Source organism: Trichosurus vulpecula, chromosome 8 (assembly GCF_011100635.1).
Source record: "Trichosurus vulpecula isolate mTriVul1 chromosome 8, mTriVul1.pri, whole genome shotgun sequence".
NCBI lineage: Eukaryota > Metazoa > Chordata > Mammalia > Diprotodontia > Phalangeridae > Trichosurus > Trichosurus vulpecula.
This window is the reverse complement of record NC_050580.1, coordinates 123,589,952-123,662,040: the sequence shown is the minus strand read 5'-3', so window position 1 is coordinate 123,662,040 and position 72,089 is coordinate 123,589,952. Positions and strand designations below refer to the sequence as shown.

General features: G+C 38.2%; 1 protein-coding gene and 1 pseudogene across 1 annotated transcript; both read left to right on the top strand.

The window, feature by feature from the left end:
* The first annotated feature begins 25,010 nt into the window (after nucleotides 1–25,010).
* LOC118829617 lies at nucleotides 25,011–26,541 on the top strand (annotated as a pseudogene).
* Nucleotides 26,542–31,478: 4,937 nt separating this feature from the next.
* On the top strand, nucleotides 31,479–71,405 carry TICRR (TOPBP1 interacting checkpoint and replication regulator). The gene is made up of 22 exons (XM_036735884.1): nucleotides 31,479–32,138; nucleotides 34,834–35,125; nucleotides 35,712–35,950; nucleotides 36,527–36,758; nucleotides 38,786–38,918; nucleotides 40,553–40,692; nucleotides 42,803–43,024; nucleotides 46,761–46,912; nucleotides 47,953–48,053; nucleotides 48,393–48,486; nucleotides 48,587–48,666; nucleotides 48,906–49,133; nucleotides 49,617–49,713; nucleotides 51,100–51,157; nucleotides 55,051–55,194; nucleotides 57,568–57,658; nucleotides 58,064–58,125; nucleotides 61,854–61,988; nucleotides 62,599–62,753; nucleotides 66,946–69,160; nucleotides 69,392–69,514; nucleotides 70,953–71,405. Exons 1-22 carry the CDS (start codon nucleotides 31,479–31,481, stop codon nucleotides 71,066–71,068), a joined length of 5,769 nt encoding a protein of 1,922 aa, XP_036591779.1. The 3' UTR covers nucleotides 71,069–71,405.
* The last annotated feature ends 684 nt before the right edge of the window (nucleotides 71,406–72,089 follow it).

Sequence of the window (72,089 nt, the reverse complement as noted above, 5' to 3'; positions counted from 1 at the left end):
CCAGTGCTCTAGCCACCGCACCACCAATCTGCCCAGATTTGCATTACCCATTGCAATGTAGGACTTTTTACCAGGCAACTCCATTTCTATCCCTCCCCATGAACCTAATGACAAATGTTTCTTAGAATTCTCTCTGAGAAACAGAAACCCAGAAAACAGAGAAGTTTAGATCTTACTACACAACCAGATGCCTCAAAGGTAAAATGTACATTTCTTTCTCTAGCTTTTATAGCCCTCCACAATGTGGCTCTCACCTTTCCAACATTATACATCAACCCCCTTCCCATACTCTATGGTCCAGTTAAACTGGTCTTGTCTCCTCACCTATGACACTTGAAGTTTCTTTTCTGCTTCTTTGCACTGATTGCCCAGAATATCTAGAATACATTGACACCTCACCTCTATCTCTTAAAATCCTTGTTTTCTTCAAAACTCTGCTCAGCTAATACCTTCTAGTTGAGGCCCCTTTACTGCCAATGACTTTGCACTTATTTAGCATGTACATTTTTTTCTCCTCACATAAACTGTAAGCTTGAAGAGAAGGACTGTTTCATTTTTGTCTATGTACCTAGCACAGTGCCTAACATGCCACAGGTACATAATAATAAATGTTCATGGATTGAGTGATTAATTGAAATGAGTATAGATGCAAGACTTACCCAAACTAGACCCAAACCCTTCTAGGAGCTGCCAATGTCAAGCTAGAGTTCCTAGACTCCAGGGACTCTGTTTGCTGCCCAGATATTTCTAGGAAAGAAATCTGACCCTGTCAGCATAGATACCACATTCCACCTGCTCCATACTCACCTTGCCTGCCTGATCTCTTCATCCTGTGTGTATGGATCATAGCCAACCCAAACAGAACCTGTATGTGTATTTGGGAAAGGTCTACTCTGATCTGATAGCTCTCTGTTGTAACCCACTATGGAATTTCTTTCATTCTTAAGATCATAACAGAGACTCCAGAAGCCAATATCCTAGGACATTTCAATGGGAACAGAGGTGAGCCAGGTTCAGTCTTGCATTTCTGGCTCTCTCTGTTACTGATAAGGCAGGCTTCTGCCATGCCTCACTGAGTTCAGGAAAAGTGAGGTTTTTTCAGCACAGGAAAGGAAGTAGTAAAGCTCCCTCCTAGGGATTGTACACAGCACCATAGGGCAGCTTTCATCAAATGAGCAGTCTCATCATGGGACAGTAGAAAAAAAGTAGGAATTGGGGGCAGGTAGGTGGTGCAGTGAGTAGAGCACCAGCCCTGAGTCAGGAGGACCTGAGTTCAAATCTGGCCTCAGACACTTGACACACTTACTAGCTGCAAGACTTTAGGCAAGTCACTTAACTCCAATTTTCCTGCCTTCCCCCCTCCGAAAACAAAACAAAATAGTAGGAATTCTTGATCTATTTATGTCATGGACCACTTTGGCAGTCTGGTGAAGCCTATAAGGAAAAATGTTTTTTGTCTATTCTATAATTGAAGGAAATGCTAAATTTCGGTTAGAAGTCAATGAAAATAAGGATGTGATTTTTTTTCCCATCCAAGTTCATAGACCTCCTGTCCATCCACAGGCCTCTTGGAAGTCTAGGGACCCCTAGTTGAGCATTCATGATCTAAAGACAAAGAACCTGAGTTCAATTCCCAGGTCAGTCACAGTTCACTGCTCTGTAAAGTGAAGGGGATAAATGACAAGATCTTTTACCTCTATATGACTTTGAACAGACGCCTCTCAGCACTGACTTATTAGGGAGGGGAAGTACTAATGAAACTTGAAAATAGGTGTGGACTGACTCCACCCTCCTGTCATAGCTATCCTGTCAAGTCAGGAATGAAAACAGTGGAAATAGCCATAGTTTCTGATAAACAGGTAAGATGAAAACTTCCACCCAGCTCTTCTGTTTTCTCTGATGATTTTTACCCAGTTCCACCCTTGCACCCCATTACCTACTCTCTATGCACCCCTTTTCCTAACTGGATCACGGATTTAGTACGAAAAGGGATCTCAGAGGTAATTTAGTTCAGTCCTCTTGGTTACCAAATGAGGAAGCAAAGGTCTAGAGGTTTAAAGTCTAAGATCATGCAGGCAGTAAATGGAGAAGCCAGGATTCAAACCTACATCCCCCAACTCTGAATAAACTGATATTTCAGTGCACCAGACTACCTCCTCTCTATGCCCCTGGTATACTCCTCCATATACTTTTTTTTTAAGGTTTTATTGATGCCTTGTTTTTTACACCAGTCACTTCTTGATACACACTCTTAGATCACTCCCTTGTAAGAAACAGAAGTAAAATCTTGTTTAATAAAAAGGTTATTTTACAATTAAATAAAACTAATTGGCACAGTGACTCTATATGACAGTGTATACAACAAAATTCCCTAGTAGTTCTTCACATGTCCTCTGAGAGGAAGGATGTTTCCTCTCCCTACTGTTGCATTACCATTGTACCAATGCCACAGATAAGTAACTGAGTGATGTTGGACAAGTCACTTTCATCTCTGGGCCTCATTCCTCACCTACAAAATGAGACAGACATATATAGGTATATAGATATAGGTATATAGATATAGATATATAGATATGTATATATGTATATGTATATTACAAGTATGTTTATTACATATATGTATACATTTCATAAAATATCTAGCAAATAGATTCTCTCTCCCCATGTGTGTACATATATATGCAAATAGTAAAGTGTTAAGCACTATACTACAATATCGGGCTTTAACATATTATATGCAAAAGAAAATTTGGGCTTGTGCTGTTTATCTTCATTCTTTGTTGATCTAGTAAAAGGAAAAGGGATTCATCTATGATACATTTGATTTAGTGGCCCTATTTATTTATTTGTTTGTTTGTTGCTCCTTGTAGTCTGTGACTGGGTTTTTTAAAATTTTTTTATTTAATTTTATTTTATTTCCAGTTCCAAATTCTTTTCTTTCCCCCTCCCCCTGCCTCCACACATTGGGAAGGAAAGAAAAACAAAACTATTATAATAGGTATAGTCATACAAAACAAATTCCTGCATTGGCCATATGCAAAAGGAAAGAAAAGAGAAAAAGAAAAGAAAATATGCTTCAATCTGAGTCCATTGTTCTCTCTCTGAAGATGGATAACATGTTTTGTCATGAATCCTTTGGAACTGCAGTTAGTTACTGTGTCGATCAGTATTACTAAGTCTTTCAAAGTTGATTATCTTGACAATATTGTTGTTACTGCCTAGATTGTTCTCATGGTTCTGCTCATTCACTTAGTATCAGTTCATAAAAGTCTTCCCTAGTTTTTCTGAAACCAAGACCTTTTCTTATAGCAAAGTACTATTCCATCACATTAATATACCATAACTTATTCAACCATTCCCCAATTGATGGGCATCCACTCAGTTTTTTAATTCTTTGAATGGTCCGATTTAAAATATGCATAAACGTATTTCACTGGGCTTCACAGCAAGCCTGGGCCATTTTACATGTTGCCATGTTTGCAGAGGGAGATGAGACTTCTGATCAGTAGAGTGACTACTCAAGTGATACTGTATAATAGGTAAACTTAGCATCAGAGCTTCTTGGAATTTAGACATATGGTTCCAGAGAACTTCAGAAGAGAAATTTGTAGAAAGAATATACTCCAGGGAGGGGAGAAAGAGAGAGGAAGAGGGAGAGGGAGAGGGAGAGAGAAAGACACAGAGAGAGAGAGAGAGAGGGAGAGATACACTTTGGAAGCTGCAGACATGCAGGAGAAGCAAGTTTTCTAACATGTCCCTTATTTCCAGCTTGCCTCCCTAGAGAACTCAAATAAGAAATTTCCCTTTGGGTAAGGTCAGGCTTTCCTCTCTCTTAGTTTGAGCCCAGATCTTATTTGACTCTCAACAGAAGAATTTCTTCATTCTTGGTGTATTTTCTGATATTTTCTAATCTATACAACTTTTTCTCATTTCTGTTTGCTATTTTTGCTCAGATAAATGGGTTATACTCACTATTTGCTATTTCTGGTCATCTTTTCTTTTTTAATAATATTTTTTCCCAATTACATTGACAATTTTAACGTTCATTTTTAAAAATTTGCATTCCAAATTCTCTCCCTACCTTTCCTTCCTCCCCACTCCTTGAGACAGCAAGCAGTTTGATATAAGATATACATGGGCAATCATGCAAAACATATTTCCATATTCATCATGTTGTAAAAGAAGACACAGACCAAAAAAAAAAAACCCATGAAAAAATAAAGCAAACAATTCTTCAATCTGCATTCAGACTCTGTCAGCTCTTTCTCTGGAAATGGATATCATTTTTCATCATGAGTCTTTTGGAATTGTCTTGGATCTTTGTATTGCTGGGAATAACTAAGTCATTCATAGTTGATCATTGCACAATGTTGCTATTACTGTGTACAATGTTCTCTTGATTCTGCTCACTTCACCTTGCATCAGTTAGTGTAGATCTTTCCAAGTTTTCCTGAAATCATCCTGCTAGTCATTTCTCATAACACAATGGTATTCCATTATAACCATATACCACAACTTGTTCAGCTATTCCCCAATTGATGGACATCCCCTCAATTTCCAATTCTCTGTGGCAGACTTTTCCGTAACCAGTGTTTGGTGGGAAAGAATTAAGCTAACTAATGTAAACTAAGGGTTACTCTCTGCCTTAAGAGCAACCCGGGAAGCAGCTTTTGTTCAGAACCTATTATACCCATAGACCAACAATAACTGTGGAGGCACATAGATATAATACTAGTCCAATACACCCTTGAAATACATGAGGGAATAAGTAATGCCCAGCCCTGGCTCTTCTCCTACTCCTCTCAAAGTGGAAATGCAGATATACAGAGATATCTATCCATGTAACCCACAAGCCAGATCTATACATTAAGACAACACATTTGAACACAAACATCTTATATGAAGTACACATCCTACACGTATATGACCTTGTGCTAGGGCACCTATGGCACCAAGAAACCTTATTATTGGGAAGGATATTACATTTCATTCAGAAAATTTTCCACTGGACAATACAGAAGATTGGTAACAGTTGCCTATTTGTAAGCACATTTATTCCAAACTGCACCAAAACTGGGAGTGGGGATAGGGATAGTGACCTTGTGGTGTTTGATGCTCACATAGAATAGAGTAAACTCGAAGATGGCGGCTGGAAACCAGGTACTTGCATGAGCTCCCCACCACGTCCCTCCAAAAACCTATAAAAATGGCTCTGAACAAATTCTAGAACTGCAGAACCCACAAAATAGCAGAGGCAAGCAGGGATCCGGCCCAGGACAGCCTGGATGGTCACTGGATGAGGTCTATGGCGCATGGAGTAGAGGGGAGCAGAGCTCAGCGTGGGAGGCAGCAGGACCAACCAGACCAGGAGCCAGGCAGGACAGGCCCTAGCACCCTGAATCAGTGAGCTGTGGCAATTACCAGACTTCTCAACCCACAAACACCAAAGACAACAGAGAAGGTTAGTGGGAAAAGCTGCGGGGGGACAGAGTTCATGGTTTGGCCACTGCCCCAGGGGCAGCGGGGGAGGTACATCTACAGAACTACAGCTGCAGTTACTTCTGGCCCCAGGCCCACCTGGTGGGAGGAATTAAGTGGCGGATCAGAGCAGGAGTGCACAGCCTGCTGAAGATTTGTGCCAGGTCCGGGTTGGTGGTTCTTGAGGAAGGAGGAGTGCTGGGGTGGCAGAGCTGGCTGTATAGAAATACCTCTGAAATCAACGGCGCATCCCCTCAAGCTTGGAACAAAGTACACTTTGCTCTACAAGCAGTCATACCCCGACAAAAAACTCAAGGGTCAAGTAAGTTGGCTGGGAACATGGCCAGGCAGCGAAAACACACCCAGATTCAGTCTCAGACTTTGGAATCTTTCTTTGGTGACAAAGAAGACCAAAACATACGGCCTACAAAGTCCAAGAGCCTACACCAAAAGCCTCCAAGAAAAACATGAACTGGTCTCAGGCCATGGAAGAGTTCAAAAAGGAGTTGGAAAAGCAAGTTAGAGAAATAGAGGAAAAATTGGGAAGAGAAATGAGGAGGATGCAAGAAAACCATGAAAAACAAGTCAATGACTTGCTAAAGGAGACCCGAAAAAATACTGAAAAAAATATTGAAGAAAACAACACTTTAAAAAATAGACTAACTCAAATAGCAAAAGAGCTCCAAAAAGCCAATGAGGAGAAGAATGCCTTGAAAGGCAGAATTACCCAAATGGAAAAGGAGGTCCAAAAGACCACTGAAGAAAATACTACCTTAAAAATGAGACTGGAGCAAGTGGAAGCTAGTGACTTTATGAGAAATCAAGATATTATAAAACAGAACCAAAGGAATGAAAAAATGGAAGACAATGTCAAATATCTCATTGGAAAAACCACTGACCTAGAAAATAGATCCAGGAGAGATAATTTAAAAATTATTGGACTACCTGAAAGCCATGATCAAAAAAAAGGCCTAGATATCATCTTTCAAGAAATTATCAAGGAGAATTGCCCTGATATTCTAGAGCCAGAGGGTAAAATAGAAATTGAAAGAATCCACAGATTGTCTCCTCAAATAGATCCCAAAAAGAAAACTCCTAGGAACACTGTCACCAAATGCCAGAGCTCCCAGGTCAAGGAGAAAATACTGCAAGCAGCCAGAAAGAAACAATTTGAATATTGTGGAAAAACAATCAGGATGATACAGGATCTCTCAGCTTCCACATTAAGGTACTGAAGGGCTTGGAATATAATACTCCAGAGGTCAATGGAGCTAAGATTAAAACCAAGAATCACCTACCCAGCAAAACTGAGTATCATGTTCCAAGGCAAAATATGGATTTTCAATAAAATAGAGGACTTTCAAGCTTTCTCAGTGAAAAGACCAGAGCTGAATAGAAAATTTGACTTTCAAACACAAGAATCAAGAGAAGCATGAAAAGGTAAACAAGAAAGAGAAATCATAAGGGACTTACTAAAGTTGAACTGTTTTGTTTACATTGCTACATAGAAAGATGATATGTATGATTCATGAGACCTCAATATCATAGTAGTTGAAAGGCATATGCATATATATGTGTGTGTCTATGTATGTATATATGTAGGTATATATAAATACATATATATATATTTTATATATATATATATATACACACACACACAAAGGGCACAGGGTGAGCTGAATATGAAGAAATGATATCTAAAAAAAATCAATTTAAGGGATGAGAGAGGAATATATTGAGAGAGGGAGATACGGAGAGATAGAATGGGGTAAATTATCTTGCATAAAAGTGGCAAGAAAAAGTGGTTCTGTAGGAAGGGAAGAGGGGGCAGGTGAGGGGGAATGAGTAAATCTTGCTGTCATCGTATTTGACCTGAGGAGGGAATACCATACATACTCAATTGGGTATCTTACCCCACAGGAAAGGAGGAAGAAGATAAAAAAGGGGGGATGATAGAAGGGAGGGCAGATGGGGGGAGGAGGTAATCAAAAACAAACAACTTTCGAAAAGGGACAGGGTCAAGGGAGAAAATTCAATAAAGGGGGATAGGTTAGGAAGGAGCAAAACATAGTTAATCTTTCACAACATGAGTATTGTGGAAGGGTTTTACATAATGATACGCATGTGGCCTATGTTGAATTGCTTGCCTTCTTAGGGAGGGTGGGTGGGGAGGGAAGAGGGGAGAGTATTTGGAACTCAAAGTTTTAAAAACAGATGTTCAAAAACAACAACAACAAAAAAAAAGTTTTTTCATGCAACTAGGAAATAAGATACACAGGCAATGGGGCATAGAAATTTATCTTGCCCTACAAGAGAAGAAGGGAAAGGGGGATGGGAGGGGAGTGGGGTGACAGATGGGAGGGCTGACTGGGGAATGAGGCAACCAGAATATACACCATCTTGGAGTGGGGGGAGGGCAGAAATGGGGAAAAAATTTGTAATTCAAACTTTTGTGAAAATCAATGCTGAAAACTAAATATAATAAATAAATTAAAAAAAAAAGAAGAGAGTAAACTCATTTGCTGGCTAGCTCAGACTAATTTAAGCTTTCTTTCCTCACCTAGGGTTGGCTCATCTAGACATTACATTTTTCCCCCCCTCAATCTATTTCTTCTGCATGCTTGACCATATATACTTCAAAAGGTACTATCTTTCCTCCATTAATAATCTCTGATTTATCCAGTATATAATGTCTGTATATAGTTGTTTGCATGTTGCCTCCTCCATTAGACTGTGATAGTGCCGGGTACATAGTAGGCATTTAATAAATTCTCGTTGACTTGACATGTAACCTGTAACTGCTATCGCACCTACTTCTTCAGTATCTACAACTACTAAAGACCTGGAAAACAAAGCTTTCATCACCAAAGTCCTTGGCACTGCCAGATAGTTCAACATCAGAAATGAATATAGTTTTAGTAGTGAAAATAACATTAAAGAAGATGCATTACTATCTGCTTTGCCATTGCACCCTAAAGACCATGAAACCTTTCCATATGACTTGTAGTTAAAACCACTCATATAGGTTGGTTGCTCCTCCTAGAATATGAGATTCTTGAGAGGAAAGACCACCTTTCTTCTCCTTTTGTATCCCCTTTGCTTGTACATAGAAAGCACTTATTAAATGCTTTTTCACCCATTTCCTCTTTTCTGAAATACAGACTTTAGCCTATATTCAGACTTCTGATGCCTATTCTGTTTTTCACAGTTCCTCAAAGATTATCAGTGACAATTCCATAATTATATCAGCAAATTCCATCAGTACCCTGGTATATAGCTTTTCTAGGCCTTCAGATTTCAATTTATATAAAGTAGCTTTTACCATCTCTTTACCTCTCTTGGGCTTCAATTCTCTCTTAACCATGCTCACTATGCCCTTTGCAATTTGAAGATCCTCCTCCTTAGTAGTGAAAATGAAACAAAATTGGCTCTGGATAGCTTCTTGCTTCCTTTTTTGTATTTGCGTACTATGTATAACTTTGGGCAAATCATTTAACCTTCCTAGGGTCAAGTTTCCACATTTATAAAGTGAGAATGTTGACTTAGAATGATCTTTAATGATCCCTCCCAGCTATTAGTCCTATGATCTTCTGACTGGATGATCTCTGAGAGTCCTTTGAACTTAAATTTTATGATATTGTGACCCATTAACCCTAAACCATCTGCTCCAGCAGTATTGCTGGCTACATCCATTCTTCTTGTTCCAAATATACATATTTTTTTTTATTCTCCTTACTATTTCTCACAAACCTTACTTCATTCTGGCTTCAACTTTTTTGGTAATATTTTCATAGGTTTGTGCTAGTCCTTTTGTTTAAGCTTGGTTACAAATATGTCCTTTCATATTTAAATAGTTGTCTCTAAGAATTGCAACTAGTCAAAGGGCTTCCCTGTGCTATATAAGGCATCCTCCTTTGCTCCCTCTGCCTTCTCTCTTTATCAGAATAATTTACTTTCCTCTTTTCTTCCTTATCAGAGTTATTTGCCATATTGTGTTAAAATACCTACTTCATCCCTTTTGAGCTATCTAACTTGCTAGAGTCTGTCTATGGGATCCATCTCTCTTGCTCCTTTTTCACTTCCACAACATGCCCCTCCTCATCATCTCACATCCCCTCAGATGCTAGGCTATATTGTGCTAACAAGCATATTCACACAAGCTCACACACACATTCTCTCTAGTTCTCTCTCTCTCTTTCTCTCTCTCTCTCTCTCTCTCTCTCTCTCTCTCTCTCTCTCTCTCTCTCTCTCTCTCTCTCTTTCTCTCAGCAAAGACCCCTCCAATAACTATCTTGGCTTTCAAATAATATTACCATGTGGTACGTACAGATTTTTTGTCTATTTCTGTATATCCCCACTGAAGTGTCATCTGAGCCTGACAACTTATCTCCTCTGTTAATATTCTCGAAGCCCCTGAGTACCAAATACGTCCAACTAGGAGTGGCTTGAGACAAAGAATGACTGACTGGCAATCTTACCAAGTAGTCACTAGTTTCTGTGTGTCTTGAAAAGGGTGATCTTGATACCCTCTAGTGGTAATTGCATATATCTACAATATATCCTCATGAACTATGTTAAAACTATGTACAAACAATATTGTGTACCTACTGGATGCAGTACTAAGCTTTGGAAATATAAAAAGATTTAAGAAAGCCCTCAAGGGGCTTACATTTTAGGTGGAAAAGCATACTTAAGGACTAAGCAACCGTAGCCAAGTCTCTTAGCTACTAAGCCTCAATTTTCTTAACTGTAATATAGTGATAATAATTTTCCTAGTACTGATCCCACAGGTTTTATGAAAATTGAAGGATACAATATATGTAAAGCTTTTTGCAAATCTCAAACTGCTATAAAAATGTCAGTACTAAAATAGTAGTCTTGAAGAAGATAAATTATAGGTAATGGTGACATTGCTTCCTTGGAAATGGTTATAATAATAAATCCTTGATTTTGTATGGTTCATAACCCTCTAAGAGTTAAAAAGCTAAAGGCAAGTTTGAGGAAAATATAAGGTGGGACTATGGTAAAGGGAAATAAGAGATAAAAAAACAGGGATGAAAACAGATTAGTCAGGAAAGGGTAGGGAGGGATTAACAAAGGGAAAGTAGGTGATGAAACTACCAGACCTATATCCCAAAGAGACAAATAAAGAGAAAAAGGACTCATGTGTGGAGGAAAAGTCTCTTTTGTTGTGGCAAAGAACTGGAAACTAAGGTGATTCTTATCAGTTTGGGGAATGGCTAAACAGATTAAGGTATACAAATGCAATAGAATACTTTTGTATCATAAGAAATGATGCAAGAGACAGTTTCAGAGAAACCTGGAAAGATTTATATGAACTGATGCAGAGTGAAGTGATCAGAACCAGAACAATTTATAGAATATCAACAATATTTTAGATCATTGAAATGATTAACAATCATTCTAGAGGCCTGATGATGAAGAATGATGCCCTTTTTTTGACAGTGAAGTGATGGACTAAATATGCAGAATGAGACACAAATTTCATGGTCAATATGGGAATTTGTTCTTCTAACTATATATACACACATACATACATGTGTATGTATGTGTGTATATATGTATATGTGTGTATGTATGTGTGTATATATGTATGTGTATATATATACATGTGTACACACACACACACACACACACACACAGTTGTCTACATGGGAGCAGCTAGGTGGTTCAGTGGCTAGAGTGCCAGGCCTGGAGTCAGGAAGATCTGAGTTCAGATGTAGCCCCAGACACTTACTAACTGTGTGACTCTGGACAAATCACTTCACCCTGTTCACCTCCCATGAGCTGGAGAAGGAACAGCAAACTACTTTGGCATCTTTGCTAAGAAAACCCCAAACGGGGTCATGAAGAATTGGGCACCACTGAAACGACTGAATAACAACAACAAAATATTATATACACTAAATACAGTATTGTACAGTCTACTATACTATACATGTATATATACACATATAGTATTATATACTATATATTGTATAGTATTGACTCTATGTGTGTATGTGGGGGGGGTGTATATTTGCTCCAAGTGTTTTGTTTTCCTCCCCCCTCCTTGCCACCCCAAGGTGGCAGGTGGTAGAGTGTGTTGGAAAAAAGAGAAAATAAATGCTTGGGAAAAATAAATTTGGGGAAAAAATATATAAATGAGAGTAGGATAAGAGATGGAGGGGGAGAGTAGAAAAAAAGGAATTAGAGTCTAGGGACAGGGCAGAGAACAGGGTTTCTTAGCCCCCAGTTAAGCGCTATCCATCTATAGCTGGGTAGAGGGCCCTGTCATAGGACAGCGTAAAGAATATTGATACAATCAGGAGATCTGGCTTACTCCAGCTTAACTCACTCCGTTGGAACATTGAACAAATCACATCTCCAATCTAGGTTTCAGTTTCCTCATTTTTAAAATGACTAGATGACTTTTATGGTCCTTTCCAGATATAAATCTATGATCTAATCTCCTCTCACCTTGAGTCCAAGTCTTTTTACCTGATTCTTTTTCCCAGGACATCATTAACACATTGGATAATTAACACAAGTATCCTTTGGAATCAATGAGGAAACTAAAGCTGAGAGAGATTTAAATGACTTGCCCAAGATCATATAGGTAGTAATCAACAGAACTTGGATTGGAACCCAGACACTCCCAGACTCCAAATCCTGAGTCTTTGTCTTAAGACAAAAGTCTTAAGAATCATATAATTGCTCCTAAGTTACTGACTTATTTTTGAGAAAGGGAGCTATTTTGTAACATATCAGGATTGGACAAAGAAGCTCATACTCACCCCATCTATCAATAGATTAATGGTTTATTTATAGCAGTCCATATATACATCTTGCTTTTCCCAGAAAGAAAAACAAAACAAAACAGAAATTTTGAAAGGATAATAGATTGCTAGTAATTTAATTTTGGTAATTTAGAAATGACCAAAAAGAAGTATTTATGGGTATTTTTTAATGACATAAAAATGATATTTCTAATCATAACAGGAAGGCTCCCAAACCATCATCACTTAGTCCAACCTCCTCATTTTATGGATAAGGGAGCTAAGATCCAGAGAGGGGAAGAGACTTACTCAAGGTTAGACAACCAGTCAGTGTCAGAATATTCATTCAATTTTATATAATTCAAGAAATACTTATTAAATGCCCACTATTTCCAAAGTAACTCTGTAATACTATACATTTCAATCCTTTATATTATAAATTGCACAGCATGTACTGATCTGCATTGATAAAGGGAGTTTCTATATTAATGAAATCAGAGGTCTCACTGAAAAACAAAATAGAAGGGGGCAGCTAGGTGGTTCAGTGGATAGAGCACCAGCTCTGGAGTCAGGAGAACCTGAGTTCAAATCCAGCCTCAGACACTTGACACTTACTAGCTATTCCTTAACACTGATTGCCTCACCAAAAAAAAAAAATACAAGGCAATAAAGATACAAAGATAAAAAATAACAACTAGATACTTACCTCAGGGAGTTTATTATCTTATTGGAATGTATAACACATGTAGACAAATAACTAAGTTACTAGAAAGAATATGTCAAGTGCAAATAAATCCAGACAAAACGCTATAAGAGGTCAGGTGAGGGTCAGTATCAGCTGGGGAAGATCAAGAAAGGAAGGGTTCATTGAGGAGGTGACACCTGAATTAAGTAAAGATTGAAAAGGGATCTCAACAGGAAAAGATGAAGGTTGAAAAGAGGGGTTTATTTTAGTTATAAGATATGGTGAGTAAAAACGTGGAGCTGGTACAGAAGGGAACCAACAGAGGGGGACTATGAATAATCCAGTGTAATTAGGCATTAGCCCAAGCCTGGGGCCTTTTGTGTGTAGCTGCATATGTAGAAAGAGATGTGACTCCCAGTTGGAGGAGAGAATGATGAGGCAACACCTGTGTAAGAGACAGAATTTAAGCCACAGCCTCTTGGGGGAGAGACACATAGTGCTGCAGGGACTCTTCAGGAGAGATACACATGGAGAAAGATTTTGGAAGCTGCAGACATGTAGGAGAAGCCAGCCCTTGCTGTTTGTCTTCCTGGAAACTTCAAAGAGAAATTTTCCTTGGGTGAGATTGGGCCCTCTCACTTGTTTGTAACTGATATCTCATCTCACTTCAGCCCCTGTGGTACAGGCCCTCACCACTACACACCTGGAGTATTTCAACAGCCTTCTGGTTGGTCTTCCTGCCTCAGGAATCTCCCCACTCTAATCCATCCTCCACATAATTATCAAACAGATCTTCCTAAAATACAGATCTGACATCATTACCCTATTCAGTAAACTCCAGCAAAGTTCAGGATTTCCTATTACTTCCAGTGTCAAATATAAAATCCTTTGTTTGGCCTTTTATAACCCAGCTCCTTCCTACCTGTCCTGTCTTCTTACACCTTACTCCCCTCCACTCCCCATTCCAGGGATCCATTGTGATCTAGGGACACCGACCTCCTTATTGTTCCTTGCACTTGACACTCCATCTCCAGACCCTAAACATTTACACTGGCTGGTAGTTCCCCACGCCTGGAATTCTCTCACTCTCCTCATCTCCCCCTCCTAGCTTCCCTGGTTTCCTTCAAGTCTCAGCTAAAGTCCTACCTTCCGCAAGAAGCCTTTCCCAGTCTTCCTTAAACTTGTCTCTTCCCTCTGAGATTACTTCCAATTTATCCTATACATAAATATCCCCTTAATAAAAGGATTTGTTCTGTAAAACTTAGACTCAGCCAAAAGGCTGCACCCAAGCACCTAGAAGGCTACATGTGACCTCAAGACCACAGGTTCCCCACCCCTGTTCTAACATGTATGACTTCTATAATTTCTGTTTGCTTAGATAAATGGGTTTATTAGCTATTCACTATTCATGATGGCCTTTTATACAATCAATGCTTGGTGGGAACAGGACAAGCCAGTGGGTATAACCTTGGGGCTACCCTCTCTTAAGAGCAACCAGGGTTTTGTTCTGAATCAAACGGGCACTCCGAGATGAGGATATGTGGTCAGATATATACAATTCTTATCTGATACCCTTCTCTAAGATAGTTGAAGGAAGGAGCAATCACTCAACCAATGGCCCTTCTCTTATTCCTTTCAGGACAGAAATCTCAGTCCTCTGGAGAGGAGCGAGACACATTCCAAAGATATCTATCCCTGCCATGAAAAAACTGACATGATCAGTACAGGAAATTAAGACTACCTAGGCAGCAATGTGGAAGATGAATTGGAGAAGGGTATCTAGAGGTATCTAGAGGAAGAAAAATGAATTAGGCTATCACAACATTGCAAAGGGGTAATGAGGTCTCAAGAAAGGTGGATGCTATAAAAGGGGAAAGGAAGGAAGAGACTGAAGTAATATTGCTTTGGTGAAGTAGAATGATCAGGATTTTTATGACTTTTGGCTTTTCATACGTACATATATACATATATGTTAATTGTCTCTTATCAGAGAAATTTGATACACAATTTTTAGGGTTTTTTTCCCATTCAACAACTGCCCTTCTTATCCTAGGTGCATTTCATTTTATTTGTGCAGAAAGAAGCTTTTCAGTTTCATGTAATCAAAATCATCTATTTTATCTTCTATAATTGCCTCTATCTCTTCTTTGATTAAGAATACATCTCCTACCCGGAGCTGTGAGAAGTATACATGTGATCTTGTAATTTTTTTATAGTATGATCTTTAATATTAAGGTCATAATATCCATTTAGAATGTATTTTGCAATGTGGTATAAAGTGATGATCTAAATTTAATTTCTGCCAGACTGCTTTTCATTTTTCCTTGCAGGTTTTAATCAAAGAGAAAGTTCTATAAGTAATTTATGTTTTCCAGTTTATCAAACAATGGGCTAGATACTGAATTCCATTGTTTTAGAGTCTCCCTTGTTTAGTCTGTTCCATCGATTTACCTCTCTATTTTTTAACCGATAATATATGATTTTGATGACTGCTGCTCTATCATATAGTTTGAGATCTGGAAGTGCTATTCTGGGAAGTGCTTTTTATTATTTCCTGAATTATTTCCCAAATTATTTTTATTATTTCTCATGATATTCCATATATTTGCTTTTTCCAAATGAATTTTGTTATTATTTTATTGAGTTCTTTAAAGGGATATTCTAATCCTGGATTCGCTCTAATCTGAAATCTTGCTGAAGGCATAGTAGGTTTGTTGTAGTCTGTCCACATGTCTATTCAATTAAGGGTAGTTAGATACCATGGGTAACAAGCTTTATTTCCTTCTGTACTTCTCCCCGCCCCCCCCCCCCCCCCCCCCCGCGCGCGCGCGCGCGCGCGCGCGCACACACACACACACACACACACACACACACACACACACACACACACACACACACACACGAAAATGAAGAAAATACAAAACAGCCATGTTTTTCTCACATCCTCAAAAAGTTCAGAATCCAAGTAACATGTTACCCCTAAATGCACAAAAGACAACACTTTTCTACATAGCAAACAACACAGTAAAAAAAGAGTAATCATGGCTTCATCCTAGGGAACTGAAATTTGTTTTTCTTTACCCCCACCCCACCATCCCAACCCTCTCCCTAGCCAGTGGCCTAATTAACATAGGCATCCCATAGTATCACCACACCTTCCCCCCACCTTCTCCAGGGAAAATTTGGGGGAGCATTGGTTAAGCCATGGGCCTTAGGGCTACTGCAAAAAAAAATCCAGCAATCAGTGTTATTTGTATTTAGCTATTTCCAACAAAATATACGACATGACAGTATACTAAATAATCAAACATGCTATCTATAGACAAATGTCTTGAACATATTTATATGATTATTTATATATATATATATATATATATATATATATCAGTAGAGGCCATTAATAAAAAGGAAATCCATTTAAAAGTGTTACTGAATTCATAGCAGGTTCTGTCATAATGTGTTTTCTCCATCAGTGGATACTAATTTGATTCAATAAATATTTATTAAGGGCTATTTACTGTGTGTAAGTGTTTTACCTGGTGGAGACCCAGAGACAAAACAGAATAGGCCCTGCCTTCAATGGTCTCATATTGCACAACTAATGATACAACTACTATCGTGGGGGGGGGGGAGGGGAGCATGGGGAGAAGGGTCATTGAAATATTTTGTTAAAAAAGATGAAAAAAAAGATTGCTGTAATACTGTGTACCTAAGTAAAGTATAGTTACTATCAGAACCCAAAACTGTAATTACACCTGCCAAAGCAAGTACCACAAAATAGGGACACCATACTATGAGGTGGCTACTAAGGAGGCCATCGAGATGGTATAGAGGAGAGACTAAGATGGTATAGGCAGGGAGGGAGTTCACCTGGGACGTGGAAAATACCACATTTCACCTTCATTGTGTTCATAGGTGGTTTTCTTGCCCCGAGGACAGCAATCTGCCCTGTTGGGAATTAATCTGGGTGGAGGAGAGATGGGGGAGGAAGGAAAGGTAGTAGAACTGCCTGCCTAAACTCTTGAGAGTAACTGAGGATTGCATCAGTTTTATATGTGGACGCTACACCTCATACAGGGGTGGCCAGCCCAAGACCCCAGAATCACAAACTGGATTTCAAGGACTCATGTTGTGACTTACAGAGCCACATCAAATCTGATACATACTGACTATGTGACCCTGGGCAATTCACTTAACCTCTAAGTGCCCCAGGTGAAACACTGATAATAATTTTTATGAATTATAAAGTAAAAATATACCCAAGTAAATACCTAAATGCTTGATAGCTGGCAAAGATGTGACCTTGTATTATGCCAACTTGGGTAAATAAAATCAGTAGTTTTATATTCTTGTTCCCGGGGAAATACAAATTCTTACTTCCCATTACCTTCTAATTAAGTTTTATGTCTCAGCGGTCTCCAATACTCCTTTAAAAATTTCCTTTCTCTTTCTTCCCACAAACTTTTATTAAAGCACTTCAAAACTGTACCTCTTTCTGATTCAACCTTCTACTCCCTTTTACTACTTTCTCAATCCCTCATGTCTTTATTATACAATGATATCTCAATCCATCTACAAAACTAGCTTTCTTTACTCCACGGAAATCTCCCCTTTCCAAATTAGCACCAGTTTAATTATACAATACCAATTAACTGCAAAACATTACTTTTCCCTGATCAAAACTGAAACTTCAAATAAAACTTTTTTTCAATTTAGTTCATTAAGAGCTTGCAAATGGCACAGTCTATTCTAATTCCTTTTATGTGACTTCGCTTCTAATTTTCCTAGGCAATTAGACTCTATTAAATCATTCACAGAAGACAGAGGTAAGAGAAAAAACATTCTTGTAAAATGAAATTTTGTTTTTTGATTTAAGCATGTCTTGATTTAAACATTCTTGAAGAGTCAATGTTTGCAATACATGGCTCATAAACACCAGATAAGTTTGGAAACTGCAAACAGCAAAATCAGTTGTTTCTCCTTTTTTCTGCTTTAAGGCGTTCTTAGCATTCTCTAGTTGGTGAAATCCTCTTCTTTTCCTACTCTAAAATAAAAACCTGTCACTCTCCAGGGAAAGAAGAGAGTAGTTAAAGGGTCCAGGTACTATTTGTATGAAACTTCCACAAAGTTTTAATTATTTTTAAATTCTAGAGAGCAGCACCGCCCCCCAAAACCTCACTAGGATATTTCAGCATTTATAAAAATATTTAAACCATATTTTAGAAATTCATAGAAAAGAAATTACATTTCAGTCACAAATTAATCTCTAATCAGTTTGCAATGCCATAAATTTCTGCAAATGAATAAAGGATTTCTTTCTCTCTTTCTCTCTCTCCCAAAATTAGGAACACAGAGATGAAACTATACCTTTGAAAGCTTTGAAATTTTGCAGTAGAAGAGTTCTCATTCTTGTACTTATTTTCTACTTTATTGGAAATGAGACAGTTTAACATTGGTAGGCTTCATGATCAAAGGTACCAAATAATGGTCTGGGTCATTCAGTTGTAACAGATGTTGTTCAGTAGTTTTCAGTCACATCTGACTCTTTGTGACCCCATTTGGGGTTTTCTTGGCAGTTACTGTTGCCATTCCTTCTCCAGCTCATTTTACAGGTGAGGAAACTGAGGCAAACAGTTAAGTGGCTTGCCCAGGATCATACACCTGGCAGGTATTTGAAGTTGCATTTGAACTCAAGTCTTACTGACTCCAAGCCCAGCACTCTATCCACTTCACCACCTAGCTGCAAGTATAGGATGGCCATCTAGTTTGGCAGAGCTTAACAAGCATAGTTAGACCAGCCCTTCCTGGAATTTTTTCCTAATTTGCCAACAGAAGCCTAAAGTGGGTTTTGTTCTAGAACAGATCCCATACTGACCATTGACCTAAGTCTAAGGATTGCCTTAACCACTGACCACTACAAACAATGACGATTATGTCATCTACTGACCACTGCAACTAAGGATTGTCAGCCACTGTTCACTACAATGTTGTATTACATTATATTATGTTATGTTATATTATATTGTATCATATTGTATCATCTCATATCATATCTATTGTATATGATTATATCTGGATTATGTCATTATTTTGGCAGAGATAAGTAATACTGACTGGAGTCTCATGTCAGAAGGAACAGAATTCAAAAATTTAGATAGAAAGGGTGGCCAAGATGATATGGTGATCACTAAAAAAAAAAACCCAGACAGACAACATAGAACAAAAAATAAATAAAACATTAACCTGTATCTATAGGTCTCTTGATTTGGAACACAAAAGTACAGGACTGCAACTTTATCAGTCCTCTCAATTCCCCTTCTCTAGAAGTTCCCAATTTGATGAACTTACCTAAGAGCAACTGGAAAGTTCCTGAAGATGGAGATATGCCAAGGCTGGGTCAGCCAATCCCAACTAGGTCACCACAATTGTTGCATGAGTTTTTTTACTGGTTCAACTACTTGCTGCCAATAAGACATAACAAATCAGAGAAACAGCTTTTATTATACAATTAGAGTATGACACACCCAGTTGAAGGGAATGTGTGTCATTTACAATTCAACTAGGAGTATTTATATATTACATGAAACAAAGAAAAAAAGCTGTTCATTATAGTGCAACTGATTTCACATAAAAAAAGTGTGCTTGTTAAGGAGAATGTGCATAGTTAGCTACAGGAAATAGATAAGGGATGTGTCTTTGTTAGTGTAGCTAGTTTCACTAAATAAAAGGGAACTACCTGTCAGTCTAGATCAAGCCTTCACAACATACAGCCTGAGGACTGCTTGCTGCCCAGCGAAGGATTTCAGGAGGCCCTTGAAAAATGTAGGGTTTCCACTACACACGCTCTTGTTTGTCACACGATCCGAGGCAACCAACCATTGTCAGTCCGTCTCTAGTCTAACCTATCTGCGGCCAGAAGTTTAGCCTATTTTACTTTTGGTCCCTACCTACTGCCAAGTTGTGCAGGGCTGGTCTAGATAAAGAAGGGAAGCATTCTTGAGACTGCAATCCTTTTTTTTTTTTAAAGCAATTAAGCCATTTTGTACCAATTAGGGGAGCAAAGCAAGTCTCTGACAGGAGACTGTTTGGTTGTTACTGCAGTTCATGCAGGGGTTCTACACTGCAAAATGGTGAATACAGAACAAAATGGAATTCCATTCTCCCAAAAATTCACTTCCAACACCATATAAACAAATCTTGTCATTTCTGCAGTCAAAACCTTTCATATCTATTTAATCTATCTATACACACATATAAGTAAACATATACACACATACACTATGTATGTGTGTATATGTATCCCCTTCTTTCCAGTTGTATATGTATATATGTGTGTGTATAGATAGATTGTATGTATGTATGTATGTGTATACGTATGCATGCATGTATCCCCTTCTTTCTAGTTAAATAGCCACCACCCTGATTCAGGCCCTATCTCGTCTCACCTGAACTATTGCAAGGGCCTCCTAATTGCTTTCCCTCCTTCAAATCTTTCCCCTTTCCAATCTATCCTCCATATACCTGGCAAAGTGGTTTTCTTTCTTAAAGCACAGGTCTGACCATGTTACACCCCTTTACTCTATTAATAAACTCCAGTGGCTTCCTATTGACTATAGGATTAAATATCATGGAGTCAAGAAAATTCCATTTCCTGTCTCAGTCTCTTCAGGTAGCCTCACCTTACTTGCTGAGGTCAGAAAGACAGTCAACCCCCTAGGCAGGCTTCTTCCTGCTTTCAGGAGACCCTGTCTGCCTGCAAGTGATAGAGAGATACCATTCCATCGCCTGGCAGTTTCTTCTCCCAGACTCGTCCTGACTGCAGGGGATGCAGAAAGACCCCATTTATCTCTACCATAGCCTCCTAAATCTCTAACAGGACTTCACCCTGAGGCCAACATCCCAACCTAGGGCTGTTAACAACCTACCTGAACTTATTTTTCAATGATTGATAAACTACCACCCAGGATTATGCTGATAAATGTTTACCAAACAGCCCTCTGGGGGGAAAAATGTACTCACAACACATTTTAAAATTTAATCTACATTATTAGCATTTTCTTCATCATTTTCTTTAGCCTAGACCAGAGGCAGGGAATTGCCACCCCAAGGCCACACGTGGTCCTCTAGGTCCTCAAGTGTGGCCCTCTGACTGAATCTAAACTTCACAGAACAAATTACCTTAATAAAAGTATTTGTTCTGTAAAACTTGGATGCAGTCAAAGGGTTTCACCCAAAGACCTAGAAGCCCACATGTGGCCTTGAGGCCACAGGTTCCCCACCCCTAGACAATTCAACAAAACAATATAAGTCTAGGAATCAACAAAATAATAAATCAAGCCCCGATTTATAGTGACTGCTTGCAGAGTTCTGAGGTGTAAATGCTCAAATTGAAAATCTATCAACACTACTCTCCCAGACAAGCTGTCTCTAGCATACCACTGCTCCCATCTGTCATACCTTTTCCATCTTATGGATCCTAAACCCTCCCCCACCATCATTATTCAAACTTTGTTCTCCATCTTCCACTGACCCCTCCCTTATTCCTATACCCTTCAACCCAGACCCCCAATATCCCACTCTAAGCTACCCATCCCTTCTATTGCACTCTCTTTAATACTAACTTCATGGGTAACAAACTTGCCTTCATCTTAAATCTTTTCCTTTCCAACTCCTTCCATCTTCGGCTTTCACGGAAACCTGGCTCCCTCCTAATGACAGCCTTCCTGGCCACCCTTTTCAGTACTAGTTGCACTCTCACTCCCTAACTTGCTAGTAGAAGTGGGGAAGTTGGAACACTCCTTGTTCTCCATTGCCACTCACAGGCTGAACCCCCACCACCATCACCCAGTAAGCTCTCTTCTTTTGAGGTTCTCTCAATCCATTCTACCACCCAATCAAAATTCTGGGAGTTGCTGTCGTCAGCTGACCTCCAGTGCAGTCCCCTTCTCTCCTCACAGAGTTCAGTACCCGGATTACAGGCTTCCTCTCCTCTCCAACTCCAGCCCTCACACTAAGGGACTTCAATATACATATTAATACTACCTCAACACCCTAACCTCCCAGTTCCTCAATTTCCTCATGTCCCATAACCTCCACCCCACTACGGTTACACACAAAGAAGGTCATACCCTTGTTCTTGCCATCACTCATAAATGAGCCACTTGTATGTTCATGAACTCTGATTACAGAGTTCATCTGATTACAATCTATTGTCATTCCACCTCTCTATCTGCCTTGCAACCCCAAAATGTTGTTCTTTGTCCTCTCTGCGACTTCCTATCCCTCAACTCCTCAATTCTTTCCCAGGCCATCACCTCTGCACTGATTACACTTTCCTTCCTTCCCTACCTTGACCCCTTAATGAAGCCTTCACTTCTCCTGCTTCTCCTCCTGTCTGTTCCTTCCCAGCCTCCTTTGTTAGATCATCATACAAGTCATGTTCTATCTTCTTCAGCAGATTGTTCCATCTATCATCCCCATTTTCTCATTTATCTTGAATCTGTCTACTGATTGCGTTCTTAATGCCTACAAATATGTCCATGTCTACCCCATTCTCAAAAAACCCTCTCTTGAGTCATCCATCCCTGCTATCATTCCATATCTCTCTTCTCTTTTGTGGCTAAAGTTCTTGAGAAGTACATCTACAACTGATGCTTCCACTTCCCTTCCTTTTACCCTCTTCTTGACTTTCTATTTTCTGTGACTGGAATTAGTTACAAAAGTCACAGAAATACTATTGACTTCATTCAATTGAAACTTCTCTCCAAAGTCACCAAGGATCTCTTCATTGCCAAATCTAATGGTCTTTTCTTAATTATACGGAGGCACTGACCTCTGTAGCCTTTGACATTTTTTTTATTACCCTCTCCTCTTTTAAACTCTATTCTCTCTAAGTTTCTATGACGCTAGTCACTCTTGGTTCTCCTTCTACCTATCTGACTGCTCCTTCTCAGTCTCCTTTCCTGGATCATCGTGCAGATCATGCTCATTAACCATGGGTGTCCCCCAAGGCTCTGTCCTGGACCCTCTTTTCTTCTCCCTCTATACTATTTCACTTAGTGATCTCATCAGCTGCCATGTATTCAACTATCAGTTTTATGCAGATAACCCTCAGATTTATTGTCCAGCCATAACCTCTTTCCTGACCTCCAGTCCCACGTCTCCAACTACCTATTGGACATCTCAAACTATATGTCTTATAGACATCTTGAACTTTCAAAACTGAACTAATTATCTTCCCATCCCCCAACCCTCCTCTCATCCTAGATTCCTTCTTACTGTGAAGGGTACCACTGCCTTCCCGGGCATGCATGTTTGCCACCTAGGTGCTATCCTTGACTCTTCATTCTCTCTCACTCCCCCATAGTCAATCATTTTCCAAGTCATTTTGTTTCTAACCTTCTTAACATCTCTCATATATGCCTTCTTCTCTCCTCTAGTACAACAACCACCATGGTGCAGGCCTTACTTACCTCATTCCTGGATTACTTCAATAGCCTGCTGGTTGGTCTCTCTAATTCAAGTCTCTTCCCACTCCAGTCCATTCTCCATTCAGCTGTCAAACTGATGGTACAGGTTTGACCACATCACCATACTGTTCAACAAACTGCAGTAGCTCCCTATCACCTCCAGAATCAAATATAAAATCCTCTGTTTAGCATTCAAAACTCCTACCTTTCCAGTCTTCTTACACCTTACTCCCCTCCATGAACTTTGGAATTCAGTGACACTGCCCTCTTTGCACACAGCACTCCAGCTTTCAACTCCATGAATTTTCATTGGCTGTCCCCCATGCTGGGAATTCTCTTCTTCCTCATTTCTGCCTCCTAGCTTTCCTGACTTCCTTCAGGTCTCAATTAAAATCCCTTCTACAATAAGCCTTTCCTAATCCTCCTTAATCTCAGTTTCTTTTCTTTGTGATTATCTCCAATTTATCTTGTACATAACTTGTTGTACATAATTGTTTGCATGTTGTCTCCCCCATTTGAGTGTGAGGTCCTTGAGAATATGAACTCTCTTTTGCCTTTGTATCCCCAGCAGTTAAAAGAAAGCCTGGCATTTGGTGGGTGTTTAAAAAATGTTTACTGACTGCCTGAAATATAAAAATATCTATTTGGGATTTAAAGCCCTTCACAACCTAGTACCAATCTCCCTTTCCAGCCTTGGAAATTACTCCTGCTCCTTGCCCTCTTTGGTTCAGCGGAACTGACCCTTTTGCTGTTCCTCATAGTTATATAAAAACACAACTAAAATAGACAAACCTAAATAAGAAATTAAGGTATAATATCATCCATTAAGCAGAACCATGTAAAGAAAGATTTATAATGAAAACTTTTTGTTGAATTGAAATCAGAGACAATTCACTTTTGCCTGTTTTTTCATTGCATAATAGAAAATATTACAACATGATTTCTCCTGAAAAGCTGTTCTATTCACTGAATATTATGACATATTTGTTGATTGCATTGTGTATCTTTCAACAAAGAAGTATCTAAAAATAAATTCACCAGCTTGGCTAGTTACATTGCTCAAAGTAACAAACCATTAAAGCACACAAAAAAGCAGGTGATCTCATTCACTGTTTGTAAAAACTGTTTGTTGTCCTTGGATAGGGGACCCCATGTAGCTATGTCTTAATGATTGCCTCAACCTTGCTGTCTTAGAAATAGTTACCAGGAAGGCTGTGAACCCTCTCTAAAGGAAGAAGAATGGATTTATAATGAAAACTGTCTGTGGAGTTGAAGTCAGAGACAGTTCACTTTCGCCTATTTTTTTCATTGTGTAATGGAAAATATTACAACAGGACTCCTGCTGAAAAGCTGTTACATTCACTGAATGTTAGGATTTATTATTTGTTGATAATATCATGTAGCTTTCAGTAAAGAAGTATCTAAAGAGACTCTCCACAAGCAGCAGGTCAGAGAGTGGCAACCCTTCTGCCACTACCACTGAGCCCCTCAATAGGGTAGGAAGCTCCTTTATCCCCACCATTAGGTAGATGGTACTACTATCATTATGCCAACATTCTTAAATGAGGAAGATGAAGTAAATTAAGACTCAGAGATGAAATGAGTTTCCCAAGGTCACGCAGCTATCTTATGCCTGCATCAGAAATCAATGAGAAACACAAGAAGGGCAAATCCATTCACTTTGTTCACAATGATAGCACAATCTCAGAAAGGTTGTCTAAGAAAAGATTTACTAAAGAGATGATAAATCAACCAAAGGAACTGATAAATGATCAAAAAATGACATCTGGATGATGCTAAATATGTTGCCTTGTTTTTATTACAAGATACTGAAATGCAGTGTATCTATTCCTTTACAATATTTATGAGGAATAAGAATCTTGACAAGTTCCCCATGGCATTGTTATACTACTTATCTCATTATCTGGAAAAACTTTGATTGGAAAAGCAGCCCAAAAGCTACATGGCAGGCCATATAGAGAAAAAGGAGATGGGATTAATTACAAAAGTCACAGAAATACCTTGCCCAGAAGTACTGGATCCTTGTTTTAGGTTTGGGAATGCCCAACAAGCATCACATAGTCTGTGGAAAAGAAAATGTTTCAGGTACACAAAAAGAATGGGAATTCTTTGAGGCCTTCTTCACCTTTTGTACATATGCAGCTTGGGTAGTATTCTTGATGAAGTTTGGGGTGATAGGAACCCTGAGAATGTCATGGTACAAGGTGGAGTTGCCTGGAACAAATTCATGCACTAAAGCCGTCTCTGAGCCAAGTGGCAAAGTTTATTGTAACACTTAACAAAGTGAGCAAGGGTTCTTAGGGAACCTGCAAGCTACTGAGGATGGTGCTGGGGCTTATGTGGAAAAGGGACAGGGAAAAGAAATGCCAACAATACTAATTAGGTAATCTAAGGATTTCTAAGGAATATGCCAGGGGTCTCTTTGGGAGTAGGTGCCTATGGTCTATGGATGGGAAAATTCAGGGAGTCTGCAGAGATAACTTTGTTGATACCAGACATTGAGGGAGAAAAGCCAGTTTTTGTTTAGTCACCAGAGGCACGGCCCTTGGGCATCTGGCTCTAAAGAGAGAACTTGGGTCAGTAACCCTGTGTCTGTTCTGATAAAGGAATTACAGAGTCAGGCCTGCAACAAGGGAAAATTTTCTCACAGGGTAGGGGCCTACTGGACGACTTCCAAAGACATGGTCTTAATGCTGGGGTCCAAGCACAAGCACCCCATCATTCTGACACGCGTACCTAACAGAGGTTGATGAAGAAATAGGTAGGCTCTTTTGTACTAAGGTGTTCAACAGTACAAGGAGGCAGGAGGATGAAGAATCCAGCGAGGAAAAGAGAAGAATGACTTTTGTGCAATTCAGGAGAAAGATGGCTAAGCATCCAGCAACAAAACAACTATTCATAAGCACTCTCCAGCCTTATCTACTCTTCTGCCCTCCCCTAAAGAACATGCTCAGCATCTTTTTGAGAAGAGCTGCGGCTGTTTAAGTGTCCCCTTCAATAATCCAACCAAAAACAACTGATCAGCCATAACTCAATCACCATGTCTGTAGTTGGCATCTTGGGGGAATGCTGAGGCCTGTTCAACACCTATACCCTCCTCCACAACTAACAAGAACTTAACCTGATGCCTACAAAGAGAAATGCTTTCCTATTAACTAAAAATAATGCCAAGGTTCAAGAGATATTGGAGTTAGGTATGAAAGTACTAGTTCCTCCAGGAGTAATGATTAAGTAACCTCTGCTGTTCCTTTCTATAATTCATTTCCCATAGAAGTAAACTATTTTTATTTGCTAACCTCAAGCATGTAACTCTGGTGTTGTCTCTTTATTTTTGCGATATTCAGATTTTAAAAAATTTTTTAAACTTTAGTATCTAAGAACTATAATGCATAAGACAGTGCTTTTAAGAATGTGCCAGAAAAAGAAAACAAATTTCTGACTAGAAGAACTAGGAAAAAGTTTGGAGGGCAACTGCGATGGGTTTATATAATGTTTCAAGAACTTTATAAGCTATTTGTTGACTTATAATTATTTTGTGATTGTTTAGAGGAACACATTTAGAAGTTTGATAAATAAATGTAAAGACAAGGGTAGTTTTGTTATGGTTTCACAGTGAGTAATTTCTTTTGAATGATCTGTTTTGTTTCTTTTGAACAAAATAGTTGAATTATTAAGTAAGCTAAAATAGACTAATTTTTAATATTAAAATTACTTCTCTAGGTTATACCTTTGGTTGAAGTAGTTGTTTGGGGGAGGAAATAAATGTTATCTAACTTAAAGCCTTGAAATATATTTCATCCAATCATTAAATATCTATTGTATCAAAACAAACCACCTAAAAATAAATTCACTCTGCTTGGCTTTTTACTCCAGGGAACAACACACTCACTCCATCCCATCCTCTCAACCCCTAGGATAGTTGATCACCTGAAATCTCACGACCACAAAGAATGACTCAAGTTTTGATGGTCTACACTTTTTCAACTCACTATCAGTTACCACCCTTCTCTGATACAAAGGCTGGAGGACATAGCACTAAACTCCCCAAAATTTCCTTTATAGAGGGCTCACAACCTTCCTGACAACTCTATTTTCCATCAGCAGCTCTATTTGACTTCTAGTCCATGGAAAATATGTCCCCATGCTAGACACCCTTGGTGCCTCCCCATATACACTTTTCTTCCAGCTTTAGATTATAAACCCCTTGAAGGCAGGAGCTGTCTCTTTTTCTTATTTGTATCCTCAGTGCTAAGCATAGTACCTGACACATAGTAGGCATTTAATAAATTATTGAATTGAAAAATTAGAACAAGGGTATTTCTTTAACAATTGTAAAAAGTATTTGGTCAACTCCTTTTCTTTCCTGCCCTTGAACAGGGAATGTTTATTCATACCAATAACAAATACTCCCAGTTGCATCCCAAATAGTCCTGAAAAACATTCCCTTTTCTCTCTGCTTGATTCCCTTCCTCTCTCCCTCTTCCTCTCCCTTCTGTGAAATGTGTTACTTAGATATTCTAAACCGCCACAGAAAGCTGGTGATTGGTTGTATACACTAAGTCTGAACATTTACTAAAAAGAAATCTGTACCCTAAGAAGCTGAAAGTGCTACCAGCAAGCAAATTTCCTTTGCATGTGAATAAAGCTTTTTCTTTTCAATTTGGCAACTCAAGTTATTTGATGCCAGTGAATGCAGCTGGTGGGTGAGATTCTCCCTGGTCTCTCCAGAAATCCAGGCTGATAAATTCCTCAACAAAATCAACTGAATATTTTAATTTCTAACAGAGAATTATTATCTTCAAGTACTCCCCATCCCCCAGTACACGCACAGGGATTTTTTAAAAAATGACGTATATTCAACATGTTGTCTCCTGAATTAGAATGTGAGCTCCTTTCTAGAAGGGATTTTTTTCATTCATTCTACTTCTATCCACAGTGCCTAGCTTGTAATAAGTATATAATAGGCTTTTGTCGGTTTATTGCTCTTACTAATTAATGTTATGTGTTTTATAAAATATTAAAATATTAACAACATTTTAGTGAGAGCAAAAAGTTTTTGTCACTAATAAATCTACCTTTCTGGCCTCATACATTTGTTATTTTCTTGAACTCTATGGTCCAACCAAACTGGTTTTTTTTTCCATTAAATATTGTTTAATTCATCTTTATCTCATCCTTTTAAAGTTCCTATTTTGTGTTTTATAATGTCCGTAATATCAGGGCAGTAAGACATTAATAGATTCATCAATAAATATATTTAGACAGATTTAGAATTAAAATGTAATTTTAGAATTCAAGCTCTTTGAAGGCAGGGACTAATTTTGATTTTTTTATATCACCTATGCTTAGCATCACACGTAGTAAATGTTGTTGTTCAATCATTTCAGTTGTATCCAACTTTTCATGACCCCATTTGGGATTTCCTGGCAAAGATACTAGAATGGTTTGCCATTCCTTCTCCAGTTCATTTTACAGATGAGGAAACTAAGGCAAACAGAGTTAAGTGACTTGCCCAGGGTCACAAAGCTACTAAGTGTCTGAAGACAGAATTGAACTCAAGAAGAATCTTCCTGACTTTAGCTCTGGCACTCTATCCAATTCACCACCTAGCTACCTTGAATGTCACTAAGAAAAGCCAAAAGAGTTTTCAAAAATTCAAATCTATACTCTCACTACACTCATTTAAGAGTACACCTGAATCATAGTAAATGCTACTTAATAAATGCTGGTTGATGGATTAAAGGTACATACCCCAAAACTTTGCTGATAGGAGCTCACTTTCAAAAAAAGTTTGGAGACCACTGCCCAGCACCAAAAAAATTTCAGCTCCAGTCCAAAAGAAAATGACCAGCGCAATCAAGGAAGCTTAGGGACAGAAAGCTAGCCTTGAAGTCAGCAAGACACAGATTAAGTCTAGTCTCCATAACCAATTGAGGCAGCTAGGTGGTGCAGTAGATAGAGCACTGGGCTTGGAGTCAAGACTTAGTAGCTGTGTGACTCTGGGCAAGTCATTCAATCCCTGTTTACCAAAATTTCTCATCTGTAAAGTGGGGACATATTGGAGAAGGAAATGGCAAACCATTCTGGTATCTGTGCCAAGGCAACCTCTTGGACAAAAGTCCATGGAGTCACATAGTCAGACACAACTGAACAACAACCATAACCAACAGCTTGGGTGACCAAGTGATTTTCCAAGTCTGACCATGTCCTCTCTTCTCACAACTAGAAACACTCCTATTACCAACTAGGATCAAATATAAAGTTCCTGGCTCTTTAAAACTCTTTAAAACCTGGCCTCCTTCCTACCTTTTCAATTTTTTTTTACAAGATCTAGATGGCCTACTTGCCATTTCTCCCATCTCACGTAGCTTTGCTTTTGGTCAACATGCAGGTTGTCCCCCACGCCCGCAATTCTCTCCCTCTTCCTCTCCATCTCTCAATTTCCTTGGCTTTCTTCAAGATTCAGCTCAAATCCCACCTTTGAACCCTTGCCAAGGTTCCTCAAGCTACGAGGGGCCCTCTTCTCTGAGATTACCTCCCATTTATTATATTCTGTACATAGCCATCTCCAGTCATCCTGGTGAATATCAAACCCAGATGGCCCTGGAGGAGAAAGTGAGGCTGGTGACCTTGCAGAGCCCTCCCTCACTCAAATCAAAGTCAACTGCAAGTCATGTCATCATTTCCGATGTCATAGTCCTCTTCCAGAAGGAAGGACAAACACAGCAATTCTGTATATATTGTCTATTATATACCTAGTTTCATGTGTTGTCCCCCATTAAAATGTAACCTCCTTGTGGGCAGGGGCTGTTCATGCCTTTTTTTTTTAACGCTGGCACTTTGCTGACTGCTATTTCTGATGCCTTGTTTTTGCATTAACAAGCATTTATTAAGCACTTACTATATGCCGGCCACTATGACAGTACTTGTGCCCAAAGAGCTTGGTATGCGATCTAACATGAATTTAAATAGGTTTATCCAGAACGGAAGGTAATGACATCAGTCATTTTCTATACATCCCTCTCTGCAGTCATCCCGCCATAATAACAAAGCTCAGCAAAACCAACCGATCCCACAACCTGTCTTGACATTGTGTGAAATATGCTCTACTCAGTCCCCACCCCTCCGATGGTATGAGGAAATAGTGTTTTCATCTCTTCTCCTGACCAAGACTGTTCACGTTACAGAGTCCTGAACGCTTCATTGTTTTTTCCTTTATATTACACAGTAACATATTTTTGGTTACAGTTTACCCCCAACCCTGTTCTTCCTATTGAAGTAACACCATCACTCCCTCCTCGCCCACAAAAAATACGCACGCGCACACACAACACAACACTCACGCACGTATGCACGCATTCACACGTCCTCATAACTCCCCCCTCTCCCTCCCACAAGTCTTTAAATTTTAAACTCAGAACTCAGGCCAGTGAGCACACAGCTTCTTCCGGAATGACCCCGCCCTATGTAAATGTCACGGTACAGGCCCAATCAGAGCTGAAGTTCTCTTCCAAGATCTTCCGGTTAGCGTCAAGTCGGGGCGTTGCTCATTTGATCTACGTAAGGAAGAAGCCAATAGAAACAGAGTCTAGTTGGGGGCCGAGCGGGAGCTAAGAGCTTCCTCAGCCAATGGGAGCATCTCGTAGGGAGCGCGGGAGGCATTTGACTAAGGGAAGAAGAGAATGGCGGTGGCGGTGTGGTAAGAAAGGCCCGATCCTAGGTTTTAGTCAGAGAAAGGAAAGAGAAAACCCTTGTAGGACAACCAGAGCCACCGAGGAGGCTTAAGAGGAGTGCTGTAGGTGGGGAAAGCGAAGTCCACGGACTTGGGCACTCTGACTGGAGGAGTACAAACTCGACTGTCCCGGAGTTGGAAAACTGGAAAAGGGGCTCGCGGCCCCTGGAGGGGCCTGGAGGAGGCGGAGCGGGCGGCGCTGACCTCGGAGGGGCGGCCCCGAGGTGGGGTTGCGCGGCGCTGACCTCGGAGGGGCAGTCCCGGGGACGCGTGGTACTGACCTCCGAGGGGTGCGCGGACACCTCTCAGGCACCATGACCTGCTGTCACAACGTGCTGCTGCTGCTGGACACCGCCGGTGCCGCCAGGAAGAACCATGTCCAGCTGGTCGCCCTGCGGGTCCTGAACTACCTGAGCTGCCGTTTCGGCCTGAGCAGAGTCCGCTGGGGTTTCCAGTTCTTCGACTCTCAGGGGGCCCGTAGCCGGCCGTCGCGGGTTTCGGATTTCCGTGAGCTGGGGCCCAACAGCTGGGAGGACTTCGAGGAAGAACTGGAGGCCAGGTTCGGGGATCGGGCCCAGCGGCCTCACTTGCCGGGCCCAGCGACTAGGGCCACCCACATCCAGAACGTCCTGACGGAAACCCTGCTGGATTACCAGTGGGACCTGCCCGAAATCTCGTCGCCTACGAAGCCCTTCCTAAGAAGCAGCAAGCGACGATTACTGGGGTCCCCCGATGAGCCTGGAGGGGCTGATGCCGACCTCAGGGGCTTGATGAATGCCGTCTTCCTCTTTTCCCCGTGCCCTCATTCCCAAAGGGAACTTCTGCAGTTTGTGGCCAGGAGCGATGCCCATTCCCAGCACCTGCTGCCCACCACCCAAGTGGTCATGGAAAAGCTATTGCCCAAGAGAGTCCAGGAAATTCTGATGGGCAGAAAGATTTCTCTTTATTGGGTGGACATTACTGAAACGTCTAAGGTGAGATTGTTACACAGAAGGAAATGCTTGTGGGTGCGGACAAAATGGAGCTTTTGTTAAGTGCCTTAAAGTGATGGACCATAAGCTTTAAGAACTGATAATAGCTAGGTCGGCCATTTCATTTTATATATTTAAGCAAATAGACCCAAAGAGGTAAAGTGACTTTGCCAGCATTACAAAGTTAGTGCCACAACCTTTTGGATCCCAAGTCCTCTGATTCCAAATATAATGTTCTTTTTTCTAAGCAAGCTGCCTCTTATTCGTTAAGTAGAAATAAATTATTCATTCGGGTCGTTTATAAAGCAGAAATACTCCTTGTAGTGTTTCACCACAGTATCAGTAGAGGTTCTTTTTTTTCCCCACGTTCACAGTATGTGTAGAGTGTTTGATTTTTCTTCTTTGAACTCTGCTTTACACTAAAGAGTTGTGTGACCTTGGGCAAGTAACTTAACTTTCTTTGGACTCGGTTTCTTCTGTGAAATGACTCTTATTTGATATCTCCTACTTCATATTTCTGGTGGCACTTTGACTTTCCTTTGCCTGTATCACATATCTTCAATCAAGGACAGCTTTCTGTCACAAAACTTTTCTCAAATTTGTTAGCATGGAGGTACTCCTTCCACCAGTACAACTTAATCTATAATTGTCCTAAGTAGATACCTGATGTACTTTACAGGTTAAGTAACTTGCTTGTGGTCACCCAACTAAAACTTAGCAGGATCTAAAGTCAGGTCTTTCTACTTCCTGGTTTCTACCTCTCTACCTACTAAATTATGCTGCCTCTGCCTTATGTATAGTAAGTACTTAATCAAAGTTGAATTGACTTCAGAATTGGTAAGATCACCAATTATATCATTGTTCCCTTCCCATAGATGCCAAAGAAATGTTTGCTGATGAACTCAAATCTTGACATCTGATGAACTCTCTACTCTCTGCCTCTTCCCAATGCACATGCCATCTCTCCTCGAGCCATTCTCCTTAGGACACACTCCACCATCTCAAATTTTCATAGCTCTTTTGTTTAGATCTCTTTGTATTTATTAGATTTTGCTTCTTATAGTTATTGTGTATGCATCATAGATTCCCTTTAATTATTAGGGCAACTAACTTATTGCTCTTGAACTTGTAGAACATTGCATTTGGAGCCAGAGGACCTGACTTTAAATCCTATTTCTGCCACTTACTACCTATGTGATGCCAAACAGATTACTTAACTCTTCGATTTTGTAATCTGTAAAATGAGGTGATTGGAATAAATGTCTTGTAGCTTTCCTTCTGGCTCTAAAGCTTATGATCCTTTCAGATTGAGAATACATGATGTGTAGGAATGCCCTTCACCTAGCAGAAGCTAGTGATAAGTCTTAAGCAACATAGTATGGTGACTCAGGAGCTAGCCTCAGAAACAGGAAGACTTGGGTTCAGATTCAGCCTCTGACTTATTTCTGTCAGAAGGCAAATTATTTGAGAGACCCTGGGCAAATCATTTAACCACTTAGTGCTTTGGCTAACTCTCTAAGATTATAAATTGCAGGGAAGGTCTAACTTACATTGGTAGAGGGAATTTCTTCATCTGTGAGTTCTCCTCTATCACTGAAATCACAGGTCCCTCAGTTCCTATACCTAACTCAGTGAAGGTAAGTGACTTGTACCTTGCACATAATAAGATTTAATAAATGCCCAATGAATTGTTGAACTCTCCCTCAAACAAACTCTAAGGTATGGCCAATATATTGGTTCTGCCTCCCTATGCTTTGTTACAAGGGATCATTCTTATGGACATGGATATTTGGGAAGTGACGATTAAAAAAAAGTAAAGCATCAATAAAATATTTTTAAAAAACTTCCAGGTGTTTCTAAATCCCTTCATTCTAGAATTTTATTGTGTTTCATGCTGCTTGGAAATAGGTGAACCAGATGGGGCCCTTGACCTATTACAAGTCCTAGCCATCACTGAATTTGAGTCAAAAAACAGAACAAATTGGGCATCCTATAAGCCTTGTATCACTTTTATTTTTCTTATTGGGCAAGTATTCTTTATAAGAAATAGGAAAAGACCTTTTATTGGTCTGTGTAAACTTATGTCACTTAAAAAAAAACCACCTAGTTTTCCTTATCTACAGTATTTAAGCAGCTGTTAACAGTATAGATCACGTTATCCCTAACTTGAAGAGCAATAAAAATTTCCTAACCTCCTTATGACCAGAAACGGATTTAAGTTTCAGGCTAAGTCAGTTGACTGCACAGAATTTTCATTGGTGTATGTGGGCTTTGTAGCAACTCTATTCTGTGTCACAAAAGCTGCATAAAATACTTTATTCCCTATATTCAGGCAATAAACAAGCATCTGATGCTGTGTGTGAGGCGCTGCTAAATGAAGAGCTGGGTATATACAAAGGCAAATTTGAAACTACTGCTCTCAAAGAGTTTACAGTCTTAAGTGTATATATACAGCACATATACAAATCAAATGCAAGGTAATCTTCGAGAGGAATTGAAAGGTGGACATTCTCTTAGTGGTATGGATGCTCCATACTACATTCTCAGACTAGACCAAAGTGGGGAAATGTCTAGCTGTAATTGCTGACTAAATATGCTAATTAAATAATTTGATTTTTTTAATGCTGGTATGGATTTGGTTTTTCTGTAGTTTCCTTTAGCATTACTGGTTGATGACCTGAGACTGATTTTATTTCAGCTGCAGGACTCCCCAGACCACCACGGGTACTGGACAATGTTTGAACTGTTTCACCGTGTAGGAGGAACTGTTTTGCCTTCTGAAATTTTAGCCCAGTGCTTTAATCAAGATGGTGAAAAGTTGTCCGACTGTGAAAGGGTGAATGCCGACCAGGGACCTCCTCAACTCCAGTTCTCCCCATGGATTTCAAGCTTGCCATTTGACTCTACTTTAAACTGCTTGCTGTGCCCATCACCCAGATACCAGGCATCATTCCCACAGATAGAAGGCACATTATTCCTGCCTATTGAAGGTAGGAAAATAAGGGAGCTAAGTAAAAAACTAAATGTGAGTACTAGCTTTCTCTGTTCTGTGTGACCGTGAGCAAACCAGTTCAGCTTCTTTATTAGTTAAGTCTTATAAGCTCCTTTAGGTCAGGGGCTGTTTTTTGAAGTACACAGTGAAATATTTTGATGTCATGGCTATTCAAGTATTTATGAAATGAGTCAAGATGTAAACATGCCAAAGAAGCCATAGAATAATGGTGAATTTCAACATAGAAGTTGCTAGCCCTTATGCTTTTTGAGTTTGGGTTTAAAAGTCTCCTTGTCTATGATTAATAAATATGTTTGAATTCTTTTCCCATGAATTTCTAAACCAGCATTTTGAAGACATCATCTAGATACTAATCCATGACTATTGTTTGTAGTTCCCTTAGCTACTTCTTTGCCTTCCTCTGCAGAACCAATGGCATTATTGCTGATGCTCCATAGCTGTAGTATAAATTTAGAATCAAATAATTGCTTTTGAATCACAACTGACAAAGTCATTTATTTTTTCCATTTTTCTTATGAATATGTTTCTTAAATTGAAATTTAATGTTATTCTTTATAAAACAGGTAATGAGCCTCAGCAGACTTGGACAGTCACTCTTGAGCCTTTAGCTATGCCTCAAAGGAACTTTCAGAGACCAGTCAGTATTTTCCTAAATGGCACTGTATCCCGCTGGACTCATCCAATGAGCAGCAGCGTTGGCACAGAAAGTTGGATGCTACAGAGCTTGGAAAATGAGAAATCAGAGCAAGGGAGGTTATTTCAGCAACTTGTTAGAAGGCTGTCAGCTGAAGAATTACATTTGGTAAATATTGTTTATATAAAATTACTTATATAAATATTACATATATAGTTTTGTTTAAGAGAGAAGCTACAACTCTTTCTATGTTGACATAGTGAAGTATATTCCCCAAATTATTGGAAAACATAAGGTATAGCCATGATAATTGTGAATGTTGGTGCGTGCGTGTGCGTGTGTGTGCGTGTGTGTGTTTGTGCACGTTGTGTGGGTGTGGGTGTGTATGGATATATAGATACAGATATGGAAATATGGAACCAGGAAAGAAAACGTGCCCATTTGACACCATTCTAGATTCCAGATGGACTAGTATGAGATAAAGTTCATGGAGGAGTAATACAAAAACCAGAAAATGCACTTGCTGCCTTGGAGTTTTGTAATCCAGGTTTTCAGTTATTTTGTCAGTTACCTGCTTTCTTCTACTGACCCTGTTGTGAAATGATATTTTGCTGTTTGACACCATTCTCTAACCATAAATGTAAAAAGAAACTTTCAACTTCTAATTTGTCACTAACCTACATTCTGGTCTGGACATCACAATGATAGATTTAAGATCTTTTGGATTTCCTTTTCCACGTGTAGGTTGCTGATGTAGTTCCTGGTGAAGGATGGCCACCTTGTACTGGAATTCTATCTCCTTTTTCCATCACTGCTACAATTCTCACTGTTTTTCGAAATGAACACAATGAATTCCAGGAAAATCTCCACAAACATATGACAGAGAATCCTCAGGATACAACCTACCTTCTCCCAGATGTTATAAGTACTGTATTGAACCAAATTCATAATTCACATGAAAATTCTAATACTTCTGGTAAGCACATAATCTAGGGTTAAACTTGAAATCTAGTATCCTTAAGTAAGCTTTTTTTATTTTCTCTGTCCATAAAAACAAAAAATCACAGCAGAACTGAATTGTATCTGCCCATCCTTATGGCAGGTCTTATGGGATCATTGACTTTAGAGCTGGAAAGGACCTTAGTGATAATTTTGGAGATCACCAAACAGATAGAGTTCCAGAACTTTTGTTGTGCCATGGACCCCTTCTCAGAATACTATTTCTCAATGCATTAGAATTATAAAGGAAACCAATTTTCCTGAAATATAAACAAAAGCAAGTTCATGGACCTCAGATTAAAAACCTTAAAAACTTCCAGGATCTCATATTCCTTCATTTTACATTTGAATTAAGTAACATTGCCAAGATGGCATAAGTAATAAGTAGCAGAGCCAGCAATCAAGCAAACATAAATCGCTTGGCTCCAGATCCAAGGGCTTTCTACGCTACTTCATGCTACCTTAGCATTGTTGCCATTAGAGTGAAAACTTTACTGTTTATAGCAGTTGAGTATGTTTGAGCATATTCAGTGGTGATTTAGGAGCAATTTTTTTTTGTTTACTCTAATTTAAACTGACCCCATGAAAAAATGAAGTCAAATTTGTTCACCTAAACCTTGCTGAATTTTCGAGTGTTGTAGATCACAAGTGTAAATACATTTTACATAATTTTTAAATAAGCAAATGAAATCATGTGTTTTACAAATGAATGCAACCATTCAGCTGCTTGTTGGATAAAGGGGAAGCAGAATATTTTATTTGATCTCCATGCTGTACTTTGACTTTGTCTCAGAATATATTTGAAGACACTGACTTTAGTCAGTCTCGCAGATAATCCAAGGTCATTAGCTATGTTATAGAGTGTCAATTTAAATTATTTTTTCTATTTGTGGAAGAACATTTCTGGTTGAAATGTATTGTAACTGGTAAGCTTTTTGTTCTTTATGCAATATAAGATTTCCTCAGCCTATTAAGCTCTATCTCTTCTCAGTTTTTAATATATTTCTCAAAACCAGAAGGTCACGAGAAAGAGATTCTGGCAGTTGTATTTTTGGAGGAGAGAGCCATATTTAAAAAATTTCCCTACCAGATCTGATCTAATAGAATTCCATTTCAGAATACAATTTTAAAAATCTCTAATTTTTAGCAATGAAATAGTAATGAGTTAACAAAAGTTTGATTCTTCTAATTTGCTTTTCATCATGTACTCAATACTATTAGACATTTTATTACGCTTAAACCATTTTCTAGAGAGTAGTTCAGTACCTTGAAATTTCATTTGTGTGAGTACTCCTTCTGTCAATGGAGGTGCTAATTTCCTCTGTGAAGTAGAAGTTTTTAAGAGTTTTAATGAGAAATATTCATCACACTGTGACCAGTCTAGCAGTGAGTGTCCCAAAATGTAGCTAGGCTGGTCCTTGGATAACAGACATGATCTCTCACCAGGCTTTCCAGCTTGATTAAAACCTGTTCAAGCTCACACTATACACATGTAGCTTTCAAGAATTCAGGGTCCTTCTACATCACAAGGCATGAAAGTAGTACTTTAATGGAGGATTCTATGGAATATAATTTAAAAATAAGAAATATAGGCACTTGAATATAACTTTTATTACTATCTATCTAACATCTATCAAAACTTCTTAAACTTTTTTCATGTCATGGACCCCTTTGACGGTCTGATCAAGCTTATGGATCCTTTCTCAGAATAATATTTTTAAATACATAAAATAGGTAACTTTTTTCCCATCTAAGTTCACAGACCTCCTGAAATCTATCCACAGACTTCTTGTGGTTCTTTGGACCCAGATTAAGAACCCCAATCCAGAGATACATTTCATAATTTCTAGGAGTCAAACAACAAAAAAAATTTTTTTAATAATTCTTGACTTGGCTGCTGGGGAGAGAAATTAAAGAGGGGAGGGGAGGTCAGATTTTCTAAATTTTTCAATTTGTTTGTAATGTGTTATTTTCTCCTGTCTATGATGCTTTTTTTGTTCCAAGTAGATATTCCTGTTCCTGAGTGGGCCCAGCAGGAACTTGGCCGGACTCATCCTTGGAGATCTTCAGTTGTTGAAAAGTGGTTTCCTTTCTCTAATCACAGTGGTGCAAGTTCAAATTTAATGGAATCATTTTGGTAAAACATCTTGTTTCTCTGTCTATTGCTTGCTTATTGATGTTAACACTCGATTATCTGCATATGGATTATCTAATTAGCTAATACGATTCTCCAATGTGTAATTTCTAAAGTCCAGCTGACACATGCTAAGGGAATACAAACATATTTTAATATCAACCTGAGCAAAAATAGTTAGGAATTTGCTTCCAAAAATGTTGTAATATAACCTAAAGGCAATTAGGAATTACTTTAAATCTATTCTTTGGATTATCTGAAATAATTGTGTCCACTATAATCAGTTTAATTATATATTCAGTACTCGATATGTATTGGAAATTGTATTCTACAGAGTGTCGGTTTTTCTTTTTGATGTCCTTCATGTTGAGTCATATTGGTGAAGTGAATTACTTAACTTCACCATTGAAGAGAATTTTATCCTCCTACATGGCTTAATTCATTTGTTTATGGTGAAATTTATCCAGTGAAATAAGTATTTGTCAAGATGGCGGGATTCATGTGCTTTGTGGAATTTGGTCTAGCAAAACCTTAATCTATTGGATTTTTCTGGCATGTAATCTGTAGGTAAACTAGAAATATATACCATAAAATGAGTGTTAATTCTACTCACATATTTACCGATCAAAGTTACATGCCTGTAAAGGATAGGGTGTAGGAGGGGTTTAGTCTATGATAGCTACATACATTTATTGTTCTCATAGTCACCCACCCCAGCCTGAAATTACATCAAGTAATGGAAGCTGGTAAAAAGCAACGAGCAAAGGATGGGGCGAATTTTGAAAGTTATGCTATTATCAGAATTCCATAGACACTGAACTTTCACTGATTGGTTATGGTTCTACTTGAGTTTTCTTCCCGGTCTTAAGACAATTGAATGATCAAGAGGCAAAAAATTAGAAGTGAATTAGCCACTCTTTCTGACCCTTTATCAATAATCCAAAACTAACTTTCCATATAATCCAATGGAATTATTTAGAACTAATTTCATTCACGTTAGGTAATGAGACACTCTTAAAATCACTTGCTATATGTGGCCAACTAGTTTAAACATAACAGCATAAAAGCTTCAAAGTAATATACTGTCCTTTCACAATAAGATATTAGCAGTAATATTGGGCTTTGATAGGCTTTTGGAAGAATATTTGCTTCTTTTAAAAACATTAATAGACATCTGGAGTTTTGACCTTTGAAAGGCAGTTTGCACATTGAGCAAACCCAGAAGACTTAGGGATTAGTCTTGGCCAGGAGTGGTGAACCTGCAGGCTCAAGGCCACATATGGCCCTCTAGGTTCTCAAGTGCACCCGTCTGATTGAATCCAAACTTCACAGCACAGATTCCCTTAATAAAATGATTTGTTCTATAGAACTTGGATTCAGTCAAAAGGCCACACCCAAGGACCTAGAAGGCCACATGTGACCTCGAAGCTGCAGGTTCCCCACCCCCTGGTTTTGGCTCTGTCGCTTAGCTAGCTGTATTACTGTGGGCAAATCTTTTTCTTCATTTGTAAAAGGAGACTAATAATATTCATCTCGCAGGATTGTTGTGAATAAAATACTTTGTGAATAATAAAGCTTTACAATAAATGAGTTATTTGACTATGTGTGTGAACCATAGTTTGACTTTTATTTAACAGGTTACTACAGGCTACCTCATCTAATAAAGAAGAATCTTCTAAGACAGAAGGAGAGCTGACACATTTTCTCTCTGAGTTCTACCAGAGAAAATCTTGTGAAGAGTTTACTGCAGTTGGTCAGGAAGATAACAAAAAGAAACGTATGTATAGAACAAAATTACTTTCTCTTCCTTAAAAACTGTTTTTAGTCTGAACTTAACAAATTTTTTAAAATGAGTATTTCCATATGCAAATTAGAACACAAAAAATGAATAATAATATATGAAACTGAATCTATTCCATACTACCTGGTTTTTTTTTAAACGCATATGAATTCAGCCCATTACTTTCAAAATTTTCTTGTTTATCTCTACTTCCTTCTATATTCTTCTCTACATTGTTTAAAATATTTCACTTGCTCTCTTTTTTCTTTTCACCTTTATTTTTAGGCATTATCGTCACAGGGGAAGTTATTCTTGCTTGTAAGCCTTTGGGAATAATTGTATTCAAAAATCTCTGTTTATAGTAGAAGCTACTAGGTCTTGTGTGATCTGGGCTATGGCTTCTTGGTACTTCAACTCTAACTACTTATAAAAAATTTTTTTCTTTGATATGGTAGCTCTGAATTTAGGGTATGATATTCCTGTGACTTTTTTCCTTTTGATATTTTTCTCAAGAAGCGATTGATGGATTCTTTCTAGCTTCACTTTGACCTCTGGTTCTAATGGATAAAAGTAGTTTTGATTTGTGATTTCTTGAAATAGTGTCCAGTCTTTTTTTTTTAATCATGATTTTCAGGTGGTCCTATAATTCTTAAATTCCTTCTTCCTGACCTGTTTTCCAGATCAGCTGTTTTTGACAGCAGTTGCCTCACATTTTCTTCTGTTGTTTCAGTCTTTTGATTTTGTTCTAACATTTTTTGCTGTCTAGTTCAATCATTAATTTTTGGTTGGTCTGTTCTACTTTGGAGGCAGCATGTTACTTTGGTAAGCTAGTTATTTCCTCCAGAGGTTTTATTTACTTTTTTTCTCTTCATTTCTTCTAGGTATTCATATAGTCCAAGTAGAAAAATCGGGTTTTTTTTCTCTTTTAAGTGTCTATTTGACATTGTTATAAAGTTACTTTTTTCTTTCTAGGTTGGATTTTTCAGTATCCCTAAATCTATTGTATTTATTTATAGAGGTATATATTTTGTATTTATTCATCGCTACAGTCTTAGTTCCTAAATTGAAACTTTGTACCAGGATCAGGACCAGGATCTACCACTTAATGCATGTTATATTTGGCTCCTTGCTTGATATCAACCTAGGTTATTTGGGTTCCTGTACCTACCTTCACCTCCTAGGGTTAGGCCCACCCTGGATCTTCGAATTCAGAGTGCCAGGTCTTTAATGCCCTCTAGCATCTCAGTACAATGTACTAGGGATCTTGGAGCCCCTGCATCTGGGGTGTCTTAGTCTGAGTTAGTACTAAGTTAGTACCAAGTTAGCACTTGGACTGGTTGATGCTGCACTTGGGGTGGCTTCCAATGCTGGGGCTGTTTCAAGAGTGTAGGTAGTGGAGGTGGATAGAAAGACTTTCAGGTTACTGATATTTCTGACCATTGTCTGATGACACTGATAACCTTCCATCTAATTTCCTGGCACTGACTTTGCTGGCACTGTTGCCTTTCCTGTTGTCTGTTGGCTTCTACCAATTTTTTATGCCATTTTGGAATTGATGAAGTCATTTAACTGTAGTTGTTCATTAGATTTTGTGAATACTATTGGTCTGGTATGATTTTTAGGTTTTGCTAGAGTAGAGTTATGGAAGCTGGCCTCCTTACATTCAGGCAGCCATCTTGGCCAAAAGTCAGTCTTCCTTGGGGCTACTGCTGTCTCTTTAAGTAGATTTTGAAACAGCAAATTTCTCAGTGATGGGCAGTTTTTAGTTTCTAGAACTGAAATTAACAAATCTTCATTGGGGTTGCCCTAGTGTCCTAATATAAAACTGTTTGCTGTATGGAAAATTAAGATCACTCTTTTTTTCTGAAGATTTAGGAAAATCTATAGAAACATGCTAAGTTGTGCATGGTCATGGTGTGGGTTTTTTTGTTGTTGTTCCTAAGCCTAAATGGAAAGAACTCCATTTTTTTTCTTCTATTATATGTCTCTTGTGTTTTCTTGTAGTACTTGCATTTTATTGCAATACTTCTGTAGAATGGTTTGAATAAGTTCTTAATTGTCCTTCTTAGAAATGAAAATTCCTTTTTCTTCCTTTGATATTTCCCAGGGGGGGTCCCTGGTACTCCAGTCAGACAAAAGATGAAGAGTATGTCACGGTCTCTGAAGATGTTGAATGTTGCAAGGCTAAATGTAAAAGCTCAGAAGCTTCAGCCAGATTGCAGCCCATCTTCTTCAACTGGGGAGAAAATAGTCCAAAAGGCAACCTCTAGAAGAACTGATGAAAAACTGGAAGAAAGAGGAAAAATGTTGAAAAGTTCTAAGCCTAAAGGTACCTGTTACACCCTCTAGTTAGCTGAAGCTGCATGGTTGACCGATAAGAGGCCCATTGCAGTAGATTCCCTGGCATGTATCTGAAGGTGTTTTTAAATGTGTTGTTTCTTTTTTAAAATATAATTTAATGGTACCTTTTGATTTTCACCATAGTCACTTTGCAGTAGTGCTTTTTCCTCCTCTATCTCTGCATTGAAAGGAGGGGAAATTGATTTTCTCAGCTCTTTGCCAAGTCCTGCTTGGTTATTTTAGTCATAAGAGTTCAGTTTTGTTTTATTGTTCTTTCAGTTTACGTTGTTGTAGTCATGTATATTTTCCTAGTTCTGTTGACTTCAAGGTCTTCTCATGTTTTTCTGAATTCTGCCTATTAGTTATTTCTTATGGCGGAATAATATTCCATTTCATTCATATAACATCATTTAGCCATCGCCCAGTCAGTGAGCACTTATTTGTTTCCAGCTCTTTGCTTCTACAAAAAAGCTTGCTATGAATATTTTGGAAAATGTAGGACAGGTGGGGTGACATCCAAACTTTATCCTTAACTGCAGTTTCATGATGTTGAATTTTCTTGAAATCTGTTGGTGTCCAGGCAGTTTCACAAATATATTAGTTCTTACCTAGTTTGACCAGAAGAGTTCTGAGTACAGAATTATCTCACTTGAGAGATAGTATAAATGAAGGGGCAATTTACACATTGAATTTTAATCCCTGTCTGATAGTTAACTGAGTTATCATAAAAAATAATCACATACACATATGGAAAGTATTGTTTTAGCAGTATCGTCAAAGGATGTTTGTGTAGGATTTAGATTCAGCAAATGTTTATTCAGCCTCTGCTGTGCCAAACCCTGAGACACATGCTTCAAGTAAAACATGGTTCTTGCTCTTGTGAAGCTTATAGTTTAGTAAGGGGATAAAGCCTAAACAGATAACTGTAACACAAACAGTATTATATAAGTGCATTAGAGAGTTGAATAGCAGTATTAATTGAGGTTCCCAGGAGATCATCTGAGGTAACCAGGGAAAGTTCATGGACTAATGGCATTTTGAGTTGGTCTTTAAAGAATGAGTTGGAATTTAGTCTGGAGATGGATGATATTCCAAGCAGAAAAAAAATAGTATGAGTGAACAAAAGTAGATTATGGATATATTGCCTTTCTATCCCCTTGTCAATATTTAGTACTGAAATTGGAAGGAATAGCTTTGAGTATAAAAGTAAGAGTAATTTCTGTGTCAGTCTTGAAGAACAGTCTGATGAGACTGGGTACATGAGCTGTTTTCATCTCTGTTCTCCACACCGTGCTTCATTAATTTAGTATGAAGATGAAGATTCCTATAAAGTGTTCTTTGACCCTTGGGCCAGTTTTCCCTACCCTAAAGGTATTTTCCTTATTCTGATTCTTTTTGGTCCCTAAGTAAGTAGCCTATAGGGTTTGATCTCCAGAAATAAAACACCATGGATCCAGATCACAGAGAAGTAACAACAACATTGAGGTTCCATACAACTATCATTTCCATTTTTAGGGTTTAATCTCAAGAAATCAAACCCCATAGACCCAGATTACAGAGAAGTGACAACAAAACTGAGACTTCATTTGACCATCAGCTCATTTTTCATTATTATAGAAGTTGAAGAATAAGTTGATATTTTATCCGATGCATATCCTTCATAATTTTATAATCTTAAATTGTATCTTAGCCTTCATTCCCTTTAATTGACTGAATCCCAAAATTTTGCCCCAGAGAAGAATTGAGCTATATAGGTGGAACATTAATTAAACACATACTGTGTGCCAGGTACTGTGCTAAGAATTGGGGATACAAAATCAAGAAAACTAGATAGTCTCTACCATCAAGGAGCTTGTACTCTAGTAGGGGAATACAAACATAAAAGGAAGCTTGATAGAAAGAAAAGAATGAGGCTACCTGCTCTGGAGCTGGACAGCATTATAGAGGGTAAAGCAGGCTAGAGGGAAGGCCAGAAGGGGAGAGTGGCAGCAGCATGGCTGGACTATCTTGTGGTATAGCATTTCTAGGCAGTGACACCTCACTTACTAAGTCAACTTCAGGGTAGGGTCCTTTTACTTACTGAGGTGAGGAACAGCGGATATGGCATAGTGTATATACTGTTAGGAGCGGTCAATGTGTTTTATCAGTTTTGCTGAACTCCATTTTTTCCTCTTTTCTAATCTTTATGAAAAGGAACTGGTCTCTGAGTAGGGGAAGGAAAGGAAAGGATATATTCAGAAATGGAGATGATGCTAAAAACTACAGTTATCATTAAAAACAAGATACAAGTTTTGAAAATGAAACAAAAGTAATTATTGAGTCCCAGTGATCTGATATTGTATTGTGTGCTCTTAGTGATGGAAAAAATATAAAGTGTTATCAAAGGGCTCATTGTTTAGTTATGGATCTAGACCATCTACACACAAAACAAATTAGCCAACAAGATAAGATAGTAAATGTGTAATAGAGATTAATTTTAAAAGCAGAAGCCAGTAAAGCATATTAAAGACAAAAAAATGTAAAACATAAAAGCAGTTCTGTTTTTGTTGAAAGGAAATGATTGTTTATGCTAGAACCTGAAATTTTACAGAATGAAATTGTTTCTGTCTTCTTGACCCAGATTTCCCAGTATTTGTTTATTCATCTACACGCATACTTATTTCTTAAATGTGTCAGTCTCCTTGGCTTCTGGATACAGAGTCATGTTACATATGGTATCCTCCTAAGCACAAATACGATAGAAAGCCATATTTTAGTCTCTTATTCTCTGTAATAAATCTGACAAAAGGGTTGGACTTTACAACTTTTTTGAAATTAGTCATTTATAGATCTAGAGCTGGAAGAGACCTTAGAGCCATCTTGTCCGCTCCCTTATTTTACAGCTTCATAAACAGGCTCACAGAAATGCAGTGATTTGCCCACTGTCACCCAGGTGGTAAGTAGCAGAGCCAGTATTTGAACTGGGTCCTGTCCTTCCAGGTTCAGTGCTTTTTATTTCAAGCATGTCAGGAATCTCCAAAACAAAGGTCCTTTGTAAGTGATACCCTGCTACTCTTAGACTTGATTTAAACTTGCACCTTTTAAAGTAGTGGCCCAGCATATTTTAATGTCAAGTTGGTTCTTGTTCTCTTTCTGGCAACTTTTTAATCCTCTTATGTGAGATCAAACAATAGGTCACACTCTCCAAGCAGAACTGCACCTGAGACCTGACATTATTTTTTGTTTAGTATTAATCAGTACTTTCACAGATAATTTCTAGGATGCATTGCCAGATGTTTATGCTAAATATGCAAAGCATCAGTCTTAATTAGAGTTTAGATCTCAATGGTTTAGAGCCGAATATAGGGCCAATGCATCTAGTTATTTGGGTCTAATGTCAATTTTTGGTTTTGATTACTGAGAGATGAAAACATTGGATAGATGGAACTGAGAAAAACTATTATGGCATTAGCCCACAGTATGTAAATAAGGATGAAAACTGCCCTCAACTGCTCTTCAATTAGGTATGTTCATGTGGGAAATCATTAAGGTTTCGTGGGTGTGTCATATTGACTTTGGGAAAGACTTCTAAACAATCGTCCCTTCTATGTCTTCTCAGGAGGGTCTTAGCTATTTTTATAATCTGTTTATGATCTGAGTTATTTATTATCTGCACAAAAAATAGTGTTTAAAAAGCATACCAAGTGAATATTAGCTGCATTTAATATAATTTTTTGTTTTTACAGATTTTAAAACTGAGGAGGAGCTACTATCTCACTTAAATGAAAATTACCAAAAAACTGTGGCCATGGGAGAAGTCTTAACACATTCAAGTGCCCAGAATATGATCTTAGCTATTAAAATGTTCCTGAAATCCAGAGGCACCAAAGACTTAGAAGTAAGGAAGATCTCTCATGCTTCTTAAAGGTCCAATAATTTGATAGAAGGATATCTCCCATATTATGATGTATCTGATTAAAATGTCGTAAGATTGGAAAGTGAATTGACAAAAATCAGGACCCATGTGGCTTCATAGAAACATGAGTTAAAGTTGCACTTTTTTCTTCTCTTGAGTCAGTACCACATATTGCTTACTATTCACAAGATTTCTTAGTTGTGTTGTTTCCTTTGAGAGCCAGATTTCCAAAGTCATCCACAACTGAACTAAATCTGTGATTAACCCACATAGCTAGTACTTACTTAGATAAGTTCCTTCCTTAGATGTTTATCTCATTCATCCAAAAAAAAAGTGGAGAGAAAATGGAGAGGAAAGACCTTTATCCAAATTAAATAATGCATCATGATTTTCTTTAGCCAAGAACTGCATTATTTTTTTTTCCTTTGGGCACACTTTCTTTTTTGGTTGTTTATTATTTTTTTGTTATTATTTTGAGTAAAGAATATTTTATTAACCCATCTTTCCCTTTCCTTCCTCTCCCCTCCCTCCATTAATCATGTTTGGAAATGTATCTTTCCACATTTTAAGTCCATCACCCCTCTCTCTGCCAAGAGATGAATGGTATGTTTCATCTTCATTCTTTTGGACTCTTTGGTTTATCATTGCGTTGATCAGAGTTCTAAAATCTTTCGAAATTGCTTTTCTCTGTAATGTTGTTTTCATTATATAAATTGTTCTCGTTCTGCTCATGTTGTTCTTCATAAAAGTTTTCCCAGTTCTGAAATTTTCCATTTCATCATTTTTTATGACACAATAATATTCCATTATATTCACGTTATTTAATCATCCCTCTGTAAGAGGATAACTCCTTGGTTTCCAATTTTTGGCTACCACAAAAAGAGCTATGTTAAAAATTTTTTTTTACATATAGGTCCTTTCCGTCTTTGATTCCTTTGTAATATGGGGACTGAATTGTGAGAAAGATCAGAAATGGGGGTAAATAGCCTGTCTAAAACTATTTAATGATTCTGATTCTACAGATGACCTGTCTAGAGCGAGTAAAAAATTACCTCCTAAAGACCAGTAAAGGTCTTCGACAGCAGTTGAGGAAAAATCTGGACAAGGAAGCCAAAGTCAGAGAGTAATGAAATACTTTATTTACTTTACCTCAAAAAGGGGGCGGGGGGGAAGGGGGAGAGGAGACACCTCTCTAATTTGTTGTATTATTTAAAGCACATTTACTAGCTATTTGGGATATACTTGTACTGGTTAATCTTGCATAGAGTTCTAACATGGAGTCAAAGAATGTCAGTATTACCTAAAAACTATATTCATCAAAAGGGGAAATGGAATAAAAAGTATTTCTCTGAAACTGTTTTTGTTAAGTTTTGTTTTATTTTTTAAAGAGGAGGGCTGTCTATGCTATAGCTATAAGAGTCAAGCAACAGTAGATATGACAGCATTTTCTTTGTCTGCATAGGTACCAGCTTCAGGTGTTTCTTCGTTTGGAGATGTGTTTGCAGTGCCCTTCAATACAGAATAGTTCAGATGACATGGAACACTTAGTAGAGGAGGCAAGTGTATAGCTTAGTTCTATGTCAGTGGAACTGCTGTATTAAATGCCTCACATTTTCTGAGCTAATTCTCTTTCCTTTCCTTTTTTTCTTTCTTCAGGTGACAGACTTGCTTCGAGCAGTTTGTTTAACTGAGGACCCAGCATACTTATCAGGGTTTTTGGAGGAAATTTTGAGATTGTAAGTTTGATGGACAGTGAATCAGTTTTAAAGGTACCTTATCAAGGCTTCTATATGAATTATGCCATAGAAATGGAATTCATGGTAATTCATAGAAACACAGAATTAATAAGGATTGAGAGGGTGTTAAAACTTAATGTAGAATTTGCAGCAAATTGAAGTTAGTGTTGGATAGAAGAGATTTAGAGTAGAGCAGAATGCTTGTTATTTGTTTTACATTTAAACAATTTGTCCTACAGGTATATTGACTCAATTCCAAAGACACTTGGAAATCTTTACTATAGCCTCGGATTTGTGATTCCCCAGAAGCTGGCTGTGATCCTTCCTGCAGATTTCTTCAGTGATGATTCCATGACACAAGAGGGTGGATCACCAACACTATCTGTGCCACATAGCCATAGCACAGTATCAGTCAGCACTGAATCTGACCAGCTGGAGGAACTGCGTAGCCGATCAGCCAAGAAAAGGTAAAAGTCTATCTTCCAGTCTTTTATGAGAACCAATGGACTTATTAAAGCCATAGTTTTTTCTTCATATTCCCTGCTAATGATTGACTAGTACTTAACTAACTTTGTGAATAGCATACACTGAATATCCAAGACTCTTAAGTTGCCTAGAAAATAGTACAATATTCTGTACGCCACAGAGTATTCAAAAATCCTCAGATGAAACCCAAGTCTTACTTTTCTCTGTCATATTTGTCCATACATTTGGCTCTTAGCCCATTTAAGTACAACTTAGCCCATTTAAATACGTCTTCATAATTATTTAAATGTACACCAAACTACTTCTGGAAGTACTTAATTTGTTTGGCTATAAATCGGGTTTTAGGGGAACATGAACTATACTGATTTTTGTAACTTTTTTATACTCTTATTTGGCTACAACTGAACTGTTCTGACATGTATCTAGTTATTTGTCTAACTAGTTCTTACTTTTCTTAAAAATAGGAAACATGCATTAACAAGACATAGGAGTGTGACAGAAGCAGCACAAAATCTCCGGCAAATTGAAATTCCTAAGGTTCCCAGGAAAGCTACCAAAAAAGTAAGGATTTCCCAAGGTAGAAAGAGGATAAACCAGGGAATTACACTTGTAAAATTATTCCAAACTACCTTGAGTTAGAACATTATCTCATGGGTTGAGAAGGAATTAGAAGATAAGTGACAGGCAAGGTCTCCAATAGTAGGGAAGGGTCTGTTGATATTATTTAACCTTCAAAATATATATATAGAAGATAACATAAGGACACTAAATGATGGAAATTTATTTTCTGATTTAAAACTGTGACCAAAAGTACTCAAACCGGGGTTTGACATAGGGAAAATGTAGCAAATAAACTGGGATGGAAAAATTAATTTGAAAGCTCTCCTTTGAATAAGAGAAATTTGTAAAGTAGCAGTAATTAAAATGGTAAAGTCCAGATTAAATTCAAAGATAATATAATAGGGAGGTACAGGGAGCAAGACTGATATATAGAGAAGTATTGTGCCCTGCCTAAGGTTTCAATAGTCTTTCTAAAATACGCAAAATTGTGTGGAAAATTGGATTTTGTTACTACCAAAAAACCCACTTAAAAATATAGGAAGAAAAAAGCCAAAAAAATACTGATTGGAATTCAAGATAGGTTTCCAAGGAAAGAAGAAGAAAAAGAGTCAAATACAGATTTGACAATTTTCAGTCTTAATAAATTAGCTCTTTGGATAGATGTTGAGTGAATACAGTATGGAGCACTGACTCCAGGAAAGTTAGTCTTTAAACTAGTAACCCTTTCTTTGTTTCTAGATACTTATAACTTATATCTTAAATTTAGTATGGAATTTCTTTTAAGTTGGTATTTGGCATTGCTCAGTATAGATTCCTGAAAAAATGAGTGGCATACTTTAAATGTGAATAAGATTAAAATTTTGAATATCCTAGCATCTTGGTATTTATGAAGTTCAGAACTGAGGGACCTCACCTGGCCTCAGTCCTGATTCCTTAGTAGACATGGTCTAAGAATTAATTTCAGCATTACTCATTACCATTTCAATTGCCACTTATACAGACCTGAAGAGGAAGTTGAAAAGAGTCAGGGCATCAAGAATTTTTCTCTCTGAATACAAAGAGGCTTCCCATGTCAATGTTACTGTTGTAGGGAATAAAAAACTGTGATTTTTTAGGAGAGGAGTCATTTTCAGACAGTTGTTCCCTATGAAAGGGTCAGTTACTATGACCATTACCCAGGGTAAAATTGGGGTTTTCAGGTGATCAAGGTAATGAACTCAGGAAATGATGCACTTGAACTATTTTCATAGGACTAATTAATTTGAACAGTGATTTTGATATGGGGAGAAAAGCCCCAACAATAACACCACTCTAGCTAATCCACATAGAACTTTTAATAGAAAGAATTCGCAGAATTACTTATATCAAATTTTCTTGAACTTTCAGGAAAACTTTCATCCTGGTCATCAGCAGCCACCACTCCCAGTAAAAGATTCAGTTCAAGGTATGTTTCTCTGTTTCGTCTGTGGAGCACTAGCAAAGTCATCTTAAGTATATATATTGTAGTCATTGCAGGCAGTTGTTGAACTATGTAGGTTTTTGGTTGATAAAATGTACCCAGTAACATGACCTAGAGGATATGTGCAAAAAGTTTCCAATAATTTAATAAGATTTAACTTTTGCCTCATAGGCAACATAAGTCAGATGTCAGGGGCTATTTTATAATGGAAAAAAACTTAATCATGTACTATTTGAGTCTTCAACACAAATGTTGTATAGCATAACTTTTTTAATGTTAATAAGCGGGAATGTTAGCTTTAATCAGGAATGGGGAGTCTCTACCTTTGATTTCATCCCTTAATGGATCAGGTATCAAAACAAAGTCTTTATCAATATCACAAAAGGCCACAAGATAGCAATATTACACCATGAAAAGTTCTGTCACTTTTTGTCTCTATGGACACTACATCCTGCATGGGTATGAATACGTCCACCCCTATTTTCTCTTCCTCGGTTTTTTTTCTTTTTTGGTCCGTAATGCAAAACTAAAAAACATATTTTTACTTTATTGCATTTACTGAATAACGTTTTTTAATATTACTTTTTTATGATATTTATTTCTAAGTGTATCCCTCTGCTCTTCCCTAACCTACTGAGCCATTCTTTGTAACAAAGAGTAAAAAGGAGAAAAAGCAGTTCAGCAAAACCAACAAATACATCATCAACCATGTCTGACAGTATGAACATTCCATGATCATAGTAGAATAAAAGGGAAGGGTGTACATTTCCTCACTCTTCTGTAGGATCCAGCTTGGTCATTATAATTATTGGGTTTTTTTTAAAATTTCAATCTGCATCCATTCACATAAGTCTCCCTGTGTTTCTCTTAATTCTTAACATTCATGAATTGGTTTTGTGAAATACTGTTCCACTGATTTCAGATACAACAATTTGTTTAGCCATTCCCCACCTACTTAGTTCCCAGTTCTTTACTGCCAGAAAGAATGCTGCTATAAATATTTGGGGATTTTTCTTTCTGTCTTTGGGCTTCTTAGGGTAAATTCCCAGCAGTGGGATTTCTAGGTTAAAGACTACAGACATTTTAGTCACTTCTTTATTGCTTTGCAGCATGATTAGGCCGATTCCCAGTTCCACCAGCTGTGTTAGTGTTCTTGCCTTTACATAATCCCTGCAACATCAGCTCTTCCTATCTTTTGTCATAGTTGCTAATTTGTTAGGTGTGAGGTATTTTGTTTTGCGTTTTTCTCTTTAGGGATTTGGTGTATTCTTTCATATTATTGTTTTAGTCTTTTTGAAAACTGTTTATTCATGTTTTTTGACCACTTCTCTGTTGGGAAATGAATGGTTCTTGTCTTACATATTATATATTCTTGAGATCAGACCTACATCAGTGATATGTGATGCAACGATTTTTTTCCCAGTTAATAGTTTGACTTCTTATCATAGCTGCATTAATTTCATTAGTGCAAAAGCATTTCACTTACATGTGTTCTCAAATTATCTGTTTCATCTTTTGTAGTTGCCTCTATCTCGTTTCATTGCTATTTTTTCCCCTAGCTGAAGCTATGAAAGACAGATACCCGATCTTGTCTCTTCTCATTTTATTTAATTGGCATGACCTTTTATGTTCAGGCCACAGATCCATTTGAATATTGTGACATATGTTGCAAGATGTTTATTTAAGATTAATGTCTCCTAAGTAGCTCTCCAGTTTTTCTAGTAGTTTTTGTCAGATATGGAACTGTTCCTCAAGGAATTTGTGTTCTCTAGTATAATAATTGCTGGGTTATTGAATTTGAATGATTTCTGATTCTTCCTTGCCTAACCTGTTCCAGTGATCTACTTTTCTGTTTTTTTAACCAGTATCAAAAAGTTTTGGTAATTACTGTTTAGTAATTTGAAATACATAAGTGTTATTGAATAGTTTTGTGTTCCCTATTATTATAGAAAGGTGTGTGTATGTGTGTGGTTTGTAGGAGACAACACAAAATTGCTCCCTGTCTGAAGGGATCTCAACCTTATAGTACTTGAGTTGGGGATGCTTCTCAGATTTCTCTACAAATAATCAAGTAAAAAGTGATTTTGGAGTTATCTCCTGACTAACACCAAGTTTTGGGGGGGAAAAGATTTACACAAATAAATTCTTAGTGCTCTTTCCTTTTCCTTTCCTCTTACCTTATTTCCTCTTTGGTGTAAAAATATTCACACATGTAACTTTGTATTCTTGATTTCGTTAGGCACCCACATAAAAATTCCTACACATTTGCCTTAAATATTCTTTACTGACAATGCATAGATAGATCTTGTTGTCTATAGCAAATGAATCTACAAGTTCTTAACTATTGAATGTGCAGGTTCCTGAAATACTTGGGTTTTATGATATAATTAGTGTTTTGAAGTTCCATCTGAGCTCTAGTCTTAATTTTTTTTTTTTTTTTTTTTGCTTCTTAAAATGATTTTACCTGTGAAGAACAGATTTAAAAACTAGCTATAGAGGCAGTTCATTCAGCCATTAGCCAAAATAAACTACACTAGACAGTGAAAAAGGATACAATGGAGAGAAAAGTAGTCAAAAAGATGTGTTTCTATTATTTTGATATATTGAAATGCTCTCTTCCTCATTTTACTACTTTCCTTTCCCTTCCTACCCTTTCATATCCTCTTTAATCACACACACTCTATAATGGATAGAGTGCTGAACTTGGAATCGCAAACTGCATTTCAGGATAGAACTATGATCCTGTGCAAGGTGGATTTGCGGTAGAGACAATCTTAATTTTTCCCAAGAAGTTTTGTACTATAAATTATTAGCCAGGACCAAGTTGAGAGTATTAGTAGCTAGTTGACAAAATGGTGTAGTAGAAAGTATGAAGGATTTGGAGACAGAAGACCTGGGTTCAAATCCCAGCTTTGCCACTTACTACCAGTGTTATTTTCGGTAAGTCACTGGGCAAGACATGAATCTTTGGGCCTTGATTTCTTTATCTATAAAATGAGTGTGTTGGACCAGATGACCTCTATAGCTCCCTACCAACTCTAAATATATTATCTCAAATTACTGAGGACCCTGAGCACATGTATTTTGTTCATCAGATATTTATCACTCTGAGTTTGGGGCTTGTCACACAGAAATAAATAATATATGGGGTTTTCCGTCAACGTAAGGGATATACACATCCCTACAAAACTTATTTTAGAATCTTCCCTCTTCTCTCCTGTAGTGGTGAATCTCATAGCCCTTGGGCTTACTTGAATGAATTAGAATTGATATTTGCATTGTTGAAGTCCTGTAGTATGCCCAAAGACGGAAGATTCCAGTTCCCTAGAATTTTCCATTCTAATGTCTCGAGATAAACATACATATATTGCCTCTAGTAACATATGGTTTTACTATATGTGTGAAGTTAAGTGGCTGATCATTGATTTTACTTACCAAAAAGATGATCCTTTAAAAAATTTATCTATTCCCATATACTTCCTGCTAACACTGCAATTTTAGGTGAATTCCATGTAGATTGAAGAACTTTTGACTTTAAAGTACATTCAGTCTTGATATACTTCTGAAATGTTCTTGTTTCCATCTTTTTTCATTGTTACTTTGTGTTTCACATAGCCTCAGAATAGATTTAGAATTACATTCAGAAATAATGGATTGTTTATGAAAAGTATGTATATTGAGTGCATAGATAAACAGTAAGTATTTCAAATTATCAAAAGAAAAATATTTAAAGGAATTCTTCACAAATCCAAATAATCCAGCTTTATTGTGACCCCGTTTAGGTTTTTTTAAAAAAGGTTTTCTGCTTTGAGTGAGTATCCCTCATCTCAGAAATAATATTTATTAATGGTAACATCAGCATTTTTGGGTGGTTTCAGAAGTGACCAAAGTTCGAAGAAACCTTTTCAACCGAGAGATGCTTTCTCCTTCAAAAAGATCTATGAAAAGACTACCTAGAAGTCATTCAGTGTCAGCTGTTGAAGGGCTAAAATACAAAGCTGATGGCTCCAAGGAGATTCAAGGTATTGTATGTGTCCGATAGGAATAGCCCCAAGTGAAAAAGGAATAACCATCATAACTGTCCTCCAGCCTTTCCTAAGAGATGGCAGGGTGTTCCTGAGTGTTAGAAGGAGCCAATATAGGATGATGGTGCCTGCAATGAAAGCCACATGACTGTAAGAGAAACTAAACTTAAATGCCAGCATAAAACATTACGTGAAGAAACCAAATTTCTCCCAAAGTGTATATAGCAAGCCTTTAATAACTGACTATGAATATGCTTCAAGCAAAGTGGGTGGAGAAAGAAGCAAAGGGGTGAAACTTCCATGATCCAGAGCTATAGAGACATTCAGGAATATTAAAGGAGGCAGTTGCAGTCAGTGAAGGATGGCTTGAAGCCCAGAAGAATCATAAGCCCAATAGAGCAGTGAATTCCTCATTGAGAGGACCAGGTTCTTAAGGTGACTAAGAATCTCACCAGACCTAGCAACAGTATCAACCTGATAATCTATCTCATTCAAGAAGTATGAATAGCTTAGACTAGTATTTAACTCAGATAAGACTGAAGATTAACAATATCTGTTCTGTAACCTTGCTTATTTCTCCACTTTTTAATTTGTTTTTCTCTTAGTTTCCCAGTAAAATCCTGCTTTCAAAATTGCTGATTTTGGTTCCACTGAACTAAGGGAAAGGTTGTTCACAACTAAGCTAAACAGCTCTTAGGAGTGTCCCTAGAGGCCAGGCTTAAGAAGGAGCAGCTGTGATCCCCTTCTCCCCTACCTTCCCACTCTCATTGGAGCCTCTCTTAAAAGCTGTTTAGCTTAATACTGATAGATTCTCTGAATATTTTTTACTCCATTGTATTTTTAGATTTGGAGTTCGATGTAGTTTTAAGTAAAATAGAATGCCTTTCCCTTTATTCTTGAGGCTATGTATAAAATAGATTATATGATTGAAAAAACTACTTTATAGCAGTAGCAGCAAACATTTTACTGAATGCCTGTTATGTGCACATATTGCTAGAGGCACAGTGAATAGAGCACTGGGCCTGGAGTCAGGAAAATGAGTTCCACTCCCACCTCAGATACGAGCTATGTGACCCTAGGCAAGTCATTTAACCCCTGTCTGCCTCAGTTTCCTTATCTATAAAATGGGGATAATAATAGCACCTACTTCCCAGGGTTCTTGTGAGGATTAAATGAGATAATATTTGTAAGGTGCTTTGGAAACAACGAACCACTTTATAAATGCTAGCTGCTGTTAATGTTGCTGTAAAGTACTGATAACCCAGAGCCATATGATATAGTCCTACTATGTGGAGCTTGAAATCTACACATAAACACAAAAGAAAAAAAACAGTATAGGATGCTATAAGTAAGTAGTACAGCCAATAAATATAACAGAAATACAAAGGAGAAAGAAATCACCTGCTAGGATAGGTCAGGGTAACTAAGGATCCACGTTACAAAGCTGCATATTTGTGTTTCTCCCTCATTTTTAACCTTTAAACTAGTTCATTGGTAAGATTTCATTCAGTGGTCACTGTAGCTAAGTTGCCAACTCAACTCTGTTTTCTTAAAATATAGCATGTCCCAAATCTTAGTCCAGTTTTAAGCTTATTAAAGCTTCAGATTGCACCAAGGCTTTGGAACACCCTGTGTATACAGGCACACAAAATGTGTATATGTGTGTATTAATGTTTATTATAGCAACAGACATAGAAGAATGAAAACTTCTCAGCCTAGCAGCCATACCTGCTTTATCCTATTATATCTAACTCTTATAGGACATGGGTGGAAGTAAGGGTTTTTATAAAATGTAAGTCCATACATTTCACATATGTAATTAATGGTAGCAATAGATATCACAACCCCCATTTGCTTCAATTCTGAAGTACTAAAATGAATAGGAAATCAGATCAAGAAAATAAGCTCTGCTGTTTTCTGTGGAACGAGCCAATGTACTGATATGGTATATCACTATAGGTAGTTAAACTCTTTGCTTTTCAAGTAAACACTTTCATTTTTATAAATTAGAGGAAAAAAAGTTTGAATTCAAAATGGTTCAGAAGTCAGTGATAACTGTAAGAACACAGGATGCTTGCTTCCCAACTCTGCTGAAGCAAATATAAATCATATTTTATATGAAAGTCTACAAAATGTTATATAAATTATCCCCTTTGGTGTTGATAGACTAGTCAGTCTCATCCCATGATGATTAAATTAAAAAGAACTAAGATCCTTTCCATTCTAGTTAGTACAACAATCATTAAGACTTGCCATCCTCCTCATCAAATCGTAGGCCACTTGAAATTTGAGGCCGCTACCCTTAATGCTTATATTTGCCCCTTAATAAGTTATGTAAAGCTTGTAATTTCTGTTTCTTTTGTACTTTAGATTATCATAAACTGCTAACTAAAAGGGTATCAGAGACTCCGTTGCACAAACAAGTATCTAGAAGATTACTTCAAAGACAAATTAAGGGCAGGTAAGTGGCATCCTTACATTTATCTGCTTCATTAACTCACTGTACCCTTTTTGATTTTAGTATGACCTTTACCTTACTTTCTCTTGTAACTTCAGATCTTGTCTGCCTAGGCTAAACCTGTATCTTTAGAGATAAAGGCATGTTTGGGTATTAAATAGAAAAATGACCAAAATTTGTATAATTTGGAAATGTAAACCCTTGGGTTTCCAACAAGTGGTTAACCAACTTCTAATATGTTCAGGTTGGAGATTAGTACTCCCAGTTTGGGCATATAGGAAGTTGTCTGGGTCTCGAGAGTTTTAATAGCCATGGGGCTCTCTGTTGAGATTAGGTTATTAGTAGAATGACCCCTACATTGCTCAAGTGTAATAAAACTCATATGCATTATTTTCCTTTTTTCTCAAGGTCCTCTGATCCTGGCCCTGACATTGATGTTGTTGAAGAATCCCCTGAAAAAGAAGAATGTGGTGAGAATTTTTGGAATCTGATCTTATCTTTTTACTTTTTCTTAGTCTTAATACACCAGCTTTCTCTCTATTTTATCCTGAATTCCAAAGCATTTTATAAAAAGTGATGATAGTGTCAGAGTCACAATAGGAATTCAGACTTAGTGCAGGAATCTACTCATCTTGTAGGCAGTCTAGCTTCTGCTGAATACTTCTAGTGGTGGAAGTGTTCTATCGTGAAATAAACCATTCCATTTCAGGACAGCTCTAATTATATTCATCTTAAATCTGTTCCTCAGTAACTTTTACTCATTGGTCCTATTTCTACCCTTTAAAATACTCAGCATACATTTAATCTCCCAGATGACAGACTCAGCTATTTGAAAATGATTATCATATGTGGTCTAATAAAAATGCTTCAGGTTATTTAATAAATGCTCTTATGAATGAATGAAAACTTACCTCACTCTAGAAAGGCAGCCACCTCTTAAGTGAAATCTTGGTCATTACATAATATCATTGTAACAATAGTATAAATTATTCTCTCATACCTTTAAAATTATTGAGGCAGTTTATGGAGAAATAACACCCTTATCCGAACGGAAATAGAATCAGAGTGAAGGCTGATGTGACCTGCTTTTGCCTTAAAGTTCTTTGGAGTTTAAAAAAAAAATGGGGTATTAACATTACATTCACAGAGGGGGCAGAGTGAAGATGACGGCTGGAAAGCAGGGACTTGCGTGAGTTCCCCCAAGGTCCCTCCAAAAACCTATAAAAAATGGCTCTGAACAAATTCTAGAGCTGCAGAACCCACGAAATAACAGAAGGAAGCAGGGCTCCAGCCTAGGAAAGCCTAGATGGTCAAGGGGAAGGGCCTGTCGTCCGAAGCTGGGAGCGGAGCAGAGCAGAGCCCAGCATGGTCTGCGCCAGGACCGACCACACCAGGAGCTGGGCGGAACAGGCCCTAGCACCCTGAATCAGTGAGCTGTGGCAGTTACCAGACTTCTCAACCCACAAACACCAAAGACAACAGAGAATGTTAGTGGGAAAAGCTGTGGGGACAGAGTGAAAGGAGTTCAGGGTTAGGCCACCACCCCGGGGCAGTGGAGGTGGTACAGCTCTGAGGACAGAACTACAGCTGCATTTTCTTCCAGCCCCAGGCCCACCTGGTGGGAGGAATTAAGTGGTGGATCAGAGCAGGAGTGCAGAGCCTGCTTAAGATCTGAGTCCGGTCCAAGTTGGCAGGTCTTGGGGGAGCAGGAGCACTGCTGTGGCAGAGCTTGCTGTGTAGAAATAGTTCTGAAAACAACAGCACAGCCCCTCAAGCTTGGGACAAAGTACTCTCTACTCTACAAGCAGTCATACCCTGACAAAAAACTCAAGGGTCAAGTAATTGGCTGGGAACGTGGCCAGGCAGCAAAAACGGACTCAGATTCAGACTCAGACTTTGGAATCTTTCTTTGGTGACAAAGAAGACCAAAACATACAGCCAGAAGAAGTCAACAAAGTCAAAGAGCCTACATCAAAAGCCTCCAAGAAGAATGTGAACTGGTCTTAGGCCATGGAAGAGTTCGAAAAGGATTTGGAAAAGCAAGTGAGAGAAGTAGAGGAAAAATTGGTAAGAGAAATGAGAGTGATGCAAGAAAACCGTGAAACACAAGTCAATGACTTGCTAAAGGAAACCCAAAAAAATACTGAAGAAAATAACACCTTAAAAAATAGACTTACTCAAGTGGCAAAAGAGCTCCAAAAAGCCAATGAGGAGAAGAATGCCTTGAAAGGCAGAATCAGCCAAATGGAAAAGGAGGTCCAAAAGACCACTGAAGAAAATATTACCTTAAAAATTAGATTGGAGCAAGTGGAAGCTAGTGACTTTATGAGAAATCAAGATATAAAACAGAACCAAAGGAATGAAAAAATGGAAGACAATGTGAAATATCTCATTGGAAAAACCACTGACCTGGAGAATAGATCCAGGAGAGATCATTTAAAAATTATTGGACTACCTGAAAGCCATGATCAAAAAAAGAGCCTAGATATCATCTTTCAAGAAATTATCAAGGAAAACTGCCCTGATATTCTAGAGCCAAAGGGTAAAATAGAAATTGAAAGAGTCTACCGATCACCTCCTGAAAAAGATCCCAAAAGGAAAATTCCTAGGAATATTGTGGCCAAATTCCAGAGCTCCCAGATCAAGGAGAAAATACTGCAAGCAACCAGAAAGAAACAATTCGAGTATTGTGCCAACACAATCAGGATAACACAAGATTGAGCAGCTTCTACATTAAGGGATCAAAGGGCTTGGAATATGATATTCTGGAGGTCAATGGAGCTAGGATTAAAACCAAGAATCACCTACCCAGCAAAACTGAGTATCATGCTCCAAGGCTTTCAATTGACTATTGACTTTCAATAAAATAGAGGACTTTCAAGTTTCTCAGTGAAAAGACCAGAGCTGAATAGAAAATTTGACTTTCAAACACAAGAATCAAGAGAAGCATGAGAAGGTAAACAAGAAAGAGAAATCATAAGGGACTTACTAAAGTTGAACTGTTTTGTTTGCATTCCTACATGGAAAGATGATGTGTATAATTCATGAGACCTCAGTACACACACACACACACACACACACACACACCACACAGAGGGCACAGGGTGAGTTGAATATGAAGGGATGATATCTAAAAAAAAAATAAAATAAAATTAAGGGATGAGAGAGGGAGAAAGGGAGAGATAGAATGGGGTAAATTATCTCGTATAAAAGTGGCAAGAAAAAGCAGTTCTGTTGGGAGGGAAGAGGGGACAGGTGAGGGGGAATGAGTGAATCTTGCTCTCATCGGATTTGACCTGAGGAGGGAATAACATACACACTCAATTGGGTATCTTACCCCACAGGAAAGAAGGAGGAAGGAGATTAAAAAAAGGGGGAATGATAGAAGGGAGGGCAGATGGGGGAAGAGGTAATCAAAAAAGCAAACACTTTTGAAAAGGGACAGGGTCAAGGGAGAAAATTGGATAAAGGGGGAGAGGATAGGAAGGAGCAAAATATAGTTAGTCTTTCACAACATGAGTATTGTGGAAGGGTTTTGCACAATGATACACATATGGCCTATGTTGAATTGCTTGCCTTCTTAGGGAGGGTGGGTGGGGAGGGAAGAGGGAAGACAATCTGGAACTCAAAGTTTTAAAAGCAGATGTTCAAAAAAAAAGGTTTTGCATGCAACTAGGAAATAAGATATACAGGCAATGGGGCATAAAAATCTATCTTGACCTACAAGAAAGTAAGGGAAAAGGGGATGGGGGGAAGTGGGGTGACAGAAGGGAGGGCTGACTGGGGAATGGGGCAATCAGAATATATGCCATCTTGGAGTGGAGGGGAGGGTAGAAATGGGGAGAAAATTTGTAATTCAGACTCTTGTGAAAATTAATGCTGAAAACTCAAAAAAATAAATAAATAATGATTTTTTGAAAAATGGAACAAATGTGATGGTTATGTTGGGTTTTATGTCACTTCAGGAAAAGACATCTAGTAGGTCAGTGCTTCTCTAGAACTCAATGGGATCACACCATAAACACTCTGTATATTTGTAGCAACACTTCAGAAATCTTATTACTAAAATAGTGATTCATCTAGAATTTCCATCTTTTCTTTCATTCATTGTTGCACAAATATGGTTTTTCCTGTTTAGTGTGAAAGTGTCAAGGATATATTTTCCCTGGATAACTTAGCTATTGTTCTGCTTTTCTAGAAATGAGTTTGAGACGAAGCCCTCGCATCAAGCATCTGTCATTTGTGAGAACAAACTCTGCTTCTTTCTACCCTATCCCACAACCAAAGTCTCGAAATATACAGAGAGTGTACTTGAGACAGAAGAATGAATCAGGTCACTTACATATTTACCTCTTAGAAGTCAGTTTTGATGGTGGGAGGTAATGTATTTAGTGCTTTGGGGGAAATGTTGAATTTGCCAGTTATTTTTTCTTGGGTAGGGACATGAAGTACATGTGACACACTGAACTTTCTGTATGTGGGAAAACTTTTCCAGCTTTCTGCCAAGATATATACTTTGGACCAGTATAGCATGTTGCCCGTGACATTATTCTTTCATTTATTCAGGAGAGATTAATCTGTGATGACCCAGAACTTTTTCCATAGTTAAGTCTCAGATTAGGTGTGAAATCTTATATATGTTACATTATCCATTCCATTCCTCCCTTTCATTATCATAAAAAGCAAGTTACCTGTAGTGTTTTTCCCATGGTTTTGTTTGTTTGTTTTTTGCAACATTCATGTTCAGCCAGTTGCCTGTATTTGCCAACATGTAGGCTGAAGTTGGCTGGTTATAGCAGATATTTAACAAAATACACAAAAGCACTAAATGTAATACATCTTCCAATTAGCTAAATTTCACTTTTCCTAATATAATTTGGATGTCTTAATGCTTTGGGAAGAGAGCCAATAGCACTAAAATGTTGTCATGCTTTACTTTTTAGGTACTAAGGAATGTCCTATAATTCAGAATATCCGATCTCCCAAGAGGCTTCTTTTTGGTGCCGTCTCTGAGATGACTACTCCTACAAAGGAAATGCACCAAACTAAAAGGTCTCCAAAAAACTCATTGGATTCTGAGAAGCCTCTTGTTTATCAGGTTATTATCTTATAATAAGCATTTTAAGGTACAAAGTTGGATATTGTGTTCATGGGGGTCATAAGTAAGGATTAGATATGGCCTTTATTAGGGGGCCTACAATGCAATATATTAGACATAAGCATATGTAATCAATCTATTTATAATTCAAGGATTTATGATTTAGAAATTGAACTACATATATGAGATTTTGTTATTGATTTATTTCATCACTATGGGTTCTGCCTTCACCAGTGTAGATCACAAACCACCCATGAGTTGCTGGAGCTAAAAACTCTAGCAGTGATCCTCTTTGAGCTAAGCTGATACTTGGAAAAAAGGCAGTTTTATTTCCTGGGTCAGTACCCAGTGACTTTCCAGGTTGGTAGAAGTTAAATTCCACTGGTGCAGTCACTTCTTTCTTTAGTCTTATTTTTCTTTGTTCTTTCTAATCTGCGTTCTCTCTCTTCCCTTTCCCCAATCACCATCAGTGGGGGAGGAAGAGGAGAGGAGAAAAAGTCTCCTAATAAATATGCAGTCAAGCAAAACCAATTCCTTCATTGGCCATGTCCAGAAAATATGATTCAACTTGCACCCTGAGTACATCACCTTTCTGTCAGGAGGTAGTCCTAATGCTTCATCATGTGACTTCTGAAATCATGGTTGGTCATTGCGTTGATCAGAGTTTTAAAGCTGTTTTTCTTCATGGTGTTGTTACATAAATTATTATGCTGGTGCTGCTCACTTATCAGCTCATGCAGATCTTCCCATATTTTTTTGAAAATGTCCTTTTCATCTTTTCTTATGGCACAATAGTATTCTGTTACATTCATGTATAATAAGCTATTTGCCAGTGGGACAACAGTTCTTTGCCACCACTAAAAGAGGATTTTTCCTATTTCTTTGCTGTCTTTGTGGTATAGGCCTAGTAGTGGTGTCACTGGGTCAGAGGATATGCACAATTGATTAACTTTCGAGGTATAGTTACAAATTGCTTTCCAGATAATGTGCCTTGTTTTTCCTTCGATATGTTTCATTTTCTTTTTTTGTAAGCTCTGCCAATCTAATGGGTGTGAGGTAGAACCTCAGAGATGCTTTAATTTTCATTTTTCTAGTTATTAGTGATTTGGAGCTTTTTTTTTTTTCATTATGGCTATTGATAGTTTAGATTTCTTCCTTAGAAAGCTACTTGTTCAGATCTTTTAACCTTTTGTCAATTGGGTAATGACTCTTATTCTTACAAATTTTAAACAGTTTTCTATATATCTTAGAAATGATACTCATTAGAGAAACCTGGTGTAACAATTTTTCCCAGTTGCCTGCTTCCCTTCTAATTTTAGCTGCTTTGGTTTTAATTTTTTTATTACAAAAATTGTCTTCTGTGATCTCCTCTATCTCATCTGTTTGGTCATGAACTAATTCTTCCTCTATCTATAGATCTGAAAGGTAATTTCTTCCCTGCTTCTCTAATTTGTTTATGATAGCACCCTTTATGTCTAAGTCACATACCATTCTGGAGTTTATCTTGGTATGTGGTAGGAGGTACCAGTCTATACTTATGTTGTGCCAAATTACTTTCCAGTTTTCCCAGTAGTTTTCGTTAAATTCCACCACTTGTGGATCAGTCAATAAACGTTTATTAAGCAGATCACCTACAATGCAGCCAGACACTCTGCTAAGTGCTGGGGGTACAAAGAAAAGCTAGAGGCAAAGAGCTCACATTACAATGGGGAAATATGAAAACAACTCTGTACAAACAAGCTATTCAATATGGATAAATGAAATGGAAATAATCCACAGAGGGAGGGCGCTAGAATTAAGGGGTATCAGGGAAGTCATTTTCTAGAAGGCAGGACTTTAGCTGGGACTTGACGGAAGCTAGTGAAGCCAGGAATCAAAGATCAGGAGGGACAGCATTCCAGGCATGAGGGACCACCAGTGAAAATGGAGTGTCTTGTTTGAGGAACTACAAGGAGGCCAGTGTCAGTGAATCAAAGGGTATAAGGAGAAGGGGGGTGAGGAGCTGTAAGATGTAAGAATAGTTAGAAAATGGGAGTCAGGGAGAGCCAGGTTATAAAGGGCTTTGAAGGCCAAATAGTATTTAATATTTGATCCTGGTGATAGGGAGTCACTGGAGTTTATTGAGTAGGTAGGGGCCTGGCATGGTCAGACCTGCACTTTAGGAAGATTGTTTTGACTTCTGAATGGAAGATTGCAGTGGGCAGAGACTTGTGGCAAGCAGACCAACCAGCAGTCTATTGGAATAGTCCAGGATTGAGGTAATGGGACAGTGGCAGTGTGTTATCAAAGGAGATGTGTGCAAGAGATGTTATTAAGATAAATAAACAGTACTTGGTAACAGACTGGATGTAAAGGGTGAGAGTAAGGAGTAGTGGATGATACCTAGAATGCAAGTCTGAATGATTGGTAGGATGGTAGTAGTGCCCTCACAATCCCCCTAGTCTTTGCCCTAATAGGAACTTTAAGAAAAGGTTTTGGGGAAAAGATAACAGTTCAGTTTTGGACGTGTTGTGTTTAAGATGTCTATGGGACATCCAGTTCAAGATGGCCAATGGGTATTTGAGGATGCAAGACTAGAGGTCAGCACAGAGGTTAAAGCTGGATTAATTGGATTTGAAAATCATCCCCATAGCAGTGATAATTGAATTCATGGGAGCTGATGAGATCACCAAGTGAAATAGCAGAAGGAGAAGAGAAAGATGGTCCAGGACAGAGTCCTGTGGGATTATTAGGCAAGACCTAGATGAAGATCCAGCAAAAGAGACTGAGGAGTAAGTGGTCAAGAACACGGGTTCATCTTGTTACCAGGATGAAAGTTAAGTTTTAGTGGAGAATCAATGTATTTATAACAATAACAATAATAATTAGAAAACTATTTGGGAGTTGATCTTGGAAAGGTTGAGAGATAAAAGGCAATTGGATCTGTGAGGACAGAGTATGCTTTGCTAGAACAGAATATGAGCAGGAAAGGTACATAAAAAGGACCAACAGATGGAAATTACTGTAGGCCAGTGTATGAAATGCAGATTTCATTTGCAAAGTGGATTATGAAGTGGTTATGAAACAAATGACAGAAAGTGACTGGAGAAAATGTTTTTAATTGCACTATACAAAATGTTTTGAAGTTTTGCAGAGACTGTAAGTCTTAATTTTTTAAAATTTATTTTATTTTTAATTTATGAAATAAAACAAACATTTCCATAACATAGTAGAATTTTTAAAAGATTGCACATAAAACTGCAAATCTACTATGTACAACTTACTTTACCTTTTAAATATAAAGTTATCATTTAACTTTTTTTCCTTTTTCAAAAAATTCCTCCCCCCTCCTATGGCTACCATTAGGGGGTGTGTGTGTGTGTGTGTGTGTGTGTAAAATCATTCTATACATACTTCTATTTATCAGTTCTTCCTTTGAATGCAGGTAGTATCTTCCTTCATACATCCTTTGTAGTTAATTTGGGTATTAATGATAGTCAAAATGACTTAGTTGTTCAAAGTTGTTCTTAAAATAACATTGCTGATATTGTATACAGTGTTCTCTTGGTTCTGCTCATTTCTCTCTTCATTATTCCATGCAAGTCTATCCATGTTTTTCTAAAATCAACAAGCTCATCATTTCTTACAGCACAGTAGTATTCCATCACAGTCATACACCACAGCTTGTTCAGCCATTCCCCTCTTGATGGGCATCCCTGCAGTTTCTAGTTCTTTGCCATCACAAAGAGGGCTGCTATAAATATTTTAGAACATATGTGATCTTTTCCCTAGTCATCTTTGAAAATAGACCTAGTGGTGGTATTGTTAGTCAACGGGTATAGGCAGTTTAATAATTTAATATGATAATAATTCCAGATTGTTCTCCAAAATGGTAAGTGTTACAAACACTGGACAAAGCAGCTGGAGCTGCTGACAGTCAAATTTAAGAAATCTTGGAGAGAAGAAAATGATCAAAGTTGATTGTTACCTAGAAAAGAAAACTCCACGATTTTAGACTTGGATTCAACCAAAAGTCCAAACCTCTACTTTCTCCAGTTTTCCTGTTTTCTTATCCTGTGGCTCTCTTAAATGGGTCTTTATGGGAATGGCAGACATAGGCTTATCAGTCGCTTGGCTTAAGAGTTTTGTATTTTAACAAAAAACATTGGTTGTAATATTTGAGTTGGAATGATCATTGTCACTTTCTTTATAGACTCCTAGGAAAAGTGACCAGGAGCCTCAGACCCCCACCAACAGAATTCTGAGGAGATCACCTCGAACACCACAACTAACATATCATACTCCAAGAAAACAAAGAAAAACCACTCCAAAAAATAAATCAACAGATCAGATGGCTTTTAAGAATTCTACAAAAGACTTTTCATCTGACTTAGAAGTTGCATCACTATCTGAGGCAAAAGCAATCCCTCCAAAGGGAAGCTCCCTGCAAAAAGAATTCCCCTCTCTTGAGAAGAGGGAATTAAGAACTCCCAAAAGGCACAGAAGTCAGACACCTGAACTTTTAGAGACTCCTCCTTGGTCACTTCAGAGGAACTCCAATCTAGCCAATGTTTCATGTCCTGTAGCCCAGTTACCATTTACTATCCAGACCACTAATACTAAGTGTCTGACTCCCCTTAAACACTCCGAGAAAACACCTCAGAAGTCAGCAGCTTCTGTATCTCCAAGAAGACATGGCCAAGTAGTTGCAGTGACACCTCTAAGTCAGAGAAACCAAGACCCAAATGTTCTCATACATACAGTTTCTCAGCCAATTGAATACATTAAGGAGTTAAAAGATAAAACTGCCCAAAACATGAAAGGATCAGGGAATATGGTTGCTGTATTCACACCACCTATTTCTTCCCAAAAAAAGAAACCATTTAATTCTCCACCACATGATGCTTCAATAAAGACTCCAACTAAGAGATCTTCTATGGATTCTCTTTCTCCTAGTGAACTTGGAGAATTTGATTGGGGGATGCTACAGAAATCACCAAATATAACAGTCACATCTCTTGCCTGTAATCTTATTTCAACACCCAGAAAGAGTCCAAGGGTAAATAAACCTAATAGTCTCTCTCCACCACCTTCCAAAACCAGGAAACAACATATGAATAGAAACAATTCCATCCTTGAAAGAAATTTGCCACTTCACCAGTTCAATACCTCTGATGACCCTACAGTTGAACAAAGAGATATGGCAACCATAGACTCATCACCTAAAAAGGAGCAGGAAAAAGGAAACACTTCTCCATTTTCTCCCAAGGAGCACTTTCACCCTTCACCTGGTGTAGGGTATGAATGGTTTAATTCCGCTTCTCTACTCACTACCCAGAATGCATCAGAACAACAGAGCAGTGATAACTCAGAAACTTGTATAAGATCAGCTGAAGGGTTAAAGAAGACTCTTACTTATGAACAGCCTTTTACATCTGATGAAGTGGCTTCTCCACCTGCTAAGCCCAAGTCTCCTTTGGTACCTTCTTATGCCTTACGTTGTACTGTAGACAGAAGGCAGAGACAGGCTGCAGCACGGCTGGCATATCCAAAAGCTTCACCTCATTTTTCAGAAGACCAACTGAAAGTGATTCCTGCTAGTCCTCCAACCTACGAGGTTGAGCTGGAGATGCAAGCCTCTGGTCTACCCAAGCTTCGCATCAAAAGGGTAGACTCCAGTTCTGTCAGTACTGAAAACCAAAAAAGGGCTGGCACATCTCTGGGAGAAGAGGACTTTCCTGATCTTGGGTGCTTGTTGCCCCATGGTAAACCGAGCCAGCTTGAAGGTCCTTATGTCTCACCTCCATGTCTTCATTCTTCCCATACCACTCCAGGCAAGAGTGGGGGGCAGATGTATATCTGTCAGTCTTATACTCCAACTCACTTTCCGTCTAGCACCACCTCTCCCTCCCCAACAGATGTCTGGGTTCCCTGGACACCATCTCCCAGGCACAAAGGGAAGACCACTCCTGATACAATCCAAGACTGGCCAAGAAAAAAGAAGGCAGTGGACAGCAATATGAATTCTTGTGGTGGGAGAAATGAAAGAGGTTCAGATCTCCTGGGGAATGTGTCTGGTGTTGAAGAGGAGGGAAAGGAGAGGGTTTTTGAACAGTGCATCAACAAAACTCCTATCTTGGGGGATTTTGAACTTGAAGGAGTATATCGGCTTCCAGATCAGTCACCTTCCAGTGACTGTGAGCCTAGAGCTGAGGACAATTTTTCAAAGGGGCAATTTGGATTGTTCTCTAGGAAAAGACCACTTTCCTCTAAGGAGGAAACTGAGCACCAAACCAGAAGATCCTATGGCAGCCAAAAAGGAAATCAGGTCATTTCTGCTGGCAATGAAACAAAGGAAGAAAGGAAATCTCCAAATAGAAGTATAAGACAGCCTTCCTCCATGGGGGATGATGAGGTGTTCATTTCAGGTAAGTATGTTCTTGAGGTCTTCTTCCTATTTGGTATTATTATGCTGAGTAAATGGGTAGTTTGGGAGATGAATTCTTAGAAAGGTGAGCTTGCTTATATTTTTTTGTTTCCAGGGTCCATGGGGAAATGTAGCAGCATATTTGTCATTTATTGACCAGGTATTTTTCAGGTGCCTGTTATGTGTGAGGCACTGGGCCAAATGATGTATTTGTGGTGTGATATCTCTTTAGGCTCTACCCCACCTAACTGTGCTGTGAGAAGTTGTCTCTCTGCTAGTGGTCTTCGGGCACTGACCCAGTCTCCACTACTATACCAAGGAAAAGCACCTTCCTTTCAGCGAAAGGATATTAAAGGTAAGCTATCTGAATTGTAACTTACGTTATTGATCAGCAAATCCTAGGGACTCTTGCCAGTGTCAAAACCATGACCTTTTTATGGCTGACAGTCCAGCTGAACATTTGTTTTAGTTTGGACCTGTGATTTCATTAGTATACTATTTCATTAGTATATTTCATTAGTATAGGGTGGAAATATTTGAGTACCTCATGCATAAGGCACTAGGAATTAGGTTAGCTCAGAGTTGTCGGATAAATTGTTTTTTAAGGAGTTAGGGAGAGTGGAATGCATTCTAACTACTCTAAAATATTTAACATATGGCCTATGATGTTATGTCCCCATCTCCGAAAAAGCCTCCTAATTTGGATTGAGAAGTGTTTTTATTGTAAGAACTCTTTGCATTCTTCTAAGCACTTTAGTCTTCTAGAAAGCAAGAAAGTAGAAACTGACCATTGCCCCCAAGAAAAACCTAGGCTATATAAGTAAAACACTGAGGAATGGATTGAGAGTGGCTAGTTAGTAAAGAATAGATTGTTCAAAACAATTGGGAAATTTTCATTTTATCAGCCAGTTTTCTATAATTTGTGTGTCTCTAGGTTTATATCTGCATTTATAATGTCACCATCTGATAATTATGCTATTCATTCTAATGTTAAGTAGTATAGTATAGTTGATAGAGGACTGACCTAGGGGGTAAAAAACCTGGGTTCAAGACTTTGTTCTGACACATTCTGACTCTGTGACCCTGGCTAAGCAAGTCATTTAACCTCTCATTGCTCCTGGGTAACTCTCTAAATTGCAGAACACTTACCAAATTACATTTATAGAGGGAATTTCCTCGCCAAGAGCTCTCTACACTAATGAAATCGCAAGTCTGGACCAAAAAAGGGGGGAAAGTTACCTCAGAACCTGTTTTTTGTGACTGTTTTAAACAAGATTGCTTCTCTTTCATCCCTCCAGGGAAAGGATGTTCTTCTAGTTGTCTGAAGAATTAACAACCTGTTAACAACACTGGGTAGATAGGATTTCTTCCTTTGACTGGGAATGCAGGAAGTGAGAAAGACTTAAAAGCACTGAGCTATAATTTAGTCCATTCTTTTGCTCTAAAAAAAAGCACTAAAAGTATAAATCATGTGAATTTGCTGAAGCCCACAGTTCTCAGAAGTCAAACTGAAGGTAAAGGTTAAGAGAATTGAAAAGCTGAACTTAGACTATTGTTGCTTGGTTGTTTGCTCCCCCTTCTCTTTGTCTTCAGGTAGATGAATACTTGAATAATCTTTACTCAAGATTGGAGGAGCTGATGAAAAACTTATATTTGGTGGTTTTGATAGTCCAAGCCTAGCACTGTATGGTGACCTATAAATGTAACTGTCCTCTTCTTGAAACTTTCCAGTCCATCTTTATATCTATTTCTAGAGCTTGGTGACTTAATTCTAAATCTTTGCCTTTTTACAGATGAAGAGATGGATGTATTTCCAAGTACTGCAGACCAAGAGTCTCCTTTCAACATAACAATCTCCCGGAGACATCCTATTAATAGAACTTATACTCGGAAAAGGCTGCTCAGCTAGTAAAATTGGGTTGTGGTCACTTGGTTATAGCCATTACTAATTTTGTCCAAGGCCACTCTGGCCTGGCACAGCAGGGATTCTCTGTTCTTGTCTCTCTTCAGTCCAAAGACCAACTTTCATCAGATGTATCTGACTTTCATCAGATGTATTAGACACTCACAGACTTGTGTTATGAATGAATTTGTGAAATGCTCATCTAACATGGGACTGAGCCGAGTGATTTCTGCAATGCTTGTGGCCCTTTTCAGAGCTTGAGACAAGGGCTTTTTAAATCATTTGAGAGAGTACAGGGCATAAGGGCAGAGAAAGCCAGACAGAAAGGTGCTGAGGACCTGGTTTCGGGCCTCTTCTACTGTTCTCAGAACTCTGAGTCTGGCTAGAAAGTGTGGAGAAGTTATTGTTCCCTGCATTCAATTCCACCATCATCCTTTGCTCCACACCAAACCCAAGATGGAGCAGTAGTGCCTTGGGACCGTAAAGATAATGTCTGATGTGGCAGAAGAAATTGTCCACATTCCCTCAGTATAATATAATAAATTGTTACTTGAAGCAATGGGTTCAATGTACAGATGCAGTATCACATAGGAGAAAGAACAGTGGCCTTGATGGTACTCTGTCTCTACTACTTATTATCTAAATGACTTTAAGCAAATCACTTAACATGGGAGCTTGTTTCCTCATCTATAAAATCTAAAAAAAATCGCACTCTTATCAAACAAAGCTATGGTCATCAAATGAGAGAACTATAAAATTCCATATAAATATCCGCTGTATTCCTACCAAGTTACTAATCCTCACCATGACTAGACTGAAGTCAGTTGTGACCATCACCCAAAACTCTAAACCTCTTTAACTTGCCATTAAGGCTGTTGTTCAAAGTAATATTTTTTTAGTCACATTTCCATGTTTTGAAACATCTTACTATTTTCTCCACTTCAGAAAAATGCCTAATGAGTTCAAAATGATTTACCTCAGGGATAAGAAAACATTACTTTTTCTCAGTTTATAGATGGATTTGCTA

Bases quoted from the DNA above. Each gene is read 5' to 3' on its own strand.
- TICRR (XM_036735884.1), top strand. From the start codon at position 31,479: ATGACCTGCTGTCACAACGTGCTGCTGCTGCTGGACACCGCCGGTGCC. The intron at 35,126-35,711 runs GTAGGAAAATAA...TTTATAAAACAG, and splicing joins ATTATTCCTGCCTATTGAAG to GTAATGAGCCTCAGCAGACT. The intron at 62,754-66,945 runs GTTATTATCTTA...CTTTCTTTATAG, and splicing joins AGAAGCCTCTTGTTTATCAG to ACTCCTAGGAAAAGTGACCA.